The 70,272-nt window shown below is 40.5% G+C and overlaps 6 protein-coding genes and 1 pseudogene across 14 annotated transcripts; 6 read left to right on the top strand and 1 right to left on the bottom strand.

The window, feature by feature from the left end:
* Window positions 1–20,823: 20,823 nt before the first annotated feature.
* Window positions 20,824–32,430, top strand: eda (ectodysplasin A). Of its 2 annotated transcripts, none has more exons than XM_079670735.1 (8): window positions 20,824–21,332; window positions 27,413–27,512; window positions 29,487–29,525; window positions 29,861–30,031; window positions 30,385–30,419; window positions 30,522–30,573; window positions 30,996–31,120; window positions 31,375–32,430. In XM_079670735.1, the coding sequence occupies exons 1-8, from the start codon at window positions 21,015–21,017 to the stop codon at window positions 31,633–31,635; spliced, it is 1,101 nt and encodes a 366-aa protein (XP_079526861.1). In that variant the 5' UTR covers window positions 20,824–21,014; the 3' UTR covers window positions 31,636–32,430. The 2 variants fall into 2 exon arrangements, with proteins under 2 accessions (XP_079526861.1, XP_079526860.1); XM_079670734.1 differs by having other exon boundaries at window positions 20,826–21,332; window positions 30,996–31,126.
* Window positions 32,307–34,853, top strand: LOC307033016 (annotated as a pseudogene). The gene is made up of 6 exons: window positions 32,307–32,320; window positions 32,769–32,951; window positions 33,071–33,219; window positions 33,375–33,534; window positions 33,625–33,774; window positions 34,744–34,853. The product of its transcript is annotated as an uncharacterized misc_RNA (transcript).
* An 852-nt stretch (window positions 34,854–35,705) lies between these two features.
* On the top strand, window positions 35,706–38,012 carry LOC307033607 (transforming growth factor beta activator LRRC33-like). 3 transcript variants are annotated; one of them, XM_079672144.1, is made up of 2 exons: window positions 35,706–35,833; window positions 35,999–38,012. In XM_079672144.1, exon 2 carries the CDS (start codon window positions 36,244–36,246, stop codon window positions 37,807–37,809), a length of 1,566 nt encoding a protein of 521 aa, XP_079528270.1. In that variant the 5' UTR covers window positions 35,706–35,833; window positions 35,999–36,243; the 3' UTR covers window positions 37,810–38,012. The 3 variants fall into 3 exon arrangements, with proteins under 3 accessions (XP_079528270.1, XP_079528271.1, XP_079528269.1); XM_079672145.1 differs by having other exon boundaries at window positions 35,711–35,833; window positions 35,950–38,012; XM_079672143.1 differs by having other exon boundaries at window positions 35,714–35,833; window positions 35,956–38,012.
* Window positions 38,013–41,370: 3,358 nt separating this feature from the next.
* Window positions 41,371–55,194, top strand: LOC307032406 (gap junction beta-1 protein-like). Of its 4 annotated transcripts, XM_079670349.1 has the most exons (3): window positions 51,834–52,083; window positions 52,603–52,683; window positions 52,918–55,194. In XM_079670349.1, the coding sequence occupies exon 3, from the start codon at window positions 52,932–52,934 to the stop codon at window positions 53,757–53,759; it is 828 nt and encodes a 275-aa protein (XP_079526475.1). In that variant the 5' UTR covers window positions 51,834–52,083; window positions 52,603–52,683; window positions 52,918–52,931; the 3' UTR covers window positions 53,760–55,194. The 4 variants fall into 4 exon arrangements, with proteins under 4 accessions (XP_079526477.1, XP_079526476.1, XP_079526475.1 ...); XM_079670351.1 differs by lacking the exons at window positions 51,834–52,083; window positions 52,603–52,683 and adding an exon at window positions 41,371–41,611; XM_079670350.1 differs by lacking the exon at window positions 52,603–52,683 and having other exon boundaries at window positions 51,831–52,083.
* Window positions 45,651–50,979, top strand: LOC307032404 (uncharacterized protein). Of its 2 annotated transcripts, none has more exons than XM_079670346.1 (8): window positions 45,651–46,353; window positions 47,251–47,383; window positions 47,530–48,487; window positions 48,686–48,816; window positions 48,958–49,097; window positions 49,375–49,529; window positions 49,789–49,872; window positions 49,998–50,979. In XM_079670346.1, exons 1-8 carry the CDS (start codon window positions 46,234–46,236, stop codon window positions 50,005–50,007), a joined length of 1,731 nt encoding a protein of 576 aa, XP_079526472.1. In that variant the 5' UTR covers window positions 45,651–46,233; the 3' UTR covers window positions 50,008–50,979. The 2 variants fall into 2 exon arrangements, with proteins under 2 accessions (XP_079526472.1, XP_079526471.1); XM_079670345.1 differs by having other exon boundaries at window positions 45,653–46,353; window positions 48,683–48,816.
* Window positions 55,195–55,517: 323 nt separating the features above from the next.
* LOC307032405 (gap junction alpha-3 protein-like) lies at window positions 55,518–59,148 on the top strand. Its single transcript, XM_079670347.1, has 2 exons — window positions 55,518–55,933; window positions 56,747–59,148. The coding sequence occupies exon 2, from the start codon at window positions 56,771–56,773 to the stop codon at window positions 57,845–57,847; it is 1,077 nt and encodes a 358-aa protein (XP_079526473.1). The 5' UTR covers window positions 55,518–55,933; window positions 56,747–56,770; the 3' UTR covers window positions 57,848–59,148.
* Window positions 59,149–62,683: 3,535 nt separating this feature from the next.
* vma21 (vacuolar ATPase assembly factor VMA21) lies at window positions 62,684–64,923 on the bottom strand. The gene is made up of 3 exons (XM_079672133.1): window positions 64,724–64,923; window positions 64,306–64,415; window positions 62,684–63,632 (listed from the first exon to the last, which is right to left on the bottom strand). The coding sequence occupies exons 1-3, from the start codon at window positions 64,777–64,779 to the stop codon at window positions 63,490–63,492; spliced, it is 309 nt and encodes a 102-aa protein (XP_079528259.1). The 5' UTR covers window positions 64,780–64,923; the 3' UTR covers window positions 62,684–63,489.
* Between the last annotated feature and the right edge of the window lie 5,349 nt (window positions 64,924–70,272).

The following is a 70,272-nucleotide window of genomic DNA, read 5'->3' as shown; positions in this document are numbered from 1 at the left end:
TTTTGCCCTTTCTTTTTTCCCCTCTCTTTCTCTACATTTCGCCCTCCTCCACAGTGACTGGGTAAGACAGCCGCGAATCATCTGTGAGCCTATTAATTAGTCCAATCACTGGCAAACAGGCCTGCGTTATCACTGCAGCACGACAGTCTTTCAGAGCTGAAATTAAACCGTGCACACTACTGTTGCAGTGCCAAGGGGAGTAGAGATTTAGCTCTACTGGCACTATGCATGGATAAATCACAACCACTAAGCAGCCTTTAGCACTGCCATGAGCACTGCCATGGCCAAAAAAGAGAGGGCAAATCAAATGTGCCACTGTTTATGACAAAAAGACTATCATATATGACACACTGGTGATGAGCGCTTTGGTTCAAAGAGAGGCGCTCCTCAGCTTCAAAAGGAGAAAATGTCTTGGAGAGACAAATGAAAAAAAAAACAAGTATCTCAGAAGAAGATGCCAAAGATGATCTTCAGCAAGCCAAAGTCTCCTTTTATTTGAAGGAGAAAGATGAATAGCAAAGTATGTCAGAATTAAGTGACAGAGAATGAAGGATGGGGAACAAAGAAAAAAGGCAATGATTGGAATAGTGCAGAGTGATGTGTGCATGTGTACTAGGCATGTCCAAGATGCTACAGTATGAGCATGTCAACATACTTCTGGCCCAGACTTTGGGTTTGTGGGAGTATCAAGGAACTGTGTTCCCAGCTAAGACCCTGTTTACTCCCCTTAAAATGCAGATGTTGGTAATAAATCCTGCGTTTGCTCATTTATTTGGGGGGACTGCATCTTGCTTTATTAAACCCATCTATCACTCAGGGCTCCTGAATCAATGAGATGCAGAGGAAAGCAGTGTCAGCACAGAGGCACGCTGCGAGAATACCAGCAGCCTGTACGAGTCAGAGGAGAGAGGAGCATTGTAGCAGGAAAAGATCAAAGCATCCGTCCCACATTGTGAATACGTGATGACAGAGGTCAGTTTCTCTTGGGCAAAGCTATGCCATCCACTTGAGTAGATGACAAATGTACTTTAAATACTGCAAACTCAGTTAAAAAAGTGTGTCAGGTGCAGTATGTAAATAAAGACCTCAATGCAGCCAGGTAATTAATTTCAGTCAATCTGCATTTAGTATTCAGATATGCAGTGTTATCCCATATGAAGCTCATCTAAGGGAACCAGGGGTGAGCTGCTTCAAACCGAGCCCATCTGGAGCCTCCCTCCCTGGGATTCACTCTCCTGTGGTAGAGTGGGCCACATCAACCTCTTTTCCACAGCTGCCACATCCACCGCCCAGCCTGCCAGGCACTTGTTAAATAAGTCTGCCTCAGCCTGCGGACCTGGGCAAAAGGAATATGGAAGAGATCTGGCTCAGCGGAGGGAGATGAGAGAGTGGGGGGAAAAGAAAGTTGGAGAGCAAAGTGAGAGTGGGGGGGGAGAAATGTGCAGGAGGGTAAAATATGGTTGCAGTCTGCGGTGAGAGGCGAGAGAAAGACTTTCTATGCAAAGGGGCATCAAAGGCTCAAGAGTGTTTAAGTACTTTTTTAGTGTGGCTTCTAATCGGCTAACGCAGGGACACGGCCTCCTCTTCGATGGGAGGGAACACTACCTGAGAGGCCGGGTTTTAACAAAGATGTTTGAAAAGCCTCCATCATTCATCCTGAGCTGCAAGAGAGCTGTCAATATCTATAGTAAACACTCAGACATCTGCTGCTGACTTATGAGTCTGTCCACCTGAGTTTGCTTGTTTCTAAATCCACAAAGTATGGACAGGAATAAGAGGTGCACACTTTCAACAGAGGTGGTAATTGGAGCTTAGCCATATAAGGTATTCGATTCTTGGCCACTTCAGGGCAGTAAGACAAGATGTATGTTTACAGTTTACAACGTGTTTCTGGCTAACTGAATAATTAATATTCCAGTTTTTTTATCATAGTTGTGTTCTTTACAAAGGCTCTAGCTACTCATAGTTAAAAAAAACATGGGGCTATGGGGAACTGAACAATTAGCTGATGATTCTCATGATAACAGGCTTCGGTTTCACACAAATATTAATCTTGATTTAAATTAAATGATTGATAAATGTAGCAAGTTAAAAACGTACTCCTTGACTGAGGCTAAATTGAAACTTTCCTCCCTAGGATATAGACATGACATTCGCCAACTTTATCATAAACCACAATAAATAAACCGGATGTGCATGAACACATAACTTGCTTGTTCAATCATTTGGCCCATTGCTTTGGAATGACGTAGTTTCAGTTATGGTAATACACTACTTTGAAATGAAAATGTTGAAATGCCATTTCAATGCTCAGCATTCAGTCCTGAAAGACTTGCATCATGACATGCAATTTTGCCTACAAGATTTTCTTCAAAGATGAGAAGAAAAGCTCCCTCCATCATTCATGCTGAACCGGCAGTGAGCTGTCAATCAGCGATCTGTTGGTGACGTATGAGTCACCCACTGGTTTAAAGTAACTGAGTGCAAACACTGCAGTAGCGTGCTTAACTACAATATTGCACTTGTTAGCCACTTCATTTTATTCTACTTCTACTCTATAACATTTCAGGGATTCATCTTTTACTCCACCACATCTGTCTGACACCAATGTGACCTACTTATATTCAAAGGAACGTTTTAAACACAAAAAGACCTCCTATCAGCTTTTAAATATTCTGCATTGTCATGGAGAAATTATTTTACTATTTATATTTTCTATTAGGTTTCTATGGTCTTGCAGTGTAAAAAATATTGGTTAACGTTTCCGCCAAATCCCAAAATTGCTAAAACTCAAATTGATGTTCTCATCAAGAATAATATAGTTCTGATAGCTAGTTAATGAGTTGGAAACTATTTTATAGAAGACACAGTGTACATGGCTACATTTCTGTTTCAGAAAGGAGACATCTACTATATAAATAAAGCCCATCAAAAAGAAAACAAGCATTTTGTGGGTTAACTAAATTAGACTTTTTTTTTTTGTCAATGGAGAAGCTCCAGACTTTAAATTACAGTTTGAGACTTTTCTGGTTTGTGGCTTTGAGAGAAAGGAACTGCTATTTATTTAAGAAATTATCAAACATTCCTAAGCCAAGGACATAACATATAGCAATACTTAGCTTAAGTGGTCTTCCCCTTAAAGTTCCTTTCCTGAAAACCCTACGCTTAAAATAGAATTAAGGTCTTGTATTTATTTATAGACTAAAAGCTACTCTAAATTACCTTGAAGCAGGCCGCTGTGTCTGTAAATGCTTTGGCTAACTGTTGTATGACTGTGTTGTGATTGTGTATTTTAAAATTGTCTGTAGCTGTGCTGTTACCATTCTTGGGCCAGGACTCTCTTGAAAAATAGATTTGTAATCTCAATGAGACCTATCCTGGTTAAATAAATGTAGAATAAAATGTGTAATTCAACATGTTGAAAATGAGGTATAAAAATGTTGTATTATTTAAAAGCTCTGAATGCTTCATCTACCACTGCACACACAGCTTGTTGTTTCTACAAAGCAGCCACTGTGAAGAAAACGTGCATCATCATTTATCAGCGCTAACAGTAAAACTCAAACACACACTGGGAGGCCTTGCCTGTGTTTTTCCAGGGGTCAACACCCTCATGAGATAAGCTCATTGCAAAGTCAGTGCACACATCCCTCCTGCGACTCTCAAATAGCCATCAATCACCGCCCTAACTCAGGTCTCTTGCAGGCAAGTCGGGCAATTACGACAGCCTAATTGCAGGTAATGTCAGTGAAGACCAAAGTCAAACAGAGACATGCAAAAGTGAATACTGAAGGTGGTCTGAAAGTAATATGACAACATGTTTCCTAATCGCTTTGTAAAAGCATTTTGTAAATATTCAAACAAACAAGCCACTGTTATCTTCCACTTCCAAGTTAAACACTCATCCATTCGCATTCCGACACATTGAAGAGCGGCCCAGTGAGCAATGCATTTGAGTGCCTTAAACAAACACTTTGTGACAAAAGCTCTAATTTCAGGATTTCAAGAATTCTATTGGGCGGGATGCTCTTAAGGTGCCATGACGCTCATGCATAAATCATGCAATCATCATCAATGCATATTCAGAGAGGCAGTACCGCTCTTCGTCTTTATGGGAGATTAGAGGGAGCCTGGACTAGGACAAAACCCAGCTGATTGTAATGAGCTTTTTTGTGGCTTCCTGCGCAGACAGCACAAGCCTAAATTAATCATGATACCGCCCTCCTACTGCGGCAAGGAAGCCTTAAGTTTCCATCGTCACTACTTGTTGTAAATTGTCCCTGAGACAGGATTTTTCTATCATGCGAATGAAGTAAATTAGGCTCCAAACTGCTTTAATTTAAGTCATTCATATAAAATGGGTGAAAAAATATATTTTCAATAATTGGCCTGCCTTTATGAAAGATGACTCAAATGTTTGCAGTACGTTAGTTGCACCATCTGCAGCGAAAGGCACAAGATGAGTTGAAGGAATAAACAGAAGTGTGTGTGTGTGTGTGTGTGTGTGTGTGTGTGTGTGTGTGTGTGTGTGTGTGTGTGTGTGTGTGTGTGTGTGTGTGTGTGTGTGTGTGTGTGTGTGTGTGTGTGTGTGTGTGTGTGTGTGTGTGTGTGTGTGTGTGTGTGTGTGTGTGTGTGTGTGTGTGTGTGTGTGTGTGTGTGTGTGTGTGTGTGTGTGTGTGTGTGTGTGTGTGTGTGGTCATTACTTCAGCATAAATGATGGGTTTCAGCTAATAACTCCAAACGCCACCAGAGTCGATTTTACTTCCCAGGTGACAACTCATCTGTCCGTCACTTTGATAACTTATAGGCACGTAATGCTTTCTGTATTGAATTGATTAGCTCTGTCCCCTTATTTAGCATACCGTGTTACACTTGTAAAGCTTTCAGTTGTCACACAACACACAGACGAGTCCCAAAAGGAAGTTGGCTTCTTATTTCTGACTGTCAACTATCGATTTTACCAGCTGATGTAACTGCTGCTAGCAGTTTCATTAGCTATTCATAGCTAGTTTTTTAAGCTAACATCAGCTCAATTACTTAATGAAATCACTGTCTCCCGATGGGTATCCAGTGTTTTTCTGATGAGTTTCCATCAGTACTTTAGATGCCGATTATCCCTCTTACTTCAATACAATGCACACTACTTCAACATGTGAAGAAATCAAGAACTCAGTCGTTAACCGGCGGATACTTTTTAGTTTGAGGTAACGAAGTTAGTTAGAGCACTTAATATAAATCATTAGGTCCCAAAAGTTGTAAATATTTTTTTTCAGATATTTTGTTCTTCCTCTGTTCATGAGCGCTTGCTCTATGGGCCTTATGGTTTCGTGTGGTTGAACTTTTTTGGCTTCATGCGTCCCAGAGCAACTTAAAATGAACGTTGTATCTAGGTCTCTTTATACTTTCCTCTGAGAAATTCAAAGACTTGCAGACCTGCCATGTGCAGATACATGGTTTCTTAGCTAAGAGGGGACAATCACTGGTCGGGGAGGTCTGTAATGAATGGTCAGTTTGCCAATATCTAGATTTGACGCCAGTTTTGCACAGCTGGGTGACAGCGGAATCTCATCCAAGATAAGCACTGACTGGCTTTTAGGCTGCCAATAATAGCATTAAAATGCAAACGCAACTGAAAACCCCTGACAGTATTTTAATTGCACTATTAAATCACTTCCTAATTGTTCTGCGACCAGTACAAAACTGATAGTCCAAAATTAAAGTGCCAGCAGCTGCTTCAAATTTGTAAAACGTGTTATTTCTGTTGGAACATCGTCAGATAGGTAATGACATTACCTTATCAGCTTATGCACCAGCTGAAGGCGGCCTCCTGGTCAGGGATGATGACACTGTGGGGGTTAAGATTTGACAAGAAGCCGAGGACAAGAGTCATCAGACTCTTTAGTCACACTGAGAAGAGACGCTCACATCCTCTCAGTCTAACTGATACTTGCCTCATGAGTGCCAGAGGGCCCGTGGGACAGGAGTCACCTAGGAAGCCAAGAAGCAAGTAAAGGCAAGGACGAGATGAAGGCAGGTGCTCAGTGGACGAGTGGTACATGAATATATCAAAAGGGCTCGGATGTCTCCTTCCCTGGCAAACAGATTGCCTGGGTTGGGTTGATTACATTCCAGCCATACCCCCCGGGGTTATACTGGGTCTTGTCATTTTGAGGCTCATCTTCCCATTTTTCCACGTTCAACATTCTACGGTAATAGAGAAACTGGGTCAAACTAGCACTCTGAAATTTCAGTCACATCATTTAAATGGAAGGAGAACTTTTGAGCATTTGCATTGTACTCTGGGCTGATGGAAAGAAGGGAACAAGTTTTAATTCAGCGAGTGAACTTTAGTGACCGCTGTTTTCCAGTTGGTTATGGAAGGAGTTAGTGTTTGACCACTTACACAACTGTGGTATGGGATTAGAAGGAGGGGGAAATAGAATTACATCTGCCCCAGGACCCATTGCTTCGAGGTTTGTTATCTTATCCAGATCTCACATTTGCAACTTTGTGCTTTGCTCAACATGGAACAAAAAATAAGCAAAACATATATATATATCTTGTGTGTTCAATATGAGAACAGGGATGCCCCAAAGTAATTTACCCAGGATGACCTACTCTGTAGCACATGCATAATGTACAAAGGCCATAAAATGGCAAAAAGAGAACTTTAATGGTTTTACCTTGCCTAATGCAAACTATCCCCAGAGATGTCACATTATAAGAAAAAACCTATGGAAACAGCAGCAGTACAAGGTGTAATCAACTTGCTTACTGTAGTAAATACTCCCAGGGGTTTTTCTAGAAAAATATAGTATGAGGGCTATAGTGTGGCGCTAAAAGACTTGCGAGAACATGACGCCCCTATACAAGATGGCGCCGCGGACGTAAACAACAATGCGACGTCGGAGCTCCGTAAAAGCAAAGCTGTCTATGCCGTCTGACGGTCTAATTGACACAAATTTAATATTTTTAGTAATTATTTCTGGCATCCTTTTTATGTTACGGGGGAAATCAGCATTTTGGTATGAGGGCATTTCGGTACCCGGTTTAGACAAAACCCTGACTCCCATCTCAGCATACAGTTACATTTAAAGGCACTGCACCTTAGACTTTACAGGCCATAGAGACTTTGTCAAAACACTTGGTAACCATGTTTATCAATCCAGATTCTAAGTTTTAAGAAGGCTTAAACAAAGACTTCTCAGGCAGGGGGAGCGAGTGTGGGAAAAACCGATTGAAAGACTGGGGTAGGAATGAAAGCGTCGAGGGGAGGGGGTATAGAGGGACACTGTGAAAGCATGAGCCATGTTAACCCAGTGAAGACTAAAGGCAGCTGGGACGGCTTCCACCTGGAGCCGTTATCAGGTTGCCTTGACTCTGGCTTTCAGAGGGTTCTGAATTGGAAGCCGAAGCTCAGCACTAACAGACATTTTAAGGCTCTTTTCCTCTGATGACGGTGGCATTTTAAAGCAGGTCAAGCTGACGGGGCAGCAGCCGGGACCCCTGCACCCCGCCCTGCTCTGACAAGAGGGGACGGACTGGACTGTCTAACCGCTTGCGCAGCTCTATTCCATTTCACATTACACGCCAGGAAACAGAACCGTGTGTTCCAGCCAGTCATACGCAAACGTGCGCTTCATGTATAAACTGTGCAGAGATGTAAACACCTACAGTACATTGCTGTACAAACAAACATAGCCGTTCTTTCCCATGACTTTTTGTCGTGTAAACAATCATTCTGGTTGCAATAAATAAAAACCAATCAAAACAGTTGATATGGCAACATAAAGTCATAGCGTCGAATGAAAACAGCTTTTTCAAACACAGGCAAGTAAGAGACTAAATTAAGTCATTTTGCATGGGAGTTGTGAAAAAAGTATTTATATCTTTGAGTAAAGTAAGGAGTCATTAACACAATACAAAAATACTCAGTTCGAGCTATTTACATTTAAGTACAATTAAAGGTTCATTTGGTGATATTGCAGAAGTTTGTCTGAGAACATTAAAATAAAGCAGCAAGTCTCACATTAAATATATATATTTTTTTATTAAACTAGCCACATTTTTATTGTCTGGTCTCATCTGCAAATGTGCGTCATATTTAAAAGGAAGACCTTACACTTTGTGTGCAAACGTTTTATCTGCACAATAGTACCTAAGTGTATTGTAAATGAATGTTTCACCACTGAATAGGTGTTTACCTTTTTATGACCACGAGGACAGACAAACTGACAGACTGAAGGGTACAAAACTACAGTGATTCAAGCTCAAAAGGAGCAGACACATTGACATTCATGTATTTGTTTTTGCTATATTTGTAAATGTCATTTTTTTTATGTGAGGGACTGCGGATGGAAAGTAGCTAGAAGCTATATCTGGCATATTTACGCTTGGTCCATTTATTGTTTTAAGTGTTCATTAATGTGCAATGTACCAAATAAACGATTAAAATAAATAAATCCTGAGATTCTGTATCTTTAGCCGGTATCCTGGCTGAACACAGCTGGAAGGAAAGGAGGAGAAGAAGGAAACAGAGAAGGAGGTTTTTTTTTATCATTGAACATTAGTCCTTGGTTCTGTCAGTCAGTGCTGATCCAGCCTTTTTGTTTCATAGCTGAGTCCTCTACTATTCCCTCTGAAATGCTAATATTGCAACTTAGTGCGCCAGCGTCAGCCTTTCCCAGTTTTCGTCTCACATCTTTTACACCTGGATGAGATCACTCTCTCTCTCTCCCTCTCTTTCTCGTTATGTCCCTCTGTCTCCTCTTCTGAAGAACAGCTGAGTTAAGTTCCAGCTCATTTAAAATATCTACAAACTTATGAGAAGGTCAGTGGTCATGTACATTTTGCATCTTTCAAGACAGGAAGAAGAAAAAAAACAGCCTCATGCTACCACTCCACTGCAGTGACCTTTCTTTGTACCGTTCTGAAAAGAACCCGGGCACCTTTTATCCCATTTTTGTTTGGATGAAAGCTATAATTTCAGCTGTTTCTCAAAACTTCATTTGACAGTTCTCTCAGCGCTTCCTGACTCCCTGGGGTGCTCACCAGAATATGAGAGTAAAGCCTTTACAGTCTCACCACATGATGCAGAATTCCTCCCAATGGAAAATGCACACAGCCTTTCACATGCTCCTGACAGACAGATCTAACAGTTAAATTCATCGGAGCAAAATGAATGTGATTTACAAATAAAAAGTTAAAAGGCCTCTTTGTGCTGTATCAGTCAAAACCAATATGCATAAGTAGGGATGTCATCAAAGAATCTGATGCTGTATCGAAACCTCAGATCTGACTTGCCTAGGAACTTTCAAAATTACACTTCACATTATGATTATAGTGTGCCACGTCTGCACTCTATCGGATCTGCTCTTTGGTTGGCTGAGTTCTCTCCCAGTATCTATTCTAATAAGCGGCAGAGTTAATCGAGAGCATAGACCAACACAGTTTCCCCCTGGGAGCAGCTAGGCAGTGCTGCTGACAGCCAGAGAGCATTAAGCACAGGGCTACTGCCGCCCAGTGCAGGCGCTCAGTGAACCATGACGGTGTCATTTCTTTTAATAGGGCTTCTTTCTTTCTCTTTCCCTCTTTTTCTCTCTCGGTTTCCTCCTCTATTATTCTTCTTCAGCTGCCAGTTTCTTTCTCCCCTCGTATACACTGCCAGCCGTGAACCCTTCCCACCCTCCTATACACATCCCCATTTTCTAACCCTCACTTCCTTCCTTTCTTTTTTTAATCCCGGCCCTCGTTTTTGCCTATTTAGAATGCAAGGCATGGGGATGCAGTTGTTGCAGAGAACCCCGACGGCGTGTGGGGAACTCTAATTGGTTTGCTTAACCTTCAGAGCACAATGAGCAGGCTGTAATGAAGGCTCATGATTCATGGCCAGGTAATAAAGCTGAAGAGGGCCATTTACCCAACACAACACACATACCTTAAGACGCTCTGAGTAACACACAGCTGCATATGGGATTTAACACAACACCAGGAGTGTGTTGTCAGACAGCCGTATGGTCCCTAATAAAGCCCTAAGCTATTCTGCCGAGAGACTATTGAAAAGCATTCCGTCTTAGCAAGTGACTTTCATTAGAAACATGCAACCAACATGGCAACCAGGTGCGGGTAATTTGAATGCTGGATGCCAGAAGGGGAAATTATCAGGGTATGTGACAGTTGATGACATAATGTAAAAGTTTTCAGGGTCAGCAGCTCTGCTTGTGACAGACCAAAGCTACACAGGTTGCTCGCAGGTTGTGGACGGCACACTCTTTCCACATGTACAGTACAGTTTTTGTCCTGCTATGAAAGCAGAGCTAGATTTACTGCTGTGTTTTCAGACAGAAGACTTTCAGAGGGACAACGTTTAAATCTTGCACCCTGATAAGACACAATATATGAGAGCTAAAGGAAACTTGTTAGCACCATGGGGCAAAGCTTCCCAAAAAGCTGAATTAGCGTGTGTGGGAGTGTCATTGTGTGTGTGTGTGTGTGTGTGTGTGTGTGTGTGTGTCTCTGCTTGTTTGTTTTATGCATGTTTGATGAGGTTTTTTAATGAACTGGCGGACTCCTGCTGGATATTGCTGTGTCAGGGTGTAGTCTGCCTTTTAAGAGCCTCTGAATAAGTTATGATATTTGGAGAGATAATGAGATGAATGGAAGGAGATAGAGGACATAAAGGAGCTGGGATCCTCAACAGAAAAGTCCTGACGCAAACCGACGGTTTGAGATTTGAGGCACTTTTCAAGGTCAAACTGAGATATTCAGAGCAAAAGCTTCTCAAGAGTCTATTTTAAATAATAAATCTCAACGTTTTCTTACAGGCTTGGAAAGGCCCTGGTTGGGAATTCATTGACGTCTATGCTGTTCCGTTACCTTCTTCATCTAATATCAACATATTCACTTGCGACTATAGTGTTAAAGAATTCCAGCGTACTGTATAACAAGAAACAAAAAGTATTTTTGCCTTAGCGTGAGAATGGGCTAACAAGGATTTCAACCGAGTCGTACTGCTGTGCTTCAACCTGAGCATCCAGGCTACATTTCAAATAGACTCCCAATTCAGCATGTGTTGCCATAGACACACTGCAAATCAGAGGAGCAATGATGCTCTGCTCTGATGCAGAGATGTGCTGTGTCATATAGGTGCAATGAATTATGGTCATTGTAGTGTAACAGGCTCTCAGGGCTTGGCCGCATTAAATCTTGATGGTTTGAAAACTATATCATTTAGAACCTCCGGCTTCATGTATCCCGGCACCTGTAATAAATCCAGAACAAAGGTTTACTTATTGGATTGTTAATTTAGTTGGTAATACATTCTGTGATGGCTTCGGTTGTCGTTAAATAACCACTGCCTTTGCTAGGTCAGTTTTAATAGACTACCTGTGTCCACCACAGTCGATGCCAGTAAAGAAGAATGGAGAAGAACCTACTGTGGTAGTGGTAGTTTTCTCACAAACAGTTGAGAAATATATGGGCAGGCAACACAAAGGTGTGATTATTGCTGTATTTTATTATTGGGCTTTGAGCGGCTATTATTTAGTTTCACAAGAAAGAAGACCTCAAGGGTAAGGAATAAATAGTTGGTTTGTTAAATGTTGCCCACCTGCTCAGATGCTTTGAGCTTTTATCCGTGAATATCTGCCATACAGTGCTATGTGGATCTGCTTCTGTGGTTCTGATTGCTATTTCAAACTTAGGCTAGGGAAGTTGTAGTTCTAATGCATAACCTGGAGAGATAAACAACCCCCTGTAGAGGTGCTTGTGGATCATTCTGTCTGTCTGTCTCGCTCCACAATGAAATGTATTTCAGAGTGCCAGAGAGGACCTTATGATACTCATATGATTATATATCAAAGGTTATTTCATTCCTTTCATGATGGTAGACCATTTTATATCCAGGTCTTGAACTTGCCCCAGTATTGGAGATGTCCCCGTCTAAGATGAGGTATTTTATTGATTAGACTCAGAAAGATGACTTCACAATGACTAAAGTCCTGTTAATAAAGGTTAATTCCCCATGTCTTGATTACCAGTACATATATGTGTGGGCCTTTAACCCCATAGCAGCCCACAATGCCATGTTGTAATACTGATAGCATGCACCTTGCTTCTTCACAGGATTTATTACTGACTGTAAATCCTTTTTCACTGGCTGTTTGTTGAACCCCAGACTTCAATTTCATCCACCACTTTTCTTCCCAGACACTGAGTTTCTTACAGTAGCTATGCATACAAACCCCATGGGGAGAGATGTTGCTCTCAGTTCCTGGAACAGGTTGAGAGGCCGGTGGTTTTTATGCTTCTGAAGGATTTTTCCACTGAAAGAGTGTTATATTTTAAGACATGTTAGCGGTGTCGTGGTCCATCGAACAACTATTTGATGAATGCCACAACATTTTTTCACAGACATTTATGGTCTTCAGAGGATGAATCTAACAGACTTTGGTGATCCCCTGATTTGTCCTCTAGTGCCAAATATTCAAACGTTTTACCCAATTAAATACCTTAAGATCTCCACAATATATTGACTAACTTTTGTAGAGATGTTTATTTTCCCCAGAAGATGAATTCTACTGATGTTTGTGGTGCCCTGTGTTTCTCTATGACAACGATTAGGTTGTTCATTGAATTGCAATGCAGTACACACATGAGGGCAGTAGATCACATTTAAACCAGGTAAGCTATCATTGCTATATCATATATTTGTTTAAAAACACAAACTGTCATATTCCTTACCTAGTGATAACGCCATTTGGTTGTTAAGCCACATTTAGTCCCTTTCACGACGTAATTATGGTAAAAGAAATTAAAAAACTGAATGAATTATGTATTTTATGTGGGTGAGGTTCTTAATCACTGTTTGATATTGAAAGTGAAAACAGTATGTAGTAATAGCTGTAAACAGAGATATTTCTACTTAGAAAATATTATTGTTCCTTTCGTTGAGAATATGTGTTACTTAGGTCTCACAAGATATCTTTCCCACACAAAGCAAGTGAAAAGGTGAAACCCAGGCCCTTTACAAGATATTTGACCATGAACAGTTGATCTTTTCCCTCCCTTGTACCTCTGGTAGTCTTTGTTGTAAAGCATCAGAGATATGCCAGGTTTGTGAACCTGAGTACTGCGTGTAGTTTACCAAAACCATATTAAATGATGTCTGAGTATCTCAGTGCACATTTTTCAAACAGTTGTCTCTTGCTGCCTTTTTTAAATCCACTAAGGTGCGAAGATGCCTTGAGCAGCAGCATTAACAGGCTCCTGGCCTTCGTGTGTTGACAGTATTTGTCAGAAAGAGTGTTAAAATACCTTTTAAGAATCCAAGCTTTTCAAATGAATGAGTTCGTTCCAGGTGATTGAACCTGTGCTACTTCTATATGCAATCTGATATGTTGCTCTCATAGCGTGCTGCAAACAACTTCTTTGTACGTTGTTTCTTTCTCTCTTGTGAACACAACAGCAATTACTTTCAGTGGTTGGCCTTTGCACACCTCCCTTTCACATTTCTTAGCCTGTCCATTCAGCTGCTTGGAGAAAGGAGGGGATCGTATTGTTTAACTGCAGCGATTTCCCACTGAGAGCGCTCAAGTCATTCATCTTGTGGAGTACAGGTGAAGTCACCCCACAAGGAAAAGAATATGAACACTGACCCCGAGCAAACGGATATTTTTCTTCCCAACATTGACTGTGCTGGGAAGTTGAGCATATGAGGGAGATCGAGGGAGACGGAGAAAAAAGGATATGTGTACTAAGTGCACGGTTGGCAGTATATGAAATGTACTAAGGTCACTGGGTTTCCAGTAGGAAATGGAAAACCCTAGCATATGAGAGTTATAGATACAATTACATGCTATTGTTGAGTCGAATCATCAAGGAGATGATACTGCGAAATACACTTCCCATCCCAAACCAGGAGAAAAATAAGCAAGATAAACACAAAAGACAGCAAATAATAAACAAAGAGAGCAGCACAGAGAGAGGCTGAAGGGTAGATTACCTCCTGGTGCACCTCAGGTGTGCCTCTTGATCATGCTGTTGGCCTAGCTTACAGGTTTTGATATGGGTAGTGACTGTTTATTAAAGCTGGCAGGTGGTCGGCCTCACATGAGCCTTAGAAACAAGCAGCGTGGAAAACATCCAGGGAACAGCGAGGCCGTAAACCATCATCTTGGCACATATAAAGGCTCACATAAACAGGCCTCTCACTCGTATTTCACCTCTTTATTGGACTCGACTTCATACCGAAGCACACCCAAGATATTAGTGTCTGCAAGAAGATAGTCTACATTATCTCTATATCACTGCTGGTTTGTGTTACTGAGCAATTTGATAAAAAGCCAACATCTAAACATTCCTCTGATGGTGGAGCAGAGCATGTAAAGTAGGGGTAGCATTAAAGGCTCAAATTATTGTTAATCATATCTTCAGTATAATGTTTTATTAAATCTTCCTTTTTTCGATTGACCTTTTCTTCTATTTACATTGTTGCTACTCTATCAACAACCTAACTTACGCAATTCAGTTTACTTCACTAGGCTTGTATACTAATGAACATTAATTCTTGGTGTGATGCACTGAAAATGACAGGTATTGGGAAATGACATATCTTGCGCTTCCTGTGTCTATTATGTGGCGCTAGAAAACACTTAAAGGTGGGGTAGGTAATTTTGCAGAAACCAGCTCGAGTGCGCTAGAATTAGAAAATACACAGCCGGAAAAACATCTGCCACTTCCTTAAAGAGTCCCTCCCCCAACACATACGAACGGGAAGTTCACTTTTCGAAGTGCACAGATGGAAGGCTGACAGGCAGGTAGGCCAGCACTGAGGTAGGCCATCCAGTTATTTTAGCCGGGCCGGCTCAGATGATTGGTCGTACTTTTTACAGCGCTACGGCTTCCACAAATGACATTTTTGTATGTATTTTTTGTCAAAGCACTTAAGATATTCATTGCTATCGGGATGTTAAGAGCATTCCATGGAATATAACAAAAAGTGTATCTCGAGCCGGTTTCTCAAACTTATCAAGTGTATATCACATAATGCAGTTTTCATGTGAATCGGATGATGTTTGTCCCAAGAGGCTGACTCACTGTTGCCAGTAAATGTCACTATGGCCATGATTCACTGTTAGCCTGTTAAAGGCTTTAGAGCAGAGGTGCCCAGTACGTCGACCGCGGTCGACCGGTCGACCGCGGGGGCAATGCTGGTAGATCGCGAGTCATTCATAAATTAAAAAAAATCCAGCTCCGTTAAAATAGACAAAACATGTTTTGATCCCTCCTCCTTTGGCCTCCCTGCCACTTAATTCAGGAGTTGACTTGATTGACAGAAAAAGCGACCTATTGCTTTCCAGTCTGTTAACACAGAATGCAAAGCGATACAAAATCAGTCAAGTGCCGGGAGAGACAAACAACAAAATGAGTGCGGGAACGAGCAAAAAGCTAAAGACATACCACTTCCACACAGAATGGGAGGGAGAATCTTTGTTTGTGATGTCACATTCAAAGGTTATTTGCCTTATTTGTAAAGCAAGCGTCGCTCTGCCAAAGAAAGGTAACGTGGAGAGGCATTATCGGAGTGTTCACAAGGCATATGACAGCGACTTCCCTCCGAGTAGCGAGTTGAGAAAGAGAAAGGTCATGTATTATTGCTACACAAACATTATCTCTTAGTCTTAGTGTCGCCAACTCGTTTCTAACATGCAAAAAGACAAACAAATGCGTCTATGGTCGGTGTATTTTCGACCTTTCCAATCCAGACCAGATCTCTCTCCCGTCTGTGTGTGAGGGGGCGGGGCAGTTTACACACACGCAGCTGCTACATGCAGCAACACACGGAGGAGATGGTGGAGAGAAGCGCTCCAAGGTGTGGTTACATGTTACCCGTCTTGAGGTGGACAATGCTCGTCACCAAAAGAGTTTAGCATGTAAGGGCGGTAACACGAGCAATTTGTCTAAACATTTAGCAAAAGTGCACCACATTCAGACGGAGGAATGCACCGGGTTCGACTGTCTTTCGAGTAGCTCTGTAGCCCCATCCACGAGTAACGTTTCCACCTCAGGTGTTATGTATGCTAGCAGCAACACACGGAGTTAACTACATTATACAAACATGGGTTAATGATTAGAGGTAACTGAGTTATTTATTTTGTTAAAGTTTCAGCTATTCTGTTTCCAGTTCTGTCATCAGATTATTTAATAAGATTTGTTAAAACATTGTTGTTTCTTTTGATGTGAAATATTATTTATTTAATTCAAATAAAAAGCAATGTTAATTTTGTTCACAATTTTTTAAGTTAATTTAATAATATATGTATTTTTGAATCAAGTATTCATCTTTATTGTCTTCATTGTTAGTTTCCACATGCCTAAAACAACCTCAAACTAAATCTAAAAGTTGATGGCTAAATAAGAGCGTTTGAGAAATTGTGCAAGGCACACAGTAGTAGTCCGAATAGTCGATTAATCGTTTCATTAATCTATAGATTAATCGATAATCAAATTAGTCGTTTGTTGCAGCCCTATTGTAGTTATTCCATGTAAAAATAAAACGTGTTATTCAGCAACCCTTGCAATTTGGGTTTTTATTTTTGGTTGGTAGACCTCGGTTAGCTGGTCATTTCAAAAGTAGCTCACCAGCCAAAAAAGTGTGGGCACCCCTGCTTTAGAGTTACACCAACTTCCTGTTTCATGAAGAATTGTGCAGAATCGCTAGCATGAAATGACAAGGGCGTAGATGGCCCTGATGTAAACTTGTACTATGGTAACAGTTACAGTATTAACTATAATAGGTGAATAAATAGTGCATTTTTAACAACATGTTAATACTAATTACTTTATTCTTAATCAGTGTTGGTTCTTCACTTGTGTCTCTTCATAAATAAATGTATTAATTACAGAGCAGAACAATGTCTCTGCTGGTGGAGCTGCAGTTGTACAGACAAAGTTACTCACAGGAGTATTGCTGAGCTTGAGGCATGAAAAACAATACAGCTTTTACAGCAAAACATTACGGTTTAATACATTTCCCTAAACGGTGAGAACTTGGCACAGGAAAAATGCTTTAAGGGACAGGAACTTTTATAAAAGCGTTCTCAAACTTCAAGTACTAAAAGAAAGGGTTAGACATTACTTTTACTTACTAAAATAACTGTGTTATAAGGAAGGAAACAAGACTCTGAAGTCCCCTCGACCATACAGAGTAGTTTGACAGGTTTTAAGTCATTGCTTTGGTTTTAAGGCTAAAGGCTTTACTGTTTTCATTCTCTCTCTAGTCTCACTGCTATCATCATCGTCTCTTCCAGTAACAACAGGCAACCGTTTACAGTAAAAAGCTCTAAAACCCCCACATACGCTCTATTGCCTAAATTGCGCCCATACAAAAGTGAGTTACAAGCAGGTGAACATAGAGCAGAATTTAGCTGTTATAGAAACAGATTTTTCCCTCAGGAGATAGTGTGGGTCAAACAGAGGTTGAGGGGAAATAAATATTGGATTTTCAATTATCAGGTGGACAGAAGCGGAAGTAAAAATGAAGGATAATGTTGCTCTGTGAAGGCTGTTTGTGTACGCTGGTCAAAACCAATCTTTCTACCTCAACTGAATCAAGTTATATGTCAGTGTTCTGCTGTCAGACTGCTTTAAGTACAAATTGAGGAACTTGCACTTTTCATTTTTTACTTTCACAACTATTGATCCTCCCTACTGTATGTTTTACTCCACAACATAACAGCCATTATCCTTTCGGTTTCGCACTTTCACATGTAAAAGCATGTGTCCTGTTTATAAGATCAAATTAAAAACTACAGTTTCCAACTACCTTACAGGATATCAATAATTGAATATAAGCTACACATAAACCAGCTATAACATGCTGCTCACAGGTTGTAATTATCCTTCGCCTATGCTTTATACTGCATATAAGTATGAGTAGTTTATTGTTGATAATTTAAGTAGTAAGCAAATATTTGGCTGTTTTAGTGATTAAGTATATTAACACGGTGCACAGAGTTAATGAATGGCGTCGGGGTTGCAATGCAAACCATGGAAGCGTTCAGCTTTTTGTTCCATGTACCAAAATGCCCCCAAATATAATTTAAAAAAGGGCAAACCTAATATCGTTTTGTTTACTGCTCCTGCTGAGTTGCCTTGAGAAAACACACCAAACAACTCTTTGCATACTAAAAAGGCCTCTAAACTGCTCCAATTATGTGTGGAATAATAAAATCAATTAGGTTTACCCCAAGTGTTTTCTATACTGAGTTGCACACAACAGTCAGCAAATAGATGGAGATGAACAAAAGCAGCCCAGTGGCAAAGGAAGGCAGAGGGTTTAACAGATGGAGAGAGAGAAAGAGCTCTCCGATCTTGATAGGGACTTTTAAGACAGACACCCACAATGAGAGTGAATTAATCATTGTCTGGGGAAATGGGAGACATTTTCCAATTTACAGGAGATTTATAGGTAGGAAATCAAATGCCACAGCATATCAATTAGCTGAGGTTACACCTCTGCAATCCAATGCATGGAGACAAAGGCTCCTGAAAAGGGAATGAAAGGGGTGGAAATTTCTAAAACAATTTACTGTAATATAGGACAGTATTATTCTATTAGCTATAAATCACTTTAGCTTATCTGTGATTCCTTATGATGGGAATTGAAAGGCAATTTTAATTTGTGCCTTTTGATCAATTTGTTGTGGAGACAGGGGAAATGTACCTCTTTAGGTAGGACTAAGCAACCATTTTCGCCCAACAGCTTGTTGAAGTCATGTGCCCACTACTCAACTCTCCATGGTAAAATACAAGAGTGCCTATTTCTCCTGCAAAACTCTATCATCTGGCAGGGAAAGCCTCTAAATCTTGTTATAAGCTCAGAGGGGATAGAGTGGCACAGCATTTATGAACCCTGCATTAAAGCCCTGGGGATGTTTAAAGAATTATTACTGCTTTTTTAGATGCCAGAAAAAACAATCATGACAACCAAACTAGTTTTAATTGTCCCAGGCTTTGTGTTGTCTGAAAGAAGGCAGCAGATACAGAGGTGGCAATCTGGGAGTTTGCCCTTTACCTCTACCTCAAATATGACTTCTTTCTAGAAGAAAAAAGAGTATTTATTTTAGATACATTTTGACAGAGTAAAAAGCCTCATGAATGAAATAACCTCAACACATTTTTTTAAAAGTGGGTTGAAGTCATAGGAGATGCATGTGCCCAACTATTTCCGTCCTGAATTATCTGCTTCTCAAAGTCATTGTGCCTGCCGCTTGGATAAAAAAAGCATGGCGAACGTGCTTAGGCTGAGCCCTCAGTCACATTTCTTTGAATGTCTTTCTCTCTATGATTTCACTATCTCATATTCTAACAATGGAAAACGGACTTCCCGGGAGAGAGAGACGAAAATGCTTAATATGTGATCAACAGTCCACAGAGAATCTGTATAAAGAAATGGGCTACAGACAGAATATAAAAAATAAGATGTTCTTTAAATTGTATTATTGTCAGAATATAATGCTGTTTTAAGTTTAGGTTTATCAGGACACTGGTATGCAGTGTTATTGATTTATAGCTTGGCAATGCTGCCCTTCAGTGGAAGATGACTAGAACAACTTTTTGTGTGAGTAGAATATATCACTGCTAGGCATTGGCAGCAAAAGCAGAATCAACCCCAAGAAATATATCAATACATTCAATACACTACGTGCTGGCAGCATTTCAGAGTGATGAATGACTCATTCTGATGTTTAAAAGTCATTCTTCTCCATTATTTGCTTCCACAACATCAAGTGAAAAGCAGCGATTAATCAGTGTCTGTCAGCGTAAGCTCGTATCATGAAAGAGTATACCTCTCTGTGGGTCAAGTGCACTCAAATGTCAGGTTTTGTCCCAAAGAAATAAAGACAGATGTTTTTTGGCACTTGCCTGAAAACTAATCTAAGCTGGTGATACATCAAGCACCCAAGTTTCAGCCCGGCTTGGTGCCCTGGTTTCATCGTCTCAGGGCTCAAGGACAGACTGATCCACAGGCTGCCCCTGGTTCCTTGCTTCAGAGATCAAAGTGTCGACATCAGAAAATAACAAAATTAAGGGCGGCTTTGGATGTTGAAAATGTAGAAACCGCAGTGCCACATTCAATCTTCTTAAAGCATTGTCCTCAGCTGGCTATTTGGTAACATAAATGTCAAAGTAATCCCCGAGTCCAGCTGAGTGACATGTGTTTAGAGTATGTGATGGTGTTGTACACAGAGTGGTGCTGACCTCACTGTGACTCTCTCCCAGGCCCGCTATCATACCGCTCAGCCTGACGGGGTCCAGATGCAAATAAATGTAATTGTATAATGTGTAGTCTGTTTAGTAATGTACTTTGCTATGCTTTTCCACTCTTTGATGATAGGATGAAATCATTAACCGTTGGTTCTTTTTCAACACTGGGAAGTATTTACCAGGGTTCTGAATCAATTATTCATTCTAGACCACCACTCCATGTGCCACCCACATAACAAAACAAAGGTCCAAACAAAACACACCAATGGAAAATAGCATGTCTAAAGCCTATAACACATAAAACACAAGCACTCAGTGACCGGCACCCATCCCCAGTCACACTCCCAGAACAGAAGAATAATCACTGACAAGGGTCACACAATGTGCTGCATAATAATCACACAAACACAAATAAAAAGGGGGATTAAAAAGGGGGGATACTCTCACACCATCATCTCACAGAAGCTGCAGCTGCGCACTTTGTCCATTAGGTGTCGCTCAATTACTGCACCTGGTGGCTCCAGCCCCCAACCTCTGGCCCGGACTGTCTGGGTTCGTAATTGTCATCGACCAATCAGAAAAGAGGTAGGCGGGTCCCCATTGTTACTACAGATACTCAGAGAAGTTTGCACCGACCTGCTGCTGCACCTATGAGTCTCCACGTTAATGAAAAGCCGCGGCCCGCGCGAGACTAACGAGCCGATTATGCCGAGATAAAGTGCCTCTGACTCGTGCTCTGTCCGATAATGGCATGCGATGGTTCATCCGCGGAGGATTTCCCGGACAAAGTGATGCACATAACAGCTCCCTGCACGTGCAACAAGAAGTGCAGGAGTCGGAGCAGCAGTGTTGTCTTCCTGGGATTATTCCTACTGTCGCTGTCTCTGCACGCTGTCACCCTGGTCTGCTATTTGGACCTGCGCTCCGAAGTCAAAAGGGAAATTATCCACCAGAAGCGGGATTCAATAATGACACTTGCCGGGAGTGACATGGCTGACCCGGCGGCGCTGCTCTCACCCGGCCACCTGGACTCCGTCAGCAGCCGCGGCGCAGAGGGTCCAGAGGTAAAATATATTTTCAAAGAGTGTAACAAAGATTAAAAAGGCCGCTAATGGAAGGTGACATTGTTTTCATTCCTCACATGGAGGCTGTTCGTGTTCATTCACCTCTACTCAGCCCTCCTGTTCCCGTATCAAGGTGTCAGGTTCTGTGCTCTGTCATGGCATGTTCCTGGGCAACTTATTTTACAGTAGCCTGTCACGAAGTTTTGCCAGTCTCAGTTTCCAGACAAATATGTTTTGAGTCACTGCTCCCGTCTGCATGATTTCTTGGACAGAGATGCACCAATGTATACACGTTAAAGTCTGTCACCTGGCCAAAGTCTCATGTTCAGGTAAACGCTTCCAGGGGGGCATATCAATTAAGGTTTCAAATGTTGCCAAAAAAACAGAAACTGCAGAAAGAAAACTCATCAGTTAACTCGTTTTTTTCCGAAAAGATTTTTTTTGTAATCAAACTGCATTTAACTTGATTTGTCTTGTTTCCAGAGCTCCCTCTGAGCAGACAGAGGTAGATGCTTAGGCAGCCTACCCAGCTGGATTCACAGAGAGGGGTCAGTCAATGTGCTGCAGCAGGTGGACGGAAAATGAACTGGATCACCAGCAGGTGCAAAGCCCAAGGGCTGATGTAAATTCATCAGGACTTAGATGGGGCAGTTGGTACTTGGAGCTAAGCCAGCCTCGTCTCACATGTGTTTTCTTTTCTGGCAGTGGCCTGATTGAATGTTCATTGTGTTGTCTGTGGCTTTGGCACAGACCACCAGCCCCCACCACCACACAATCCCTAATTTCATCAGTACAAAGGGACCAAGCGTAGGTCTCAACTCTGTATTACTTGTTCAATTAGCTCACATGTCATCGGTTGTGTAACCTCTTTGCAGAGAAAATTATCCGCTGTGTGGGGTATTGGCTGGACATTCAGCTAAGCAGAGAAATCTACTTCATAGTCACTCAGAGGATGGAGGCATTCATGTCTCTGTAGGAAACATTCAAAAGATAAATTGCTGCAAATGGTCTTTATAACATTTTCCTCTCACAAGTGGGGAACTTAGCCTATTCATGTAGTTGTCAGTGTGTCCTTTGCTAAGCTTATTTTAGTTTGGTTTCCCTGGTTAGAGCCGAGTGAGATGGGCCTGGTATTCAACCCAGATGGGGACGCTTCATGAGGTGAAAGACTGTGGACCAGCTGTAAATATTTAACAGCGCTGTGATGCTGTCCTTGCCAGATGTCTGCATTAAACAACTCTGATTACACATCCCACAGTTTACATAGTTGGAGAAACAGGAGCATGTGGCATTTGGACGCAGCGGCCACACTTGTTAGCTTTTGAGGCATTTCCTTTGAAGAATCTGTACTGTAGAGCTACAGATTGTTTATTGGATTTTTCACACAAGTCTTCATCAAAGGCAGCATCAGTGTGATTGGATGTGATGTGCAGGTATACAGACAAGTGTAACAGAACAGAAAGCCTTCAGAGAAAACAAAGCAAAAACAAGCATTAGGCACAAACGTACACCCCACAAAAAGACATACATGAAATAAAGCAGACATAATACCAGGTTTTAATGTACCCTCAGCTCAGATGGACTTGATCCTCTCTGTATTTTGAAAAAGAAAAGTGTCTCGCTTCAAGGAATAACAGTAGTGAATATCGGATAGTCTGGTCAGTCTTTTGTTTAGAAGCTTTTTAAGTAAATTAAAATAGAAAGATACATTTTTTGTTTAGATTATTGGTTCATGGAGGATTGACTTTCCTTTTTAACTGGAAAACAAAATCGAAAATGGCATTGACATGAGTTCTATAACAGAAATAGAAAACAGTGGCTTTGAAACAAGCACAGGTGTTTTCTTTGTAGTTGGCTTAAATAAATTAAAACCCCAGTCCTCTTTTACTCCAGAACTAAATTAAGCTTAACTTTAGTTATATAACATTTATATATTGTTCCTATTTTTAGTTTGGTCAAATCTTAAATTCATTTTGTCCCATTGTCGTCTTCTATTCATCTACCACTGGTCATTTTTTTTCAGGAGGAAAATGATATCTAGTATCAAGGCATTTTTCTACTGAAAGCGTATCTCCAGAACAGATCTGAGCAAAAGTGATCGTGGATATTAATCTAAGATAAGGATCTAGGCTGTACAAGCTGTAACACAAAGTGTCTGATCGGTGTTGTGTTTTGTGAACAGAGGAGGGACTGCTGCTACTTTAGTTTGCAAATATGGCAAATCAAACTTGCACATTTGTAACAATATATTTATATTTGAGTCTGTCAGGATGTCCAAACTTTTTGAAAGTGCATTTTCCTCAGATGTAGATTCAGAATTTGGTAGCAAATTATTGAAATGCTTATAGATCTTTAGAGATTTTTCTAGAAATAGTGCTTATTGAACCTGGAAACCTTATTATTATTATTTTTTAAATGGTGGGAGAAATGTACCTGTTTCCAACTTGCACTTAAAAATAACAAACCCCTAAACAGCTCACACTGTGTCAGATCTAACTAGTTGCTTCTTAATGAACGCAGATGATGTGGTCATTTATGATCCGGGCCTGGGGAGTGAAGAAACAGTCTTTCCCTCAACATTCACAGTCGGTATGCCCTTGAGCAAGGCAGTAAATCCCAGCTGTCCAGCAGATCTACGCAGTTCCCAACAGTAAAAGCCCCTCCCAGGTGTGTGTAGCTCTTAGGAGTGTGATGCAGGCCATTACTGAATTAGAGCAAGTGTCACTCACAGCCTGACGCTTAATCACCTCAGTGAGTGACACATCGTAAAAGTCAACCCTTCGAATATTTAATTGTGTTAGCTCAGATAGCGTTTTATTCTTCAGCCTAACATTTTTCTTATAACCATTATATGAAATAATTTTCTCCTCTGATGTATGCCTTCAAAGTCTCACAGAGAACAGATGCTAAAACATCTGGAGTCTAGTTAACGGCTATTAAAAAAAGTCAGTTTGATGGGACACAAAGTCCTCAGCAGCATACAAACTGTGGGGCGCCGGGGTGGGCTGTCACCCACATCTACTTTAATTGTGACCAGTGCATGATTAGTTAAAACAGCAGTATGATATGAGCAGAATGGAGCGAGCCTCCATGTAAGGAATTAATCAGTAAGGACACAAGTGTCATAAAAGCACAATGCAGAGGAGGTCGAAACATCAGAGATACGAGGCTGCACATTTTTCCATATAAGACTGAATTGTCTTGACAGACAGATGGTGTAGATGCCCTGTAAAGATTAAGTCCAGAGTCACAAACATCCACCAAAATAATAAATTCTCCAAGCATTCACAGCATTCAGCTAGAAGTCGCTTTGCCAGCAGTGTTGCAACAATGTGAAATGTGATTGGCTGCTGACAGACAACATTTCCCTTAGGTTGAGCTCCACAGCTTTTTTAGATGACAATCTATGGATGCTGTTTATTCAATTACCCAAGTTATGGTTTAAAACACATGGCCTTCCAGAGAGCAGTGTCTGATATTGGCTGAGCTGAGGACACTCCTCTATTTAAATGATATTTAAGAAGAGAACACGCTGTTACAGTGACAATTCTCAGCCTTATGCATGCCATTACACTAAGTAATGCTTGTACAGAAGTAATGGGCACCGAGTCTGCATTTGGTACTCGCAGCCACAAGCCCCGAGTTTCACCTCTTCAACTTTTTAACTTTAACCGCAATTACATGAATAATTTTTGTTTGAGACTGTTTCAGCAACCAGAATGTCTGGGAAACAGTATTGGTCCAAAAAACACTGAACCCCTTGCCTCTTATTTTCCTAAACAGCCTGAAAAGTTATGAATGTAAGGGATCTGCTGTGGTCTACGTTCAGGAATGTGTAGAGATACAAGCTATTGTAATAGTGTTAAAAACCTGTTAATAGGGCAAAATAAGTCTTGTGATGACTAAATTACACATCCCTGGGGTGACTGATTTTTAGTCATATCCTCACGAAACAACAGGGAATCTCGTCCTCTGCGCGCAACAGCACCCCCCACGCTTTGAAGATTTGAAAGCCCTCTAATTAATAGCATTTTTTCCCTTGTGCTGAAAAAGAATGGTTTACTCAATAGTTGGCACTTGGCATACATACCAACACGTTGTCATCCTGATTTACTGTAACTCTGCGTGCCTTTGAAGGGTAAGAAGGTTGTAAATGTTGTAATGAAGTGAAATGAAGCAAACAACGGCGCAAAACCCCTCTTTTTATCACAGTTGCCTTCATCTGCAACCCCAGGCACACCAGTTTTGGTAGTAGCTTTGCAGATTGCTTGTTTGTTTTTTTGTTGTTCTGTTGGAGCTTAATTCCCGGGCCAGAAATTGGCTGTTGAATCATGTTTGGCTGTCAGAACAGACGAAAGTGCAATGCCATATGCCTGAACATACACCCAGAATCCTTTGAGAGGTAAAAGCCCCCTATATGCCAACAGCTGGAGAGGAGATGTGGAGACACCTGCGCACCAAATGAACAGCGAACGTCGCTGCTCGCGGGAACATCTGGCTGTGTGTCGACGAACCGCTCCAACACATACTCCTCCATCAGGCTGGAATTCCCGTGCTTATAAGGTCAGACATCGCTGGCAGCTGGTCAGTGTTGTAGACTTTAACTACTTTGAGCTTGCCAGCGGGGGGTGTTTGACATGATAAAGCTCATCCCTCACCACAATGATGGAGGGGGGGGGGGGGGGGGGGGGTTCCCCCACATCTGAGACGAGGTATAGAAGAAACTGGAAACATAACTTCTCGTGTCTGTCTTGTCGGTCCTTCAGTGGCTCTGCTTGAAAACCACACAAAGAGGCACTGGGAGTTCACAGTGCTTTCCAGAGAAAGACTTTTCTCACCGTCGGGGTTTAACAACTATGTTTACTTGAGCGCCACAGCTGGAAACGGGGAGTATGTCATCTTGTACGTACCCAACTGGGATAAGAAAGGTCAAAGTGTCTGTCAGTAAGCTTGTCTGATTCATTCCCAGCAGTAAGGAATAAATGATACATCATTATTTATTATCTTTTGATCCATGCTAAGGGGGAGCACGTGTCACTGCTTCAGAGATGTCAGTTATTCAAACTCCAAGCAGATGTCCGGCACAAATATACAAGTTGCCTGGTCGTATGTCCTCAGCTATCGAGAGCTTTATTCCTGACAATATTAATATTATTTATGCTGACTGTAAATGATCTTGTATATTAAGGAGTTCGACGAAAAGAAGGCTTTGGGTGGTCTTGTTGTGTTTCCACAGTGCCAAGTTTCTTTGTCTATCGTATTCTGGGCTTCCTCCAAAGATGTGATCAGAAACTGGCAGTTCTAACACAAAGTGACTCTTAAACGATCTTCGTTTTTATACTCTGAATCCTTAGCACGAAACATATTTTGTGTTCAGAGCCGGTCTCGTCTCGAGCGTGCTACAGTCAGGTCAGCACGTCCTACAGAGTTCATGTGAATGTAGGTCGACCATAACCAGTCACTTAAGAACACAGGCATGTGGTTTGTCCCGCCACTCACTCGCCCATGGGAACACCCCACCACTGTAGCAAAGCTTTTCCTGTTTTTAGGGATGAGCTCAGACCAGCTACATCAGATCCCTTTTCTTTGCTACCACTGAATAGGGCTGGGACCAGGTGCCACATGAATGGGTATTGCTCTCAGATTAACCACAATTCATGCCCTCCTTTTGTATGAAAAGGTGAATTTTAGAGCAGTCGTGTCCAGGTGACTGTCTCAAACGGCAGAAACACAGACAAAAGTGACTTGGGTTACAGGATAGGTTACAGCCCCAATGGGACAGACAATGACTTGGCCTCAAATGAATGTGTTGGCTGTCAGTGTCTCACATCTTTACAAATGCCCCAAGTTGTCTCTGTGCAAACATTATCCACCAAGAAAAGAAAAGTGCACTTGAAACATGAGTTTCGCTCTTAAAGACTTCTCCTTCCTTTTGTTAGCCCCACAGAATTCATATGGTGTGGTCTTGCCTGCCATTGATATTCTGAAGAGTCTTGGTGCATAAAGCTAGTGGCCCTCTTGAATTTTCTGCAAAACGAATTATCCATACTCATTACTATTATCTTTTTGTTTTTCATCAGGAGAAGTTAGTGCAAAGAAATAGTGAATTCCACGCCACACAGGACAACAGGGGCATAACTCAGCGAGCGAAAAGAAGTCCCGGCAAGCAGCCAGAAACAGGTATGTTGTTTGGAATTATCATCATCTACTAATGCTGTGTCTTGTCCTTATACGTTATACGGAAGTTGTATTCAGACATGTAATCTATCCCTTCTGCATTTGTCAGGCTCAAACTTCAAATTCAGTACCCAATATGACCAAAAAAGAAACGCAAACCTGCATCTATTTCCGGGAATTGTTGAGCAACTGTCATTTCCGTTTGTTTGGAGAGGTACAGTGTAAATAACAGACGTTTGAAGGGGCTTAAAGCTCTTACATTTTCAAAACGGTTTTTTAATGGTTTCTCACTTTTCGTGGAATTGATTTTTGTTATTGCTTTGTGCTAACTTAACAAAGCAGCTCCACCACAAAATGTTGCATAGTTTATAGAGCGAATGATTAAATGGAATGGGATTGATTATTACTTGGATAGCAAACAAGGGGTTTGGGAGGGTTTCACCAATTTGAAACAGACAGCGGAGCCCGGGTTGAAATAATAATAGGTCCCCAAAATATATTTTCTATCTGTCAAATAAGCAGATTGAGAATTTTGTATTCAAAATATGTTATCGGCCAGCTCTGAACCATCAGAAAAAAAGATGAGAAACAGAACCACTTTGTAGTACATAAAGTAACTTTAAAGAACCAGGTGGCCATTTCTGAGAATTAGATGGCTTTCATTAATCCCTCCGAAATGATTTATCGTAATCAATAGCTCTGCAGCAAACCATATGGCCAATATGTCTGAATTTGCTTTTGTAGTTTTTGTTTAGAATGTGAGCTATGCAAATAAAAAAAGCAAAGCCTTTGAAGTTTCATGTCTGAGTGCAACAAGTGCAGCATGATCACAAGGCATTCCAATGTCTGTGGCGTGACACTGAATACTTGGGGGGGAAGTTTAGTGATTGTGTTTAAATTAGAAGAAAAAACTCACCTTTGAGACTTTCTACATAAATCAGTAAAGTCCCGAGCCTCTAAACACTAATCATTCCCAGGTCTCTCCTCTGCGCTCAGCCCACAGACAAAGGCTTTTGTAATCTCAGCCTTAGATGTGTGTGTGTGTGTGTGTGTGTGTGTGTGTGTGTGTGTGTGTGTGTGTGTGTGTGTGTGTGTGTGTGTGTGTGTGTGTGTGTGTGTGTGTGTGTGTGTGTGTGTGTGTGTGTGTGTGTGTGTGTGTGTGTGTGTGTGTGTGTGTGTGTGTGTGTGTGTGTGTGTGTGTGTGTGTGTGTGTGTGTGTGTGTGTGTGTGTGTGTGTGTGTGTGTGTGTGTGTGTGTGTGTGTGTGTGTGTGTGTGTGTGTGTGTGTTCTGGGCACTCCTAACGGGCACCAGATTCCAGATAGGGCTGCTCGTTAAGACAAATCTATGCGGATGCATCCAGTCATTTAGCCAGAGGAGAAACACTGGCCATATGTTTTGAGGGGGGCTCAAACTGTGAGGTTTTAAGGTTAAATGGTCTTTGTAGTTGTAATGACATGGTAAACACAAGAGAAGCAAGACGGCTTTTTGAAAAGGATTCTTCAGCTGCACACACACAGACACTCACCAAGTGCATTTTGTCTTTTAAGCACTGACATCAATGCCACACCAACATCCATGCACACACGCAACACACACACTTACACATGGTTGTAAAGGGGAGAAGCACACACACACATGTACACACACTTTCATCTACATTCTCCATCTGGGCCTAATTCAAAGAAAAGGATTTTGGCAGGATAAAGTATCTCTCTAATGATCTTCTCCAGTTCCACTGCCTGTGAATGCTTAAGGCACTTGTTCATACAGAGGAGGTGAAACCACACTTACAAATTACTACACTAGAAGATACCACAGACTGACATACCTCCACTCCAGTGCCGAACATCTGAATCTGTTATTTTAGCCCATTTAGGATGCCTACACAGCGCGCTGGGTACTAGAGATGTTACCGGAGATGATAATTGTGCACGAGACCATTTCAAGTTCAATCACACTGTTTTTATTTCCTACAGAATCTACTGGAAGGGAAAGGAGGAAAGAGAAGAAAAAAGGTAATACATGATTTAACCAACCTTTCACTGATGGTTGGTCATTGATAAGACTGCTACCTGCTCCATACTCTCTGTTAGTTCTCTTGAGATGTCGTCCAAAATCCAGTAACCTTGTACGCCAACAGTGGTTCAATGGTTGATTCAGTCCGTCAAGCACATTTTTCCTGCCTTTTGCCTATCTTCATATCAAGCTGTACAATCTGTATTGATAAAGATTGTAAAGTCTGTGTAATGTTCGTTAGTTTGGGCTATATAAATAAAGTTGACTTGATAGTCAAAAGATTATTTTTCTCAACTTCTTTGATTGCCAACCATTTTGCTTTCTCTCTTTACAGGAAGAAAAAGGTCTGTGCCAGGCCCTCCTGGCCCCCCGGGTCCCCCGGGCCCACAGGGGCCACCGGGCATCCCTGGAATCCCCGGTATTCCAGGAAGCAACGCTGTAGGGCCCTCAGGACCCCCTGGACCCCCCGGGCCGCAGGGACCTCCGGGCACTCAAGGTCCAGCAGGTATTAAAACTTGAAATAGAAACGACGCGATAATGCGCTGAGATAGCCAAGTCTCCAGCAGGAGGACTGGAAAACACCCAGGAGTTGAGAGATTGGTTCTTAGATTACATTATTTTCCCGTATGTAGACACGTTCCCACACTAGAAGAGGGCTCAAGTTGTCAAAATCGATGAACTCATTGCCTTCACAGTGAGAGTTTCTGATGCAGCATGTCAAACATAGTGTGGGAGAGCAGTGTTCGTTCCTTAAACTATTTCACTGTTTGTTTTCTTTTAATCGTCATCCTCTCCTTTGTTCCCCAGCAGTGTTGAAAGCCAGAAATTCATCATGTCTGTCTTTCCTTTTTGTTGCAGGGGTTCCCGATAAGACGAAAATAAAAGAATACCAGGTAGAGTATGTCAGCTATTAAAATAAAATGTCCCTGATGAAACAGATGTTCTCTTGTTTTACTATGTAACCAGATTAGTCACCAGAGATCTTTATGTTTCAGCCTGCAGTGGTTCATTTGCAAGGGCAGGAGACAACCATCCAAGTGAGAGAGGGTGAGTCTTCTGTTTTACTCTGTTAGGTTTCCTTATAAATCAAAAAGGCAGAGGTGTAACTGCAACAAAGATCTGCAACTGTTGGACTATACATAGACTTACACCAGAATACAAATATTGTAAAATATATTCTGTTTAGAGGGCTTAATGTGGTTGTAAATATTTACTTGAGGATTATTTAAGATTATAGTAATGCTATAGCTATCACAGGATTAGGATACAGCCATAGGCTTACAGTACATTACAAGTCAGACCTGTGTTATCTCGGGGTGAGCCTTGCTTGCTAGCAGGCTGCTAGCAGCAAAAGACTGCATGCGTCATTATCAGGTTTATTATGTTCAACTGAGCTCTGATTTGAGTTAAACACTGCTGGAAGCTGTCTATGTTGACCGTTTGCCTCTGGTTTGTTGTGACGTGTTTAGATCTGTCTGAAGGCATCCTGAGGAACTGGAAGATGGTGTCCATCCATCACCGCGTGTTTAAAATGCACTCTCGCTCTGGAGAGCTGGAGGTGCTGCTGGACGGTGTCTACTTCATATATAGTCAGGTAGAAGTGAGTACGGTCCTTGACGTAACTCTTATAATTTATAGACAAAATAACTGGCAGGTGCTCAGTAGCTAACTTAAAAACCGGCTTGCTTTGCTTAAATGTTTTGAGTTATAGCGGCGGGATATTTATTCTCCCTATGCTATAACTCAAAGCGTTGTTGCTACTCTGATATTCCAGCTGTTCCAGCATTACATAAGCTCTTGAATATCACTACCCCTCTCAGTCTTGTGTGAATTTCATGTCTCCGCCAGGTGTACTACCTCAACTTCACTGACATCGCCAGCTATGAGGTGATGGTGGACTCCAACCCGTTCCTTCGCTGCACCTGCAGCATCGAGACAGGACAGCGCAAGTTCAACACCTGCTACACAGCCGGGGTGAGCCTGCTTCGAGCCGGCCAGAGGATTTCCATACGCATAGTGTACGAGGACACTCTCATCAGCATGACCAATCACACCACCTTCCTGGGAAGTGTCAGACTTGGAGAGGCTCCATCTGCTGGACAGAACTGAAAGCTACACAGCCACCAGCCCTCTACGTGAAATGCCCAAAGTCTTGCCCCCGTTTAGAGGAAACTTAAATCCTCCGGGTTTCAAAGTTGAGGACCCCCTCTGCAACTTTTGTTCACTCCCAGTTCTCTATTATAAAAAAGGACAATATAGACGTTTAGGCTTCCCCCCACGAGCAAAGAGATCAGTGTTGATGAGCCTCATCAAACAGACGTTTCTATTTATAGTCTCCCTTTTGTGTCAACACAGACGCTGGCATCTCTCTTTATAACAAGGAAGGACACTGCGCTGACATATACTTAATATTTACATATTTGTAAGTGCTGTTGAATGATAATCTTGTATCTCCAAAAAACGATTCAAAAATGTTTTACTTGCAGTTTTTGTACTTGGCAATTTGTATTAATTTAATTATATTAACACTTATAAGTAAGTGGTTTTACAAAAGGTTTTAAGCTCCATATACCCCTAGGCTATACATTTTTCAATGGATCATATACACGTTCAAAGAAAGTATAAATGAATCTATGCAAAGTAGAGAAACATTCATAAAACTGGAGTTATAAGGTATTCAAAGAGCAACAGCACTATATATTTTGCACACATTTGCACTACAGCATCCCTGCAGAATATCAGCGATATGTTTTGTTACAGTGCTATTGTTTAGTTATCGAATGAATGAATCCATGTGGGAAAATGATATTGTTAATACGTCTCTGTACATATTGTATATAAAAAGGGATATACTTTTGTAAATGGAGTTGATTGATGGATTAAATGTTACATTTTTTGTCTAAATGCTTTTGTCTTTCTCTTGTTGTTGTGTAGAAGGTGGTATTGATTTAAAAGGTTAATGCTCCTCTTTCATGTTGGACTCTGCTGGCACAAGTATTGACAAGAACAAATGATGTTCTTTGAGTGAGGCGTTTATTAAAATGTGGCTTTTACTTTGAGTGCAAGTTTCACAATACACTGCAAATGTGGCTGTACTATTCATACAATCTAAATGAGTTCCATGTTGAAAGGCAGAGGAAAGATAGTTCCTCATTTAGAAACGCATTGTGAAACGGAACATTTAAGGTTTCCGGGGTTAACTGAAGTGACCTCACCCATTTGAATAACTTGAGGACATGCAGTCTGTCTCACAATGCTTTATTATCACTCACAGCATTTATGTTTTGTCTTTTCCTGGTGCACAGAGCCAGTGTTTTAGAAAAATGATTTTCCAAAACTCCAAGGGGACATCATTCTACAATTTAAATCAGCCACTTTCTGAGGGAGTCAATGGGAAAATGGCCAAGATGTCTCAAACAAGGGAGGTATGTCACTGATTATGCAGGATGGAGTCATCTTGGACATTGTACTACTGAGATTTATGCCATTAGTGAGTTCTCAGATAAAGCTGCAATAATAAATGGTCTCCTAATGCTTTGTTTTCTCTTGGGAGATAAAGCCAAGTACTTTTCTAAAAGCACAGAGTTCTCTGAAGATGTTTTCTTGGAGAGTAAGACGGGAACAGGGCAGCTGCAGAGGTGGGTTGGAGCTGAGAACTGAAAATGTTTCCATTAGTTACGGTCAATCCAGGTGGTGAGAACATTACCAGTACATGCTAAGTTAATAAAAATAAAGTAATATGTTTATTTTTTCTCCTATTGCCAGTTCCAACATCATTCCTGCAGTTAACAGCTAACACACACAGCCAGACATAAGAGATAAAAGTAAATTCAAGTACTTGGCTCCAGCATCGCAGTGTATGCCATTATTTTGAGTAACTTGCCTCCTCCCATAGGAAATATAACGGTGATCCCTTGGACTGTTTCTGCACAGCAAGGAAATGCAATTTCACAAAAGGAAAACAGAATTGTTGTCCAAGAAGATGGATTTGACTTGGTGTTTGGACAAGTATTGTGTCACTGTAATTCAAGCATAACTAAATTGATATTACATCTGATTTGTTACAACTGTTCCGCTGATGTTCTGCTTAATTCACAGGTTTTGTTCAATAGCCCAAGTACAGTCATGGGTCATATCATTCGCAGTTGGGCTTTCAATAAAACTTGGACCACATCAACAGAGCTGTTGCGTTTGCTTGCAAGAGATGGCTGATGAAACTCCTGCCAATACATGCTACACATGAGGTCAGTGAGGCGATACTGTTGGCCTGCATAGTGGCAGCTTAAACATATACTTCAACATTTGGGGGAAATAAATATGCGCATTTGCTGTCTTGCCAAGAGTTAAATAAGGAGATTCACAACACTTTCATATCTGGTTCTTACATATAACGCTACGGCCACCAGGCTGTAAATCTTTTTTGCAATTTGTAGTCCAAGTAGTATCATCGTTCACATAGAGCTGGCTTTAGTTGGATACAGGTAAACAGTCCATGTGGAAAGCAAAAAAGGCTGAAGGCCTTGGCTGATACGCAATCTCGTAATCCATTGGATAATGGATTAAAGCTTTGAGAAATAAACTGTAGCAGCTAGTGTAAACGGACTACTAGTGAAACAATTGGGTTGTGTTTCAATTCCAACTCTGTTCTCGCGTCTTAAGTTTCTAATTGAACTAGTTAACCCCGCTCTGTCCATAGTTTAAACTACATTTGCCACCATTGTGTTTGATATATTTGTAAAAGCAACACATTGTGGTTGTACCGGACTATTTTGTTGTCACACTGTGGTGTCTCATCGTCACACTGAGGCGAACAGTTTGAATGAATGACATTATGTGCTGCAGGAAGAAGGATTGTGTTACCATTGGACGGAGCTAGCTGTTTCCATCTGTTTAAACTCTTTGTGCTAAGCTAAACAAACCAGCTGCTGGCTGTATTGTTTTATATTTACAGTTCAGGCATCAGAGTAGTATTGATCTTCTCACTGAGCTCTGGGCAGAAATTATGTTTGTGTGTTTTTCCCAAAATGTTGCACTATTTCATCAACTCTTGCAGCCTCTTCACCGTTTTCTTTGAGGGGTCAACAAATATATCTTTTCATTGGCTTTCATTCCTCCAGGAACAGCTGCAGGGACTTGAAGAGTCTGTCCTCTCTTGGCCCCTGTCACCTATCTTTTATCTCCTTTGATTCGTTTTGTTGTCCTTTGCCACAGGCATAGTGCAGCTGCATCAGGATGATGAGCTAGAGTTGGTGATACCCAACAGGCTACACATCCTCATCTCTATGGATGCACAATCCACCTTTTTTTGTGTCATACAGCTAAACTGAAACAAGTCGGTCTGAAGATGATAACAATGCTGCAGGAAGTGGGAAACTGACGCTGAGCTGTGTGAGGGGATGCTGATAAAGGACAGAAGTGACAGCAGCAGGAAAACTGTCGGGACATGTCATTAATCTCAGGAAAATGGATTATCAACTTTTTTAATTAACTGTCCATCTCATGTGTCCTTTTCTTTCACATTACTATTTAAATCCTTAGTTCTAAGCTGTGTCTTTCAGGTACACGTGGGCCTGCCCTCTAGCATTGTTTATGTGTGCTACCACCTCCTTTCATCAGTCTATTTTAGTATGGCTCTTTATACCTTACATGGGGCTATCCTCCAGCTCAACCTCCGCTTGTCTGTTTATTTGTTCCTCTCGTCTATTTTAGAATGGTTTCCGTTTTCCTAAGATTATGTCAGGAACAAACAAAGGTATAAATATATGCAGCTCTGGCGGTGTTGTCCTGGTTAACACGAACTCCTTAACACTGTAGATATTTAAAAATAAACCATGATACAATTAAAGTAGTTATAGATCGGATAATATGTCAAAGTACAAATGAATTATCACTTACTGTAGTATACAAGTTTGTAACTAAAGATGTAATATGTATAATTGATCACAATAAATAGAAAAAAACATGTACACACTTGTCTAAGTGCCTCTTTTTTATCAAAATTAAATATGTCGTTACTGAGAGTTTTTTTTTTTAAAGAAAGCAATATATCAGTGGTCAGGCCTTCATTGTCTAAATATATCCACAATGCCTATCTGGTGTCCACAGCTGTTTGCTCGCTCGCTTTTTTTTATGAAGCATGGCTATAAGAGGGTGTGTTTGAGCTCTGGCAGCAGTAGTGGTACAGTTGAACAGCAGCAGAAGCAGCAACAGATTGAGAATGGTCAGACATATGTTCTCTAATCTCCTACTTCTCTGGTCAGTCGGCCATGACCTTTATATAACTGGACTGACACATCACAAGCCCAAGGTAGGCCAAAGATTATACAATTCAAATGTTTTGCAATAGCAATGTCTTTTTTTTTTTTTTACTTTGGCTTTTATGGGTCCCTCTTTGATTATGATTAATTTTCCTTTCATTTCAAGGAGCAGTCCTGGAACAATCAAAATCTCTATTCTGTCCCTCTGGATTTAGATTTAAGGCTCAGAAGACTAGACCTGTCCAATAACTTCATCAGACAGTTGCACACACTTGCTTTGCCTTACTTGGAACAGCTGGACCTGAGCGCCAACCAGCTGGATCTCATCTCCGAAGGAGCTTTTGAAAACCTGACTCATCTTGAGGAGTTGAATTTGTCCAGAAATGCGCTGAACAACAACCTTGGCAGTAACGTCAAAGCCCTCCAATCCATCAGTGGACTGAAGAGTTTGGACATATCAATGAATGGTTTGAGAAATGATGCAGTGGGACTGTACCTTAGAAACAAACCATCTCTTGGTCAACTTAAATTGACTGGTAATGCTTTAACAAGACTTTCACACAACTTGTTCAAAGAGAGTAAAGGTTTGAGGGCCATTACTATTGATGACAATCAGATATCGGTCATAGAACAGGGGACATTTGAACCATTGAGCCAATTAGAGATGCTTAACTTGGCCAAAAATAACCTTGCCCATATTTGTGATTTTAAATTAACTCAAGTTAAATATCTTAATCTCAGTCAAAATTCAGTTGAGTTCTTTGTTGCATGTCAGGATGACCAGTTGTACCGGCTTGAAATTCTTGATCTAAGTCACAACAATCTCCTTTATTTCCCAATTGTTCCAAAAATAAACAATTTGAGGTATCTTTATTTACAGAATAATATGGTTGGTGCCCTAAATTCAGAGGCAACAATGGTAACAGAGGCCAATGATCTATATAGTGAAATTACACGTGAGAAAACAGTTAGAAGAAATATCCTACACTCAAACTGGAGGCTGATGCCACTCATTTATATTGACCTGAGCTATAACCACTTCAGGTCTTTCCCATTGGAGACTTTGAGTCGGCTCTTATCTTTAGAAACACTGAATTTCAGTTACAACTGTTTGCAAAAAATCACGTGGAATATAAGAAATTATGAATCAGGACACCATCGGCAGCTTTCTTTCCCCTCCTTAAGGTACCTAGACCTACAGAGTAATGGACTTGCATACATTTCTCCACTATTTCTCAAAGCGCTCACACAGATAGAAACATTAAATCTACAAGACAATTCTGTGCAACCTTGTGCCTCTATGGACCAATCAACACAGCAAACAAATCTCAACATATCCTGTGTTATCTTTGGTAATTTAAGGACCCTTAAAAACCTAAATCTTCAAGAAAACAACATCAAGAATCTTCAAGAAAACACCTTTCTAAAAAGCTCTTTGGTTTCTCTAAACCTTGCAAGAAATGCACATATGGTTATGCAGGAGGATGCACTAAATGGTGTACAAGAGACTCTTCAGTCTTTGATAATCAGTGAAACCAACATGACCAGCTCTGATCTGTCTTTACCCTGCATGCCAGCGTTAACGCAGCTAAACATATCCAACAACCGTCTAGATGTGATACCCAGCAGTTTGAGCTGCTCTCCTCTGAGAGAAATCGACATTAGAAATAATAACGTTGCGTCTTTAAACCATTCTTTGATGCTTGCTTTATCTCTGCATCTTAATGTTATGTATATTAGCGGAAATTATTTTAATTGTTGTGACAGTAAATGGCTGATAACCCTAGATGAGTTAAAGATTAAAGTGCTTGATGTCAATGACACTGTATGCTTTACAAGTGGTGGAAATGTTACGGTGACAGGTTATCTGAACAACCGTTCAGTGTACTGTTTGTTTCATATGAAAGAACAGGACATTCACTTTGGAACAGTGATCATAATTATGTTGTTTGCAACTGTAATATTAACAGTGTTCATTTTATCCATCAGGAAGTTGGTTTGCACCCAGAGATCATTTATAGTGTAATATTTAAAATCAGGTTTCATTGGTTTATTCTGTGTCATATGCACAGCAAACTAAATATAGTGAGAAACAAAAATTATGTAAAAAGGTTTATTCCTGTGGGTTTCATTTTGCATGACCAATTTGACTATGAACAGAAGTGGGGTTTAACGGCTTGGACTGTTAAAACTAGCTGACATTTAGTTAATAAAATGCATTTAAATCTTCATTGTCTGACATGATTCTATTCTCAAGTCCATTCAAGGCTTCCTTTTATGACTTCCCGCAAATTATTAGTCTTGTAAAACATGCATCATGTGCAGCCAAAATGTTGTGATCAAAATTGGCTTTATTGACTCCCAAGCTGTTTTTTTTATAGTGTTTGCCAAATCAGGCAGAGGTTTTTTGCTCATACTTCATTGTGAAATGTTTGTTTGAAACTAAAAGTTTAGCTTTGGCTCAATTTTTTATGACGTCTTTGAGGCCTTGCATAACATTCCCAGAATCTGAACTCCGGAACAAGCTTATTAGATGCCAAGAAGAGACCTTGTATGAGTTTCTGTATAATTACATCATTACATTACATGTCACTTGTTAGACGCTTTTATCCAAAGCAACTTACATACTCAATACTGTGGGCAATCCCCATAGGAGCAATTTGGGGTGAAGTGTCTAAGGGACACAACGACATGCTGACTGCAGTGGGGTTTGAACCTGTGACCCCCTGATCCGAATACCAACGCACAACCCACTGCACCACACACCTCCCAGTATAACTATACACTGTAGTCTAAAAATATGTTTTGAATCGGTCAGGCTGTTTTTTTACAAGATACATTTTATTATATATCACTTTCTGCATCTGTATTTTGTTTTGTACATCTGCTTCGGCTCTGACTCTGGTTGTCAAATATAATGCTAAATGTGGCAACAGTACAACGGATGCTGTATGTAATAAACATTCGGTTCCTACCAGAATATGCAGGCAATACTTATTTTTAGAATATTAATCCGTTCATTTATAAACCTGCAAAATAGATAGTTTGAGTAAAGAATTTGTATTTCTGACTTTCTGTTTTAAGGCATAGATAACAAATATATGAAATAGGAGGGGCCATTACCACTAAGCGTGAGATCCATTCTGACTGAATATAGATCTAAAACATTTCGGAAAATAAGACCCTTATAATTTTAAATATAAGGTAAACCAACTGCACTTGAGCTACCTTTAAAATGTCATCCCACAATGCTGATCCACTGAAAAGGAGGGGGATGATTGTGTGGATAAAACTGTGCAAAAATACCTATGACATTGCAGTGTGAACGGATCCAAAATGTGAAAGGATTGTATTACAATCTGAGCAAGCAGCTTGGGTACACTACGGAGAAACTGCCGTTGCAGCAGGATATCCTGTTAAGCAATCCTCTTATTGTCTTCTTATTGCACATCCTTCTTCTTTAAAACTCATGCAAAGTGCCATTTTGTCAGTTCTCGTGCCCATTACCACTCTGGCTAGAGCCAGGTCTGCGATGCCAGTGTTAGAGCCTTGGCAGCCAGATGCATATCAATCTGACTCTTGAGCAATATAACTGTAGTAAATGTCTTTGTTGCCCCACCTACAAGATTTAGGTACTAGATCGGGTAGCAGCCTGACAAGTTCAAGCAAAGAGCACTGGAAGAAAAGAACACTGTGTGATTAGTATTAGGTGTAAAACCTAGGAATGCAAGTAGCAAATTGCATTCATCTACTTTGTGGTTAATGGTAGCTTGAATTTAGACATTAGCAACAGCTTGTTTGTTAGCACAATAGAGGAAGTCAGACTCGCCCTAGGCTACATTTATTTTCCAGGAAGCATTTCAAGGATTTTCCTCTTTACATTTACATCTTCTTATTTATTACTTTAACCTGAGACTGTGAAGGTTTCTTTTATTTTACATCAAACCTACCATATGGTAAAAATCAGTATAAAAAAGAAAAAAATATTGGCTTGGCTCATAATACAGAAATCCTCAAAGTAATATTATTTACAATACATTGACATGCATCGTTTTTTAAAAGCGTTATTTATTATTCTTTCTGTGTCTTTGTATGCACCACATATACCAACGCCAATTCCTTGTAAGTGTAAACCTACTTGGTAATAAAACTGATTCTGATTCTCTTCAGGATCCAGACCTCTTTTCCCGAGCCTGTTTTTCAGGCCTAAGGCTCGAAAATGACATTCCCAGAACAAATGACCATATCTTCCCTTCTAAAAGGGGTAAATTAATAATGTTTTAGCACATACTCACTGATCCCATCGCACATACTAGGAATTTGACTTGATGTCATGGTGCAGACATAATAAAAAAACAAGAAATCTAATATAAAACAAAAATGCTTTTACACCGTAATAAAATATAGTTAAATAGCAATACAAATAAAAATAAAGCAGTAATTTACATGGAAATAGAATGCTATGAATTAATTTTAGAATATAAACTATGAAATGTGAAATAAGAATATGTGCAGTAAGGAGTATGAACATTGTGTGCATTAATGTAATGCATATAGTCTAGAGAGTCTACGTTGTGACTGAAAAGGACTTCATAACCACAGAGGTCAGGGCGACGGGTCTGTAGTCATTTAGTCCTGTGATCCTTGTTTTCTTGGGAACCGGGATGATGGTGGAGGTTTTGAAGCATGCTGAGATGTGGCATGTCTCCAGTGAGTTTTTTTTTTTTTTCAGATGAGATGTGCAGTGGCAGAAACTGTGGAAAACAGGTGTGATAAGGGACCGTGGACAAACATTTGGAGCAGGGCAGGTGGCAACACTGGACTGTGACTGGATGAGAGATGGCAGAGGGAAGTGACGGGGCAGGAAGCGAGTTAGGAGACATGGAAGGAGTAGGCGGGAGTTATGGAAATGGAGAATGGGATATAGTGAGGAGGAATAAATGTAAAAAGCAAGGAAATACTAATTCGGATGAGAGTAATAGTGAGGGTGAAAGGAGAGAAAGAGTAGTCGGAAATAGGCAACAGGAGTTCATGGTGGTTGTGAAACTTGCGAAAGAGGGAGCTTCGTTTGGCGAGTGGAACCCTATACGGTTAACTAAATCCATCAGTAAAGAAATCGGGGAGGTAATGAGTGCCAAAGTATTGAGGAATGGATCAATGTTGATCAAATGTAGGGATAGTGAGCAACAGGGGAGAGCAATAAAGATGAGTACCGTGGAGGGTAAGAAAGTGGAGTGTTCACTGTTTAGTGGTAAAAAGCTAGTCAGGGGAGTTGTGACAGGAATCCCCGTCAGAATTACAGCGGATGATGTGAAAGGGAATAACAAATGCAAAAATAAGTGATGTCAAACGCATGAAAGCAAACCGCAATGGATAAAGAAGATAGTCTTTCGGTTCTGATCACCTTTGATGAGAAAAGGCTTCCGGAAAAAATACTTATTGGATATATGTGTTATGATGTGAGACTGTATGTTCCACCACCAATAAGATGTTTTAAATGTCAGAGATTTGGACATGTGGCGGCAGTGTGCAGAGGGAAACAAAGGTGTGGCAGATGTGGTGGAGATCATGAATACGGCAAATGTGAAGAAGGGGTAAAGCTGAAATGTTGCAATTGCGGAGGGGAGCATAGCTCAGCGTACCGTGGATGTGAGGTTAGCAAGAAAGCAGAAGAGGTGCAGCGAGTCAGGGTGACGCAGGGAGTAAGCTATGCAGAGGCAGCAAAGACAGTTTCAGGAGGAACGCAGGTTACAATGGAAAACAAGAATAAGAGCAAAGAAACAGAAAAAGTCCACAACTGTGTTAAGTTGAAGGAGGACACTCTGATAGTGAGTAAAACAGAGTTTGTATTGTTTATGGCAGAGATTATCAACTGTTCAGTGCAGACTACAAGCCGGAATGAAAGAATAAAAATAATTGTCAGATCAGCTGAAAAGTACCTTGATGTGAAAGAGATGCACTGGGAAAGTGTGAAAGATATCCTAAATGATGATGTTCAACAACCTCAGACATGCAGTGGATCAACTTGATGGTGTTAGTTGTAATGCAGTGGAATGCCAGAAGTTTAATTGCAAATGGACAAGAGTTTAAAAAATATAATGACAATCTGGGAGAGAAACCTAATGTAATTTGTATTCAGGAAACATGGCTGAAACCACAACTGGATTTTATTGTGAAGGGATATACTGCAGTTAGAAGAGATAGGGACTCTGGCAGAGGGGGAGGAGTTACAACATTCATACAGAGTGGTATAAGTTACAAAGTTATGCATGTAAGTACAGATCATGAAGCAATAGTTATAAGGGTATGGAATGATAGAGGACCTATAGATATAGTAAATTATTATAATCCGTGTGGGAAATTAGATCAAAGGATATTAGAGGATGCTGGGGGTTCACTGCAAGACAAAGTAATATGGTGTGGGGATTTTAATTCACATAACTCACTATGGGGTAGCAGTAGCACAGATGCAAATGGTGCAGTAGTTGAGGAATTTATAGATGACCACGGGCTATTGTGTATTTACACTGGGGAAGGAACACGATATAATTGCAAGAAGAATATAGAAACAGTACTCGATCTTAAATGTGTATCTAGTGCTTTAGCAGGTATAAGTACATGGAATGGGGTAAAGCATACTACAGTGGGCAGCGATAATTATCCTGTAATGACTAAAGTTGGGACCAACATAAGGTTTGAAAAGGAGAAGAAAATTCCTAGATGGAAATTGGGAAAGGCTAATTGGGATGCTTTCCAAGTTGTAAGTACGAATAGATGTAAAACAAATGATGATGATATAAGTAAATTGAATGAGGAGCTCGTTAAGGTTATCATTCATTCAGCTAAAGAAACAATTCCGGAAGTTGAAGGAGTTAGGCGCACCAAGAGTGTACCCTGGTGGAATGGTGAATGTAACAAATCCATTAAAGACAGAAATAAAGCATTCAGACAACTCAAACAACTCCATTCTCAGGAAGCTTTGAATCAGTATAAAAGGGCCCAGGCTATAGTAAGGAGGACGATACGAACGCAAAAACGCACTTTTTGGAGGCAATATTGCAATAGCATTGGAAGAGAAGTACAGTTTGCAGATGTTTGGGGCATGATTAGGAGAATGGGGGGAGTTCGAAGGAATTATGAGTTGCCAGTTTTGAGCAGAGGGGACATAATATCTGTCACAAATTTAGGAAAGGCGGAACTTCTAGCTCAGACATTTAAGAAAGTTCATAGTTCAGATAACCTTACAGAGGAAACCAGGCAGTGCAGAAATAATACACTCATGGAAAACCCGAGAATATTGGATAGAGTAGAAGTGTTAGGGGATCAGTTGGACCTGCATTTTAGTATGTTTGAGTTGAGGAAAGCAATTATTAGTGCTCGTCAAACCACTCCTGGGAAAGATGGTGTTTGCTATAAAATGTTGGAATATATGATGGATAACACTCTAGTCATTGTGTTAAGATTGTTTAATAGGGTGTGGGATTCTGGCCAACTTCCTTCGGTTTGGAAACAAGCGATAATAGTGCCCATACTAAAGCCAGGGAAAGACCCTTCAGAACCATCTAGCTAGACCTATTGCCCTGACATCGCATTTATGCAAAATCATGGAAAGAATGGTTACAGAAAGGTTAACATTATATCTTCGAAAGTAAAGCTCTGTTGTCCCCATATCAAAGTGGGTTCCGTAGGGGTCGGAATACAATGGATTCTATATTGTGCTTAGAATCAGACATCAGGAAAGCACAGACCAACAAGGAAGTAGTGATTGCAGTCTTCTTTGATATTGAAAAGGCTTATGACATGCTCTGGAAGGAAGGACTACTAATCAAGTTAAAATCATTGGGAATTGGTGGTAAAGCATATAATTGGGTTATTAATTTTTTACGGGACAGGAAAATACAAGTAAGAGTAGGTGCAGAATATTCAAGTGTGTATGATGTGGAAAATGGTACTCCGCAAGGTAGTGTATGTAGTCCGTTGTTGTTCAATATAATGATACATGACATTTTTAATCAAGTTAATCCAAGTATGGGAAAATCTTTGTATGCAGATGATGGGGCTTTGTGGGCAAAAGGCCACAATGTAGCACATGTTGGAAAGAAAATACAAGCTGCAATAGTGGAAGTGGAGAAATGGTCAAATAAATGGGGATTCAAACTGTCAGTGGCTAAGACGCAGGTCATTTGTTTTCTACAAAACGGCATAAAATTGCTCCTGTATCATTAAAATTGTATGAGCAACCTCTTGAACAGGTTAATACAATAAGATTTCTTGGTGTTTGGTTTGATGGAAAGCTAACATGGAGCAATCATATAGGAAAAGTTCAAAGTAAATGTAAAAAGGTCAACAATGTACTTCGGTGTTTGGTGGGATAGGAGTGGGGAGCGAGTAGGTCATCACTTCTGAATATATATTGGGCACTCATCGATTATGGGTGTATAGCGTTCATGGCACCAGCAGAATCAAACCTTAAAAAGCTGTATGTCCTACAAGCTCAGGCCCTGAGGATTTGTAGTGGAGCTTTTAAAACATCTCCAGTATCAGCAATACAGGTGGAAATGGGAGAAATGCCTTTAAGGATAAGAAGAGTGAAGTTAATGTTGGCATACTGGGTAAACCTTCAGGGGCATGGTGATAGTCATCCAGCGAAAAGTATTTTGAAAGACTGCTGGGAGCACAATGAGTCACATTTAATAAGTTTTGGATGGATTGGTGATGTTAAAGCGGCAAGTATAGGATTGAATCAAATACAGTATTGCCCTACAGTTGCAATCTCGTCCATTCCACCCTGGTTATTCCCATTGCCAAGTGTAGACCTCAATATACAAAGGGAGTTAAAGGAAAATAAAGAGCTACCAGTATGGCGCATAGTCCAGGATTATTTTTGCAAGATATCACTCAGACTCAACAATCATATTTACAGATGGCTCCAAAGATCCAGAGACAGGGCGTGCTGGGGCAGCAGTTTATATCCCAGTGAGTAATTCACATATAAAGAAAAGGGTAACAGACCATGTGTCAGTATACACCACAGAGTTGTTGGCATTGGTATTGGCATTGGAATGGATAGAGGAGAAAGGAATACATAATACTGTAATTGCATCTGACAGCTATTCAGCTTTATCGAGTATACGATCAGGCAGATCTTCATTTAGAATGGACATAATAAATGAAATATTTCTAATTTTGTATAAAATGCAAATCAAAGGAATAGCAACTCGTTTCATCTGGGTTCCTGCTCATGTTGGTGTGGAGGGGAATGAACAGGTGGATATTCTGGCCAAACAAACACTCAGAATTACGAATATAGACATTGAAGTTCCGCTCAGCAAAGCGGAGGTTAAAACATTCATACATATATATGCGCAAACAACATGGCAAGATCATTGGGACCTTAGTGACACAGGAAGACATCTTTATAACATTCAAAGGTATGTGGATGATGGAAGGAAGGTGGGGTTTAAAAGAAGGGAGGAAAATGTCATTTCTCGGATGAGAATAGGTCACACAGGTCTCAATCATACATTAAGGGTAATAGGAAAGCATCCAACCGGAAAGTGTACACACTGTAGCCAGCCAGAAACTGTTGAACATGTTTTGCTGCTTTGCAGGAAATATAGTATTCAGAGGAATGTGCTTTTCCAAACACTGAAGAAAGCAAAATACATTGACTTTTCGCTAACAGGGCTGTTAGGGAAAACATCAGTCAATATGTATTGTGAGCTTATTACGTTTCTTACAGAAATTGATCAATTTAAAATAATCTAGAGTTTTGGTTTTATTTATTTATTTTTGTTTGTTTTATTTTGTTTATTGTTTTCTGCATAGTCTCTTGTCTATACTCCAGTCCAGTTGGTGGCGGTAATGCACCTACAATTTGGTTTGCCAACCGCCAATAAACACTAAAGAAGAAGAAGAAGAAGGTGTGAGCTTTTTGACTCCACCTTCAACCGATTGGATTTTTGTTTTGTTCAAAGCCTACTCGACTTGAGGCAGCAACGTTTTCCTTAAAATAACTAATATGGTCAGCCACCGTGTCAGATAAGTCGAAGGAAGGCCAGGAAACCCACTAACCTTGACGCTATGCCACACCTTTCATTCAAATTCGATAACTACGATATTTAGGGTGCAAAGAGTAAGACTTAACTGCTTATCCAACGGCAACATGGCGGATAGGATTGCGCCAAGTGTGGCGGTGGTGTAGCTGAAGAAAGAGCAAATCCCAGAAGACAAGAAGAAGAAAGAAACTGTGAATACATTGTTTCGTCCATAGACTGTATATATAAGGTGCCGTGAAATCTGGTAATAACTAACAACGTCATTGACAAGTTTCTCTTGTCTAGCCCACGGCGCTGGCTAGCCCGAGTCATTGAGTTGGCTAGCTTCTTAGCTAACATTAGCCCCCATACGCCGCGTAGACCGGTCTCCAGTCTTCTCTGCAGTGCCGACCATGACTCCTCAGCAGCAGCCCTCCACCATGTCCCAGAAAGTGCAGTTCACTCTCAAGCTCTTCATGCTGGAAACTGCCCGAAGTAAACTCGAACAAGAACTTTCCAACTTCATCAAAAAGGTAATGTTAACACACCGGTTCATTGAGAACGTTCAATTAATGTTGCTAACTTAGCTAGCTCACAGGCCACATGGACAACACACTGCTGACTAGTCGATAACTAATGCTAATGCTAACTAATGCTAATGAGGCACACTTAGCTATAATAATTAGCATTAGTTGGCAGGAACTGCTGCATTTTATACAAACGAAGCGCAGTTTAAATATGTGTAAAATCGTCACCAGCGCAACAACTTCTGCACATTATTAATATCGGTTAACAGTTTTCACCAGTATCTTACAGCGATCAAGCCAGCCTCCACTCGGAAAAACCTAGTCAAGTCAGCCCTCACATGATATTGCGGTGCGCGAATATCCTATGCATTACGGTAGAGTAAAAAAAAATCATCCCTCTGTGTTTAGATGAGAATAAAACAAAAACTGTCCAGTATCAAAGACTCATTTCACTTCAGGGCGATAGCAGGAAATCACATCTAGTCACTCAGAAAAAATCAGGACATTCTGATGTACAGTTTCAAAATAATGGGAGGCATAGGGGGGGCAGCTAAGTCTCATATATGAGCTATCATCCCTGTTTTTAGATGAGAATTTAAAAAAAACTGAATGTCCTGATTTTTTCTGAGTGACTACATGGGGTGTCCTGCTATCACCCTGGAGTGAGATGGATCTATGATACTGGACAGTTTTTGTTTTATTCTCATCGTTGACACTTGGTGAATTCCCTGGAACACTAGGGGACACATATGCATGATAGGTCACCTTTTTAAAGCAGTTTTTTCTGTTCCAACTGTCTTCTGTGCCATGTAAAATACTTAATTGATCTCAATTAAAATGACCTGTTTAAGACAGGCTAAATAATGAGTTCACTTGTTTAATTTTGTTTAATTTTTCCTCTAGGCCTATGAAGAAGTTCAAGGTTTCTTGAATACATCTTTTCCCACTAGTGTCTTCAGTGATCTCACAAAGGCTTTAGATACAAAATATGAAGTAATTGACAAGCTTTCAGCTTCATTAAAATCTCTCACAGTTGGTAAGTAAAGAAATAATCATTATAATCATACAATTTAAGATGCTTGTGACATTACATATTTTAATGTGTACAACTTTACGATTTAGGAAAAGATGTTCGGATCTAAAAAATAAAATTCTCACTTTCTCCTTTTCTTAACTTCACAGAGCCACAAGTGTGTGGCCAGCTTATCACCAAGCCTGCAGCAGTCCAACAGGATGACATCAAACACGGCATCAACAGAGCGACTACGACCCCATCGTCTCACTTAGAGGCGGAAGAAAAAGAACGTGCTGTTGTTTTAGATGAGAAACGCCCAACAGATGCTGTGAGTCTTCCACCTGCGTCCCAGAGACCCGAGATCAACCCAGAGAAGCCACCAATACTACTGCCTCCCCTACAAGCTTCATTCCCAGGGATCAGTAACACTAATCCAATGAAAATAACTCCGCTAATGAGCTTGGGATGTAAAGATGATTTCCAGGTGAAACACCAAAAACAAACATCCTCTCAGCTGCTTCACTTCCTCAGAGAAAAAGCTAAAGACGTTGGAGTACTGGAGATCACTGTCATGGAGTGGAGTAAAAGTACCTTGAGTTCGCCAGAGCGGCCTGCCATCAAAACACAAAGCAACCAATTCAGACAAGTTGTGACGGATGATCTGACCAACCCACTAGAGCCGAAAACGGTATTTGCAGACATGGAAAACGAAGCCCCAATCTTCAGGGTGAAAAGAGTGGAAACGAGTGGCGCTCTGACCTACACTTGTGTGATTGCAACAAAGACTGAATTGTGGGATGTTGTAGACATCTTCACCGAGGTGGGACGGGGAGACTTGAAAGCCATCCCCTTCGAAAATAAAGACTGCCCAAATATTACACCTCAGGTGGAGCACAACTGCCTAAACGCCCAGGGGGAAAACCAAAGTCTTCAGAGCACTGATCCCAAACATGTCAGCCATTTTGATGGTGTACAAACTCCAGCAATGAAGTGCATCACCATTCCTGAGTTCCAGACCTGCAGGTTTGAAGAGATGAAGGTAGTGGTGTCTCACATTGTCAGCCCGGGCAACTTCTACGTACAACACGCAGACTCCATCATAAAGTGGCAAACCCTTGTCCCAGAGTGAGTCTTTCAGAATGAATTCTAATCTCTTGTCTGCTTTTTTTAAGCCTCACTGATTCCCTAATCACATTACCAGAACTTATATAGCCACTTATCCTTTTATTCATTTTTGCTTTCTTTGTAGATTTTTTTTTTTTCTTCCATTTTTAATAATCCACATGTGCCTGGTTTCCATTATTCTTTGCCCATTTACAGCAGCTGGAAAGCCAGTAGATCATATGCCGCGCAGAACTGCATTCCAGACATTGGAACCCAAGTAATAGGTTGGTTCCCTAAGCAAGAACAATGGTGCAGGACTCGGGTGACGAAGATATGTGGAGTAAGTGAAGGTGGGTCCAGTTTTGTGTATTGGAACATTCATAGATGTTTGCCAAAGCATACCTCTAGATGGTAGCAGTGTCACTTTTTTATTTTACTTGCCATAATTTCTGCCTTTTGGTTTTCCTTTATTTATTCCACTGATGGTGGAGGGAGAGGGACATCCATCAAGGTGGAGGTGAAGAGGCTGGACCAGGGTGATACAGCCTGCCTGTCGCTGTCGGACATCAAGGAGCTGACCCCGGAAATGGCCGTCCTACCACTCCAGGCTGTACAGGTCTCACTAGCAAATGTAAGTGCTTCCCTATGTTGTATGGTCAGGCCCCATCATTTTTTCACATGTATCTAGAGAACCTGACGAATACGCTAAGACATTCTGCAGATCATCCCTCCTAGGATTTGCATTCACGAAGAAGGCAAATATATTGTGTTCCTCTGTGAGAAAGTAAGCTTGGTTACAGTTTTGGAGTTTGTCCACATGATTAGTCACAGCCTTATCTATTGGGATGTGATAAAGGAAATGAATTATCTCAGTTCATGGGGTTTTTTGTTTGTTTCCTCCCCCCTAGGTGACGCCTGTGAATGGGAGTGATTGGTCTGAGGAGGCGGTGGGCTGGTTCAGGGATATGGTGGAAAACAGGACGCTCTATGCCAGGCTTTACCCACAGGGACCCAAAGTTACAGTCGAGCTATTCTTGGAAAAAGGAAGGCTCAGAGCTATGAGGTACTCCAGTATGAAACAGTCTGTTGATTTTGAATTGTACATTTAAAAAAGCTGATACAGTCAAGATTTAATGACTTATTTACAAGTGTTTTCATTTGTTTAAATTGTATTGCTATCATTGTACAAATTGTGGGTTTTGTTGATAAGTATAGTGAGTGAATATATGTTGACTTTATTAATGTTACAGAGTACAATTTCAAGCTTGCTAACGGCACGATATCCTAACAGTACAATGGTATTATTATTATTATTATTTCAGGAGGGGTGCATCAGTGTCTTTGAGACTGGCCCAGAACGGACATGCCATCCATAGCAAACTGAAAAATGTCTGTCATGAAAATAAGTGAGTATAGCTCCAGTTTGGAAGTTGTTTACCCAAAATTGTGCATCAACAGCAGGTGGCAGTATTGCCTCTGTATGAACAGAGCAGTGCTGATTTTTTACAAATCTTGTGTTTTTGTTTTTTAGGCCAAGATAAAGTGAAGAAACAGGACTCTTGAGTGGAAGAAATATGTAATCTCGCGCTAAACTCGTAATAGTAAGCCTTGATACAGAAAGCAGTCCACAAATGTCAAATACCAATGCAGACAGGCCATAAAGCACTCAAAGCTAAACACCGAGACATTTAGTAAATCATCAGTTTGTCAAATCATTGACAAACTGCTGTGGCAGTACAAGGATATTTCATTAAACAAATAAAGTAAATATATATTTTGATTTAAAACCGGTATGTGTTTACATTAAGTAGAATGCATCAGCTTTTGTATCTTTTTATGTTGTATCTGGAATTGAAACATTTTCAATATTTTGATTACCTATTTGACATATTTATCAGTCGTTGAGAGCAAAGTCACATACATTTAGAGAGCAAAGGAGGAGAATCACAGAGAAATGGTTTCAAACAGAACCCATGATCGGACCCACAAATCTTGATTGGAACCCCCTTAGTCAAAGGTACGTCTAGTGAAAGCTAATGTTACTTATAGCATCATGGGGTCTTAAGAAATGTATTTATTTTTTAACACACATTTCTCTTTTTAGAGACGCACAAAAGATAACGTCTTTGAAGCACTGATAAAAAATAATTGAAACACATTCTTTAAATCAGGTTGTGCTTGTAAACTGTATAGGGACATGGATACCTAAATGTGGTGCTCTTTGTTTTATAAGAACAATCCCCCCCATGTACTTTAAAAGCAGCCTATCTCAAGTCCTTATCCCAGTCACTACATGTGCCAGTTCAGTTTGTTAACCTGTTGTGCATTAAGTGATACTTGATTTGTCTCTGCCACATGCAGAAGGTTTTGTTATTTAATGCCTAATTGCTTTTGTAATAACTGGTTGAAGCCATGTTACCCTGGTTAATATTGAGTTCTTGTATAATGGCACATTTACTATTTTGAATTTCCAGTGTATATAGTTCTGTTTTCATAATAAAATTACAAATCTACTAGTTTGGTCTGTCTTTGTGTTGTAGAGTACTGTAGCTTCTATGAAGGAATAATAATTAGGTTAGTTCATTCAAAGAATTAGCTGCCCCCCCTATGCCTCCCACTCCATATGTCAGACGTGACGCAGAAATGCTCGTTGCACAATCGCTGTAGGTCATCTGATGGTACATGACAAATGGCCACATTGTGTTTTCACTTTCTACTGTAAATAATTTGTCCTACTGTTATAGGGGGGTGTTTGACAGCAACGAAATGTATAATCTCAGCTCATAATAATCAAAGGTTTGAGCTGCAGTTCTGTAGCTCATTGGTTAGGACATTAGTGTTTTATAGTATATACAGTCAATGCAATAAACAACTATAATCAAAACTACTGGATATGTGTCCTAGTGTCTGTAGAGTGTGATTATATTGGTTCCCACAAAGGGTTATCAAAACAAATCGATAGAATAAAATGTTATTTAAAATTAGTTAAGACCAAGATAATTAGTTCCCGGGCAAAATGTCAGTAAGAAAAGCACATGGCACAACAATTTAATTTAATAACAATTAACATCATTTACAGTATTGCAGCATGTACAGTTGTACAAATCAAGAAAGAAAATGGACCTGTATGGTACATCAACAATAACAAAAAACATGGTGTGTATGAATGAGATTCTCTTTAAGACTGGCTTTTTAATCTTCTCCTACATCTGTGTTTTGCGTTAGTTATACAGCTCATTTTCTGTCTGAATCTGCAAACCTCATGCAGGTCCAAATCTTCCTTCCCTGACCAGCACAATCAATTGTTTTTCTGGCAGAGGCCTTTTGTGTCCACACAGATTCCTCCTTTTGCCCGGGGTAGGCGGAAGTCAAGGCGTTTGATCTGAATTCTAAAGAGTCTTGTTGCAGCACAATAAAGGCTGCCATTGTATGTAAATAGTTTATATAAGAGCATATGACTGCTACGGTGCAGGGCACTGGCTAGTGGCGGAGGGAGGAATGATTAGCATTTTCCAAACGCAGGGTGTTCTCAACCCAGCCTTTAGGCTTGCTAAAAAACACAATATTTTTATTCATTTCTTCTTTGTACACATTTTTGTGTACCAACACAACTGAAGGTAAAATGTGGATTATTTGTTTCTATTTTATACTAACATTCAGTGTGCAATGAGGTCTGATTTTATGTGAGTGAGGGCTTACACGCCCCATTGCCTCGACTTGACAAATACTTGCCGTGATTTTTAAAGAGTCATTACCATTTGAAGTGATTTATTTGAATTAATCAGCTTCTAATGTTCGCACTAGGTAAATCTGGTATTGTAGGTAGCCTTTGTCACAAACAAAAGAGATCTCTCAGTTGTCTTTTTAAAAAAAAAATCTGCTGAGTTGGTTGTCTTGCTTGTTCCTTGGAGGAATTTGCTGGCAGGATGTCAGTCTGTCTGCTTCTGGGCTGTGGGTCAGTTTGGGAGAACAGTATTAATACAGCGTGAGCAAATCACGTGGCTCGCCGAATCTTTCGCAATTGGCTTCGCCCTGTTGCGTATGGTGACGGCGCACAGCAGCAGGCGATCACCCCTGCTTTTATACGGCCAACTTGCTACTTGGCAATTATTTTCTGTTGTTCCTCACTCTGCCAGCTTGATGCTCAGGCCAAACCTCAAGATGGTCATCTTTGGACCCGGCGCTGCTTACGCTGCTTGCACCGCTGGCTGAGCCTGGTAAACCTCTAAAACTACTGTAACATCAGTTAGACTTTTACTAAATTACTAAGTTGTGGCCGACAATAACTAAGTCGTCTAAAGTGATAAAGCAATGTCTATGTCAGTCCCTTTTGTTCAATTTCAAGGACTAATTCCTCGATGTTTCTTTAAACATTAATATGGTTATAAGATTTCACTTTAAGCCAGAGATGTGACTTGGCTTACATTCAGATAACCTTTCTTTTTCCGCAGACCTGGAGTCGAAAATGAACTGGGGAGCCTTTTATGCCGTGATCAGTGGCGTAAACAGGCACTCTACCGGGATTGGACGCGTTTGGCTCTCCGTCATCTTCATCTTCCGTATCCTGGTCCTGGTGGTGGCTGCGGAGAGCGTTTGGGGGGATGAGAAGTCCGGCTTCATATGCAACACCCAGCAGCCCGGCTGCAACAGCGTCTGCTACGACCAGTTCTTCCCCATCTCGCACATCCGCCTGTGGGCGCTCCAGCTCATCCTGGTCTCCACCCCCGCCCTGCTGGTGGCCATGCATGTGGCCCACCGACGCCACATCGACAAGAAGATCCTGAGGAAGTCGGGCCGCAGCAGCCCCAAGGAGCTGGAACGTATCAAGACCCAGAAGTTTCAGATCAGTGGAGCTCTGTGGTGGACATACATGCTCAGCATCATCTTCAGAATCCTGTTCGAGCTGGCTTTTCTCTACATTTTCTACTTGATCTATCCTGGCTTTAGGATGGTGCGTTTGGTGAAGTGTGACTCGTACCCATGCCCCAACACGGTGGACTGTTTTGTCTCCAGACCGACAGAAAAGACCATCTTCACTGTGTTCATGCTGGCAGTGTCTGGGCTGTGTGTGCTGCTCAACCTGGCCGAGGTTCTGTACCTCATCGGCAGGGCCTGTCAGCGGTGCACACGAGGCCCCGAGGAGGGGGCAAAAGGAGCTTGGATAAGTCAAAGATTCTCTACTTATAAGCAAAATGAAATCAATCAGCTGATCGCAGACCATTCTCTCAAATCTAAGTTATCTGTGACCAAAAAGAGCCCAACTGAGAAAGATGAGAGGTGTTCTGCTTTCTGAGACTCTGCCTCTCCTCATACTTTTAAACTAATCTACAGTAACCACATTCATGGAGCATGTTGCTCTGCATTACTGGCACAGCATCTGTATATTTTGGTCAGTGTACATACAGTATACATGATTTATTCCATCGTTCATTTATTCATCTGTTTTTTCTTTCTTACTGACAAGTATAGTTGCTGTTGAAACGTGTCTAAACTATTTGGAGCCAGTGGTGAAAGTAAAAGGAGTGTTTTGTTTCGGGTGTAGTGTATTGTCAACAATTTGCCATAGCTTATTTTGGTGTTTTTTGTTGGTATGCAGTATGAGAAGCAACCTGCCAAAGTGCAAAGTATCTTCAGCCAATGAAAAACATGTCTGAGCATCAAAACGTATTGAGTTTACGACAAAGTTGCTTGGTAATTCTATTTCAAATATGGATTTCTTTGAAAAGCATGCAGGTTTGGTAAGTTGGCAGACTGTTTAAAAACCACCAATTCCTGCCATACAGTTATAGATATATGATGTATTAAAATCATCAAACATTGATTTAGAAATATATTACAGGCAAAGTGTCCCTTTTGAAGGGTTTCTGTTGGGAAAGAGCTAGAGTAATGGATCTCAGTTTCTCACCGGCACCTGAATGCAGACCCAAAACATTAAAACAACACAATTTGGATTAATCCTAGTATTAAAACTAAAGAAATCCATAATTTTAGATAACCGGCCATACTGTGCAAAAAAAACGCTGGGGTCCGTACTCCGTAGGTGCAAAGATTACAGTAAACATTAATATGCTGGATAAAAAAAAAAACATTTTATTTATATCAAACATGTTAATATGCACCATATTCAATTGTAGCCTGAATAAAAGCTGATCTGTAGGAGCCCTTATAACAGTTGGTTTAAAAGAATGTCTATAATTGAACAACCTTTATTAGATATTTTAGTTCAAGTGCATAAAAAATAATAAAATAAACATTTGGAATTACATTTCCACAAACATCTCTGCTACTGACCCAATATTAATGTATGTATATTGACAAGAGTAGTCAGAATGGTGCACAGAGCAAAATAGTATTTCAATAAACCTTGAAGAATCCTAGTACTGTAAATATGTTTTGTGCATGTATTTAATTGTAAATACTGCTGCATACTTACCTTGTAGCTTCTGAGTTGTTGTTTTTGTTTGAGGTTTGCCTACTAACAGACAGTTGTACTTGTTTCCCCTAATATCCCTCTTATTATATTATAAATATACACTGGTATCTGTACATACAACTATTGTATTGTGATACACATTGTATCACATACAAAAATTCAGATTCAACAGTTATGCTTAAATGTAAATATGAATTTACTCCCAGTTATGCAATTCGGTTAATATTATATTATGTGGGTTGAAACTATACTTGTACATTGTGTAATATAATGCAATAAACTGCCTGATAATGTATCATTATTTGAACTTATTTATATAACAATTTCGTTTTTTTCAAAAAGTTGTACCAAATTGGTAAAGAGTGACATCTGTCAAAAGAAGAACAGAAGGTTCATTTAGGATGATATGAACTGTGTTTTCCCTTTGTATACTGGGCCAACTCTCAATACTGAAATGTAGAAACAGAACTTTTCCCTCTCTGTCACTGTGATTGTAACTTGAGGATGCAAATGGCTACTCATCTCCAAATCATGCCCCCCATGATAGGAGAGACCCTCGTGCTATATTTAGATCCACTTATAGCCAGACAGACTTAGCGGACACCTTCATTGGCCAGCTGCCCTGTCACTCACTCTAACAAGCGAGTAGAGGGGCTTTATTAGTTTACATTAGAGAGTGTACCCTGTGCCAAATTTAACCGCGGAGGGGAGGGGTGTTGGAGGCTGGGCAGCCGGACATGGTTGAGAGAGGGTCCAGCAGGTTACGTGTGTGTGTTGTGGTCAGTGGAAGACCCCGAGGCCTGGGTCCTGATTCTTGCCTTAGTTGTATTTGAGGCGAGAAGACTGAGTCGGTGGGTCTGTCGGTGTGGAACGGAGGTTGTGTCCAGCAGAAGTCCACTTTTCCGGTCCATTCAAGGGCATTGCTGGGGGCCCGAAGATCAGCTCTCCACTGAGGCCTGTCAGCGAAGCAGGCGGCCTCATGGACCCTCGAAGACGTGTAGGGCTTCACCGCAGGGGATGCATAAGCTGACAAGGTGGGTTTATCCAGTAAATCTGAATTCTCTGTGATTAGGTTTGGTACATTAAGGTACGGTTAGTGGTTAAAGTTTAGTATAAGGGTATAGAGGCTGTCATTGGTCATCAGGCTGTGTTGTGTAGGAACAATGCTCTGTTTTCTATTCATGTTCATGATCTTTTCTTCTTATGGGGGATTACATGTTGGTTTAAAATTACAACACAGTCTACAGGTGTTGAAACACTGTCTAGATTTATTAGTGGTGGCTCCCTAAATATCATTTCACCTGCCACAGTTTTAGCAGTTATCAGAATTCATTGTCGCTCACAGTAGCAGACCGTGAATGTGCTGTTAATCCACTGCACAGTACATATATCAAATGTAGAATATATTTATAACAATGTGTTACAGGAGCTGACAGGACCGACAGTACTCAACTGTTTCTAATTCTCAATCTAACCACATCTGCCCGGTGTTTTATTTCACCTCATATATAACTCATGTAGCTGTGGCTCCAGCCACTGAGGCTGGGAGACTCAGAATCATGACTGGAAGCTGCCCTTCCCCCCCCCCACCCCCCCCTGTCCACACTTGCCAAATATATACCCTCCTAAAGTAAATATAATCCTGTCTGCGTCCACGTGGAAAATTTCACTACCTGCTCCCCCTGTTGTACACTTGGTTAGCAGCTTTGCTCTCGTCTTAGTAAGACGTTAAAGAGAATATTTAGATATCAGAAACCCTGTAGCCCACTTCAACCATTAGATTAATAATATTAAATAAGTCACAAAGGACATTAAAGAATAATTTTTTACTCTTTTCATATCTCCAGTCCCAGATCTGAGATCACACAGCCATGGGGGACTGGAACCTGCTGGGAAAGCTTCTCGAAAAAGCCCAGGAGCATTCCACTGTGGTGGGGAAGGTGTGGCTCACCGTCCTGTTCATCTTCCGCATCCTGATCCTGAGCGCGGCCACAGAGAAGGTGTGGGGCGACGAGCAGTCGGGCTTCATCTGCGACACCAAGCAGCCCGGTTGCGAGAACGTGTGCTATGACATCACTTTCCCAATCTCACACGTCCGCTTTTGGGTTCTGCAGATCATCTTTGTGTCCACGCCTACGTTGATCTACCTGGGGCACATCCTCCACCTGGTGCGGATGGAGGAAAAGCAGGCAGAGAAGGACAGGCAACATGCCTTACATTCAGACAAGCAGGCCCTCATAGTGGAGGGTAAGCCCAAGAAGCCCCTAGTGAGGGACGAGAGGGGCCACGTGCGCCTGCAGGGAGAGCTCCTGAGGACATATGTCTTTAATGTGATCTTTAAAACCCTGTTTGAGGTGGGCTTCATTGTGGCTCAATACCTCTTGTACGGCTTTAAGCTGAAGCCCATGTACAAATGTGACAGATCGCCCTGCCCCAATGTGGTAAACTGCTACATATCCCGCCCTACAGAGAAAACCATCTTCATCATCTTCATGCTGGGAGTGGCCAGCGTGTCTCTGCTGCTCAACCTCATAGAGATCTACCACCTGGGCTTCACCAAGTGTCGCCAGGGCGTCGCCTTCAGGAGGCGCTATCAATCCTTTAAGGGTGTCCACAAGGAGCCCAGCGAGGTGGCGGTGGGGTACGGGCCGAGTTACGACGACTACTTTCACCAAGTGCAGCCGCCCTACCCCCCCATTCCCAGCTACAACCTCTCCCCTCTGTCCGAGGGCACAGACTCGTCCTTACACCCCTACCACAGCAAGGCGGCATACAAACAGAATAATGACAATTTAGCGGTGGAAAGGAGCAGCAGCAACCCAGAGGAATGTGACCTGAAAGCAAAGAAGGGGGCAGGATCGGCCCCCGGGTCACCTACACAGGCCAGGCCCGGCCGCAGTGCCAAACACAGCAACAACAAGACTAGAATAGACGATCTGCAGATATGAGGAGGTTTATGTTTCTCTGGGGTGTCTTAAGTTGCTGCGAGGGGATCGTATGTTGTTTGAAAGCATTCACACATGCTCAACTGACCCCTTTTTAAGATGGCGGATTGACTCATTCCAACTGAGAAAGGAGTGACACTGCAGGGTGCACCGAGCTGTTCAGTAATGTACAAAGACTGATGCTGGTCAAATCTCTGATGAATTTCTTCTGTTCCACTGAGAAGTGTCCCATAGCTGGCTTTTGTTTTTATCCCTCCACGATTCACTCTTGTCCCTGAGAATCTAAAATCAACAACAAATATAGTCGGCTCAGGTTTTACATGAATGTGAATGAATCCAAAAAACGCACCTGTGTGTACAAAGCTGCCAAAACTTTGGGAATAGAATCCAGGGCAGAGGCTTGTTCATGTCTGGCCTGACCTCATTTGAGGAAATCAGATAGGGTGAATAGTAACATTTAACTTCCTTTAACAGTTTTGAGGTCACCAGTGTAGTTCACTTGCTTAGGCTTGAAATGAAAAGTCGTGCGAACACATTGAACATTGGAAAATACTCGACCCTAATTCCAGGACACGCCTCAAAAGAAATTGCACTGGTCTCAGGAGTTCCCACATTTGGGCCACCTCCTTTATTGTGACAGCCAGCAAGTACATAATTACAAGCACATTGTTTTGTTGATCCTTGTTTATATCTCTGTTTGTGCCGTTTGTTTATCCGTGAGGTACTTGGTGACAACCATATTTGTAAAACTGCTTGAAATAAATCTGTCTTAAATTTGCAAAGTTAGCAGAGGATTTATAATCTCAAGTCTTCCTCAGCAAAAAAAAGGAGAATCACTTCAGTGGAACACATGTTGCAAGTGTTATTTCATACTCCTGGAAAAAATACAATCAACTCAGGAGTTGAAAGAATAATATTGGTCCTATGTATAGTCTCTATGAACGGTAGCTCAGATAACTGCACTGTACATATATGAGTCTGAGTCTTTTATTTTTGAATCTCTTAAATGAGCATCTACAGTACCAGGTGTAGTTTGAGTCATCAGTATCCACCCAGAAACATTTGTTGAGCAGGAACAAACATGTCATGAGTAAAGCCTTTGCGGTCTGAATATCCCACACATGCACAACATGGTGTATCGGGAAAGAGGAGCCCCCCCCTATGGAAACCTTCAAATGAATGACATGGCATGTCTCATACTTTCAGACTCCATCATTTTCTGTCTATGATTTATGTGTCAAGGGGAATAACAAATACAATTGTTTCTTTATTTGCATTAAAAACGGACTTTCTGAAAAAACAACTCTTTTAGTTGAAGTTTATTAATGTATTGAGATACGATTGAGTGTAGTCATACTATTCTATACTTTAGGTTGCTGTGGAGCCAGAAACGATGTCTCTTATCTCCCAGACAAAAACGCAGGATTGTTATGTGTAATGTATGGCTCCATAAATCATAAAGTCATCCAGAATGTCTCTGATTCTAAAAAACATAATCTTTCACAGATGGAAATAAAACACCATGATGTTATAAAGTGATCATATCTTAGAAAAAGGGCAATAATGTTAATAAAATGATAAATGAAGATCAATAGATATGAGTTATGAGCATTGATGGATTTCCAGCACTTTGAAATGAAATCCTTTTAGTGCAAGGCCAACATCTTATATTGCAGTTGCATCAGAGGATTGTAAGTAAAGGTTTTCGGTTTGTATGAATCACGTAATAAAGTCTGTGATTTGTTAACTTTAGAGGACATTGAGTAATTATGTATATTTTGTAGCTCTACAAATGAAATGAACAACAGCATCACCATCTCAGACACAATACATTAGTCAAGAATTGTGTTTGTCTGAGGTACAAAAATGGCTGGTCGGGAGACGGGCTGCACATCATGATGTCTTTTGTAAAAAGTAAGGCCCTTGTTAGTGGTTTCAGTATTTTCTTAGAATCCTCTACCTGACTTCAGGAAAACTGCAACAATGTCCCTATAATATATAATACAACACTTGACATAATAATGTAGACTAACTCTTTCAAACTGGCAACATGTATTGTACCATTCATAGACCAAGGTACAAATGTTTAACCTTGTTTAAATCCAAATATAATAATGAGCACATGTGTTCTTTTACAGCGCAACCTAAATGCAAAATAGGAGGAGAATTAGCCACTGCCAAAATTATGGGAGAAATGCTTAATTAATCATTTTAACAGCTTTAAGTAACACATTCTGTAAAGATGGAGAGAAACGTGAAGGTGGGGCTGTGGGAGGACATTTAGATTACTCACTACAACAAAACCAACACCCTCCCCCAACTCTGAAACCCCCCTAACATGTTTTCTTCATTCCCTAAAAAGTGAAATTGCCTCAAGGGTCTTAACGTAATTGAGTTATTGAGAAGTAAAAACCATTAAATGGAGATTTGGTTTTATTTCTAGCCTAGTTCTGTTCAAAAAACGAAATGAACAGTACAGAACAGAAGCCATGCACCAAAACAATCAAAAAACAATGGAATGTAAATGTTAGCAATGTATTTCTAATAAATGGGCTTAACAAAAAATGCTGTAGTATATTGTAATGTAAACTAATCTAGAGAGTCAATAGCGATTATACACTTTACATGTATTACTTAATTTACAGTAAAATAATATTGTATAAATAAGAAAAACTGTTGTTTCTTCAGTGCTGTAGCCAGTTTAATGGGAAATATAGTAACAGCACAGAAAAGCGCTCCCTTGGTTGTGTGTAATGGTGGATATCATTTGATGAGTAACTCTTGCCTGTGCTTCATAATATGTATCAGAAGCTATAGCACAGTCCTCTACTGCCCTCTCCTTTTGCTTTTACTTTAACACTGACATGCTGCTCCTCTGAGGGCACGCCATCTGCTGGGCAAAGGAAATCAAGATACAGATGCATACTGATAAATAACTTCAGGATATATTAAATATCTGTGTTTTCAATTAGGACATAGGTATAAACAAAGAGTCTGTACTGGATGTGGATTTCATTGTAGGCCACAAAGAACACAGTCATTGTTGTTGTTTACTTAATCCCTGTTTAAAGTAATTGTTCAGCACACTCCGGCCTGTTTCTCATCACACTCAGCCTGCTAATGTGTGATAAATGACAGTGCCAAAAGCAAAGACTGCCCTTGCACCAGCTTTATGTGGCTGCTAGGGTAAGCTTTAGAAATATCAGCCAAAAGGAAAAGCGAGGCTTCTGATGTTTGCTGACTGACTCAATCTGATTGCTTGCAGGCATGTCACCTCATCACCAACACCAGCCTTGTTAGAGTCAATGCAGCCCCAGTTTCTGCAGGATAGAGCCACACTAGTGCTGTGGAAGAGAGTCCCACATGACACAGAGGGGACTGAACAGAAATCAGCTGCTGACACGGTTTCTGAAGCAGAAAACGCCATCATGGCTCAGCGTCTGTCACGTCTTGTCTTGGCCTCTGTGTTGGGTGGTCTATGGGGACGGGCTGGGGGTTTGTTGCTCCATGTGACAGCTGAAGCTCGGCCAGAGTCAATGAAGTAGGCATTTTTTATTTAATGTTTTTTATTGCAAGATTAATGACAACATTGGCAGAACAACACGAGGAAGGGAAAAGCAGTTGTGTGTGTGTGTGTGTGTGTGTGTTAAATGTACACATAATACATAATGAAGCTATTCTCACACATGGGCTGTTGGGGAGGGGGGTTACTGCCAAATGAATACTTTCCATGCACTTACAGTAGTCAGTATGGTGTAAAATGCCTTACTGACATTACCACAACTAATAACAAAAGTACGACCAGTAATACAAAGTGTAATAGTAATCCTCACTTTGTAGTTTTTGATATGATATATATATATATATATATATGCATGGCAACGGGAAGGGGAACAATCTGGAAGTAGTTTAAGAAAGTGATTAAAAAGAATTCACTGTGATTGCTGATTTGAAAGAGGATGAATTAGGTAATCAATTTCAATATTTGTTGCCGTTATTTCGTTTTTGCATTTTAACTATGTTGCTGTAGTGACAGCTGAATTTGCTTCTGGGATAAACACAATAACAAACCTATTAATCACAAAGAGAACCGCGCAAAGACCATGTGCTTGAATACAAATCATGTTTGTTTTCAACGGAAGCTCTAATTTTGATTACGCATGACATTACAAACACAAATCTCTGTGCTAATAATGTGCACATACGTACATGCATCGCTTTGCACACATTTTTACTCTGGCTTGCACGACAAATAGTAGAGTAGTCATGGCTCCTTGCGTGACACAGCTTGTTTACCAGCTCATTGACTCATTCATAAATCATATTCCTCCCAAATTCTACTTTAAAAAATCAGATTTTATTAAGCCACTGCTATATTTCATACACTGCAGGCATTTCCAGTTAAGCACTCAAGTTTTGTATCAAAAAGTAAAAAGAAAATATAGCAGAAACTTGATGCGACTTGTCACTTAAATATGTGTACTGTATATACAGTAGCTACAGTATGTATATATCATAGACTGTATATATAAAGGTGTATATATATCTCTTGTTTTAATTTACTATATAACTTCCTTTTACATTTTTGTATAATTGTTTTACGTTGTGCTAATCTGTACTGTCCTGTTTTTCATTCTCACTTTGTTACTTTCACTCCTGAATTTCCCAACCGGGATAAATAAAGCTCCACCTTATCTAATACTAACGAATATCTTTAGTAACGAAAGGATATACGTATTTCATGCACATAGTTTGATACATCCACCAAAAACATAAGGAACTCCTGTCGTAAAAATAGCACACAAAACTTTTTGAAATTATGAGAAACAACTAAAAAGATTGATTTTTTTCTAGTTTATTGGAGCCAGTCAACATTCTCATCTGATTCACACTTCACAAACACGCCCAAATCACAAAAAATCTTCGATACAAAACATTTCTTTAAATATAATTTAATCTTACAACTATTTTTTCTTATTCCAAGTTCCAAAATATCACTGAACTACAAACACAAAGAAAGAAACACAAACGAGAAACAGATGTGTGATTCATTTAAGGACAAAACGTTATGAACATTTTGAACCAAAATACAGCATGAAAGTTACACACATCATGGGTTTAAATTAAAGTCATTATTCAATGTATGCAGAAGAATGGACATTTGAGGACAGAAGATTATTCAGCAGCGCAAAGAATGGACGTAGAGCATTTTGGAACCAAATTCTTCATACATTCACATTGAATCACATATAGTGTGTGCGTGTGTGTGACACGCATCAAAACTGAAGATGTTTTTCTACAGGACCATATCTGACCTGTGCATGGACTCGTAGCACTTATCTTTTAACAAAGCCTCTTAAAAAGTGGCCTTCCTCGGTCAACAAAAGTAACATTTCAAGAGAACATGAAGTCAAAAAGCGGACCTGCTGAAGCTGGTAAAAAAACACACCCAGCACTCCACTCCCCCCGCCAGGGATTAATATAATGCTTTAACCTTGTGTTAGAGCCTAGGCACGAACCAGATCCCCTAACAGTCTGGTTGGTAGATGGTGCTGTGTTTACTGCTGGAGCCCATGGTGGGGGGGGTACGATCCATGCCGCTTCTGTCCGTCTCCTCCGGTCCAACGAGCCGATAAGGACATGCTTTAATCGTGTTTGCCCTTCCCTTTAGGCGTGGTTCCTTCGTTCCAGGCCACATAAACAAACAACGCCAGAACTACATGCACAGCGAGCACTGCGACAATGGCTGCATAGAAGTAGCTGTCAGAGCTGGACATCTTCATGGACCCTGGGAGAGGAAGAGGAGAACAGTTAGCAGTGATGACAAGTAGCTGCCTATAATACGTTTAAAAAAAGACCACCTAAAAAAGAACAAAGCCAAAATTAGATGAAAGTTGATAATGCAAGTCTCTCTTTAAAATAATCCTGATTCAGTCTTGCGTATATTACAAAATATTTTGTATCACCAATGAAAGGTTGTAGAGATACACGTTGGTAACAGCCTATCATCAGTATTGTTAAATGAAATACATTAATTTGGTTGTCGGTCAACAACCGCCTTTCTGTGGACAAAGTAATTCCATAATATTGACGTTTGTCTTTCTAAAACAAAATCTTTCTTCTGGGTTTTTTCTACTATTTAACTTATCGTTACTTCATCGACTAGTCAGGCCTGCTTTGGATTTTAAATAAATTGATCCATAACAACTGTGATAGATCTTACGGTGCAGAGCCTGCATATCAAAACAATGATTTGAGTCAGGGGAAATGTTTTGCATCAATCAAACAATATATTGTGCAGCAGCCCTGATTACATTTAATTAAAGCTAGAAAAAAGAATACTGCAAAACATCTCTTTGCCTTGCACTACGAATGGAGCCTGGCTGGAATTAGCAGGCCTATAGATTTGGTAAATGAAGCAAACATACACACATATTAATAGGTTGGGTTGCAAAGTTTACCCTCAAAGAGGTACGCCTTGGTTGCAAAGTAGAGTCCAATGGGCAGAGTCACCATCATGATGGTGAAAAACAGCAGCGTCTTCAGGGCTGACACCAGGGAGCTCTCATTCCTGCAGAGGAGGGCAAGTGCATGGGTCAGAAAAAACGGCAGCGAAATACTACAGGAGCCACGGGACTGCGAAATACTGATGCGGGGATGTCCCATGGCTGTGTTTACTGTTATCTTCCAGGAATGTGCCACATTAAGTTAAAGTCAAGTTTCAAACTTTGACACATGTTCAACACCAAGTAGCTCAGGGGGACGGGCTGTCTTTAGGACAGTCGTCACTGCACGGACAGTAATGCTAACTGTAGGCTAGGAAGCTAGCTAGGCTAATATTAGCTTTTCATTTAAAGCAGCAGCTTGTTTTCTTCTCACCCTCTGTTATAAGACTGCAGCCCGTCGTCTGAAGCTGTTCTGACAGATCCGTCCATTGCTGGGTTGATATAAGACGAGATAAAGATAAAACAGTAAGGTATTATCGGTTAATATTAGCGATTTCCTTCACGTCTGCGTTTTATTGTCGGTGATGAAAACTATACTTCCGCATAGGATCACGGGACCGTCACATGACGAGTTTGACGACAGTTAGTCTCGCGTTGATAGACTTGCTAGAGATTTAAAGCGAGGTGAATGTCCTGCATTTAGCTATTGATGGATTATCATTAATGATACAAACATGTGTAAAATTGTAATTTATGCTTGTTACGGTGTGGTGCTGAAATGTTCTATTATACATGAATAGTTTAAAGTTTTTAAATGTATAAATAACACTGGATCATTTATTTAAGATAATCTTATGTTTTGTAGCTCATGTAAAATCCTAATATGCAAAGTACCTAGAGTTTGCAGGTAAAGGAAATGGAGTAAAAGTTAAAAAGTTAAAACATTTCTACTTTGGGATAGAAAGTAGTATAACATGGAAATACTCGGGTAAAGTGATAGTACCTTTTGTCCCCTCTTAAATATTTTATTTCCGGGGCCCCCACTTTTGTCATACACATTTTAAATAATTGTCATTATGTGACTTTTTTTGTTGATGCATTTTCTGGTTTTTGAGGTTTTTTACAGTTTCTTTGCTAGGGTTAGGTTAAAGAAATACCATTCTTGTCAACTGAAGTAATTCTAATGTCACTTTTATCTTAAATACACCCCCACACGATCCTGGAAAGTGATATGATTTGATTGAGGTCATTAAATATAAACCTATCTATCTATTTATTTTGAACTACATAAGGCTTACATTCATTTAGCTGACTCTGTGACCTGCAGCCTTACTGAAGTGAAGCTCAGAATCATAATATGTCTTCTTTGGCCTTGAGGATAAGATGAAAACAATTTTAAGTATGTTGTCTAGACTGTTTATTGAGAATATCTATTAAAGTGAGTGTTTGAGGGTAGGGACTTTTTACACCCTTATGGATTGATCATATTTATTTTCTATAATAAACTATTCAAGGTGCAAAAATAAGCCTTCAACAGTTATAATTGCCGATGGCAGATATACAGTGGTGAAAAAAAGTATTTAGTCAGCCACCAATTGTGCAAGTTCTCCCACTTAAAAAGATGAGAGAGGCCTGTAATTTTCATCCTAGGTACACCTCAGCTATGAGAGACAAAATGAGAAAAAAAATCCAGAAAATCACATTGTCTGATTTTTAATGAATTAATTGGTAAATTCCTCGGTAAAATAAGTATTTGGTCACCTACAAACAAACAAGATTTCTGGCTCTCACAGACCTGTAACTTCTTCTTTAAGAGCCTCCTCTGTCCTCCACTTGTTAACTGTATTAATGGCAAATGTTTGAACTCGTTATCAGTATAAAAGACACCTGTCCACAACCTCAAACAGTCACACTCCAAACTCCACTATGGCCAAGACCAAAGAGCTGTCCAAGGACACCAGAAACAAAATTGTAGACCTGCACCAGGCTGGGAAGACTGAATCTGCAATAGGTAAGCAGCTTGGTGTGAAGAAATCAACTGTGGGAGCAATTATTAGAAAATGGAAGACATACAAGAGCACTGATAATCTCCCTCGATCTGGGGGCTCCACGCAAGATCTCACCCCGTGGGGTCAAAATGATCACAAGAACGGTGAGCAAAAATCCCAGAACCACACAAGGGGACCTAGTCAATGACCTGCAGAGAGCTGGGACCAAAGTAACAAAGGCTACCATCAGTAACACACTACGCCGCCAGGGACTCAAATCCTGCAGTGCCAGACGTGTCCCCCTGCTTAAGCCAGTACATGTCCAGGCCCGTCTGAAGTTTGCTAGAGAGCATTTAGATGATCCAGAAGAGGATTGGAAGAATGTCATATGGTCAGATGAAACCAAAATAGAACTTTTTGGTAAAAACACAACTAGACGTGTTTGGAGGAGAAAGAACACCATACCTACTGTGAAACATGGGGGTGGAAACATCATGCTTTGGTGCTGTTTTTCTGCAAAGGGACCAGGACGACTGATCCGTGTAAAGGAAAGAATGAATGGGGCCATGTATCGTGAGATTTTGAGTGACAACCTCCTTCCATCAGCAAGGGCATTGAAGATGAAACGTGGCTGGGTCTTTCAGCATGACAATGATCCCAAACACACCGCCTGGGCAACGAAGGAGTGGCTTCGTAAGAAGCATTTCAAGGTCCTGGAGTGGCCTAGCCAGTCTCCAGATCTCAACCCCATAGAAAATCTTTGGAGGGAGTTGAAAGTCTGTGTTGCCCAGCGACAGTGCCAAAACATCACTGCTCTAGAGGAGATCTGCATGGAGGGATGGGCCAAAATACCAGCAACAGTGTGCGAAAACCTTGTGAAGACTTACAGAAAACGTTTGACCTCTGTCATTGCCAACAAAGGGTATATAACAAAGTATTGAGATGAACTTTTGTGATTGACCAAATACTTATTTTCCACCATAATTTGCAAATAAATTATTTAAAAATGTGATTTTCTGGATTTTTTTTTTCTCATTTTGTCTCTCATAGTTGAGGTATACCTAGGATGAAAATTACAGGCCTCTCTCAACTTTTTAAGTGGGAGAACTTGCACAAATGGTGGCTGACTAAATACTTTTTTGCCCCACTGTATAATGCCAAAACATTGGTTTCTTTGTTGTTGATTTTTGCATCCGATCAAATACAAATTATTTAATTAAATGTTTAACATTTAAAATCTGCATGTCTCAGTTTGCTACACTCGGTTTGCATTGCACTTATTTTAAATTCAAAATAACATATTTTCCCTTACATTAATTAAAAATGTTTATTTATTCTGAGAACAAGTGTTCATTAATACCTTGAAATCACTGTTAATGGTTTCTATTCCCAGGCTTTGAAAATAGAAGCAAAGGATGTAACCCTGTAAGTTCATCATTCAAGGGTCATTAATGGGAGTCTGGTGTCATGTCATGTGCTTTAGCACCCTACATTCCTGAATAATACAACACTGTAGACCATTCTTGTTTAATTTCCAATGTAACAGAGAGCCATTTTGTCCATGTTGTGCCGACTATACATTTAGTCCCGTGTGCTGTCTGTAGTTCTGGTTGAATTCTTGCTTCCCGAGTGTCGAGGAGTGGCACTTTCTGCTCCAGTTGGCTCTAGTCTCACCGGTCCCATGCTCAGCAGGTTCCACAAAACACATCTCATTTGAAAAGACTCAAAAGGGATCCGCCAGAACCACTTAGAACAATCCAGTGATGTGTGTTCAAAATAATCATTACGCTTTCTTTGGCAATTTTACCCTCATATAGTTAACCAACAAAAAGCCCATGACTGCATGTGTCATAGTGCATCATATTATTCTTTATCCTGTTGCAGAATTAACCACTAAGAGCAATTTAAAAAAGCACTGGAGCTGATGACTTGCAACACTAAAAAAGAAATACATGTATTTTTGTTCATCAGCAACACATAAAGACATGATTTGGACAAATGATAATGCCTAAAGCTATCCTAAATTGGTGCCAGCCAGATCAAAACCTTTAGGACACGAGGCAGTGGTTTTCATAAAAGATTGCCGATTTGATCAACTGTGGCAAAATCAACACACAATGAACATTCTGGGACGTTGCTTTGACTGTGTTTTAAAATGAGATATTGTTTCATATCAAACACCTTTTTTTGTGTAAAAGCCAACGCATATGAAACAGTGTGTGGACTAGTCGTACAGAATATGTTGCGATAAAGGACTTGATGGGATGGGATAAGGAGGATTAATAAAACCGCATAGAAAATTAAAGCTTAAAAAAGTTGTGTTCCCAATGGAATAATAGCGTTTAGATCTGGTCAAGGGGTCTTCTGTTGCATGTTCAATACTTAATTGTCCTTCCTCTTAGCACTTGATCTCTGAACTTCTGGAAGTGTTTCCCATGCCTCCCTCTGTCTGGACTCCCCTAGCTATGCTTTTTGCATTCCATGTGTCTCCAGTGCTCTTTGTCAAACACCAGGCAGCGCACACTGCACACCTGTTGTTTTGACCAGGCCACAGTGTCTAGGTGTAAAGTGTAAACTATAGTTTCCATTACAATTCAAAGTAAGAATACATTTAATTTTTTTAATAGTTCAATGCTATTCATGGCTCGTTTACTGTTTTTGCAACTGCTGCTTAGTGTTGGAGGATTGCTATCAGTAGTAATTTAATGTTCAAGTATATTCCATTTTTGTGTTTTTAGTGTTGAAAATTTGCCACGTAAAATTCCCCAAGTACTGTACTTCATTTTCCAAATTTAATATTTCCCTTTTTAGCTACTTTTACTTCAACTGCACTCAGAGGCAAATATAGCACAATTTATTCATTTATCCTTTGGATGTATTTAACAATTAGACGGCAACAACTTCAGATTATGATTTTCCAATTCCAATTTCATCTGCATTCCCCTGTGTTGGATACCACTCTCTTTAAATATAAAATTCAAGAAATCTGACATAAATAAACCCCATCATCCCCATTTCCTGTTTTCATTGGCTTACTTGGAACCACAATACCTAAAAGCTCCTGGTAGTTTTGTGACCCATTGCCAATCAGACATGTAGAGACGCATCATATGCATGAGATCACAAGCAGTGCTAAACCTGCACAAATCCATTAGGAGACTTGCTTTTGGGGCAACAGGCCTACTGTTGTGAGACCCCATCACCACTGTAAAATGCAATGATGTGCGAAGCTGTAGAAATTCCTCTGTGCAAAGATGGGAATTAGGGCTTCATCCAGCGGAGCAAAAAACCATCATGTCATGCAAGCCTCCGTCCACACATGGCCTCACTTCTCATCCATTGTGTGTTGGGGAATTAATCTATATCTCCCACAAATGATCACTTGTTTCTTCGAGGCCTCTCCTCACACATCACTGAGGACACGAGGAAAATAAGCAAGTCAAAAGACCCCTGTGGCGGATGTGAAGTATCATATTTACAGACACATTCAAGTTTATGCCTTATTGCTCCTTGTGTGCTTGGTCCAGTTTGGGCAATATATTCTTAGTGACACTCTGTGGACGCTGGAAAGAGCTCTAAAGATCTTTCATTTACTGTGGCCTACAAAATATATATGAAAAATAATAAAAGATATCAGTTTTTTGACAAAAGAGTAATTTTGATGATATGAAATTCTGACAAATCCCTTTATGACAGCAAATGGGGATTTATGATGTGACTTCGCTATATAAAGCTAAAACACAAAGGAACAACCAAAGTAAAAGCAATCAGATCGGATGTTACAGAGAAACCAGCGAGACATGGTCACATACGTTCTCGTATGTGAAATGTGTTGAATATTGTCATGAGTTATGATGGATACGTCGGCATAGATAGATGATGCTGACCTTGAACATGAACATGAAAGGAAATTGGTCTCTGCAAGCTATTAGCCTTCATATTGACTCGCAGGCAAAATGACAGACAGTGTTGTTGGTTAGCAGTCATGCCAGCT

This window comes from Notothenia rossii (assembly GCF_949606895.1).
Source record: "Notothenia rossii genome assembly, chromosome: 3".
Classification (NCBI taxonomy): domain Eukaryota; kingdom Metazoa; phylum Chordata; class Actinopteri; order Perciformes; family Nototheniidae; genus Notothenia; species Notothenia rossii.
This window is presented reverse-complemented; position numbering and strand designations above follow the sequence as displayed.

Excerpts from the sequence above, each read along its gene's own strand:
- LOC307032405 (XM_079670347.1), top strand. The coding sequence starts at position 56,771 with ATGGGGGACTGGAACCTGCTGGGAAAGCTTCTCGAAAAAGCCCAGGAG.
- LOC307032406 (XM_079670351.1), top strand. The coding sequence starts at position 52,932 with ATGAACTGGGGAGCCTTTTATGCCGTGATCAGTGGCGTAAACAGGCAC.
- eda (XM_079670734.1), top strand. The coding sequence starts at position 21,015 with ATGGCATGCGATGGTTCATCCGCGGAGGATTTCCCGGACAAAGTGATG. Across the intron at positions 29,526-29,860 it reads GAGGAAAGAGAAGAAAAAAG|GAAGAAAAAGGTCTGTGCCA; the intron begins GTAATACATGAT and ends CTCTCTTTACAG. Across the intron at positions 30,574-30,995 it reads AACCATCCAAGTGAGAGAGG|ATCTGTCTGAAGGCATCCTG; the intron begins GTGAGTCTTCTG and ends TGACGTGTTTAG.
- LOC307032404 (XM_079670345.1), top strand. The coding sequence starts at position 46,234 with ATGACTCCTCAGCAGCAGCCCTCCACCATGTCCCAGAAAGTGCAGTTC. Across the intron at positions 46,354-47,250 it reads TTTCCAACTTCATCAAAAAG|GCCTATGAAGAAGTTCAAGG; the intron begins GTAATGTTAACA and ends TTTTTCCTCTAG. Across the intron at positions 49,530-49,788 it reads GGAAGGCTCAGAGCTATGAG|GAGGGGTGCATCAGTGTCTT; the intron begins GTACTCCAGTAT and ends TTATTATTTCAG.
- vma21 (XM_079672133.1), bottom strand. The coding sequence starts at position 64,779 with ATGGACGGATCTGTCAGAACAGCTTCAGACGACGGGCTGCAGTCTTAT. Across the intron at positions 64,416-64,723 it reads CTGCAGTCTTATAACAGAGG|GAATGAGAGCTCCCTGGTGT; the intron begins GTGAGAAGAAAA and ends CCTCCTCTGCAG. Across the intron at positions 63,633-64,305 it reads CAAGGCGTACCTCTTTGAGG|GGTCCATGAAGATGTCCAGC; the intron begins GTAAACTTTGCA and ends TTCCTCTCCCAG.
- LOC307033607 (XM_079672145.1), top strand. The coding sequence starts at position 35,744 with ATGGTCAGACATATGTTCTCTAATCTCCTACTTCTCTGGTCAGTCGGC. Across the intron at positions 35,834-35,949 it reads TGACACATCACAAGCCCAAG|GAGCAGTCCTGGAACAATCA; the intron begins GTAGGCCAAAGA and ends TTTCATTTCAAG.